Source organism: Macrotis lagotis, chromosome X (genome assembly GCF_037893015.1).
Source record: "Macrotis lagotis isolate mMagLag1 chromosome X, bilby.v1.9.chrom.fasta, whole genome shotgun sequence".
In the NCBI taxonomy this organism is placed as follows: domain Eukaryota; kingdom Metazoa; phylum Chordata; class Mammalia; order Peramelemorphia; family Peramelidae; genus Macrotis; species Macrotis lagotis.
The window spans coordinates 639,818,858-639,890,946 of NC_133666.1; the positions used below are offsets into that span (position 1 = coordinate 639,818,858).

At 38.1% G+C, this 72,089-nt stretch overlaps 1 protein-coding gene and 1 long non-coding RNA gene across 5 annotated transcripts; one reads left to right on the forward strand and one right to left on the reverse strand.

Moving 5' to 3' along the window:
* The first annotated feature begins 5,766 nt into the window (after window positions 1–5,766).
* On the forward strand, window positions 5,767–56,133 carry LOC141500836 (cytochrome P450 4F2-like). Of its 4 annotated transcripts, none has more exons than XM_074204323.1 (14): window positions 5,767–6,021; window positions 27,532–27,740; window positions 28,084–28,300; window positions 38,680–38,824; window positions 46,203–46,256; window positions 46,577–46,704; window positions 47,617–47,738; window positions 52,446–52,716; window positions 53,849–53,915; window positions 54,223–54,304; window positions 54,777–54,910; window positions 55,141–55,205; window positions 55,469–55,551; window positions 55,791–56,133. In XM_074204323.1, exons 2-14 carry the CDS (start codon window positions 27,682–27,684, stop codon window positions 55,951–55,953), a joined length of 1,590 nt encoding a protein of 529 aa, XP_074060424.1. In that variant the 5' UTR covers window positions 5,767–6,021; window positions 27,532–27,681; the 3' UTR covers window positions 55,954–56,133. The 4 variants fall into 4 exon arrangements, with proteins under 4 accessions (XP_074060424.1, XP_074060423.1, XP_074060426.1 ...); XM_074204322.1 differs by having other exon boundaries at window positions 5,768–6,021; window positions 54,175–54,304; XM_074204325.1 differs by lacking the exon at window positions 27,532–27,740 and having other exon boundaries at window positions 5,769–5,965; window positions 54,175–54,304.
* LOC141500839 (uncharacterized) lies at window positions 31,108–43,952 on the reverse strand. Its single transcript, XR_012472051.1, has 3 exons — window positions 43,700–43,952; window positions 37,114–37,297; window positions 31,108–31,891 (listed from the first exon to the last, which is right to left on the reverse strand). It is a non-coding gene; the product is annotated as an uncharacterized LOC141500839 (long non-coding RNA).
* Window positions 56,134–72,089: the final 15,956 nt, after the last annotated feature.

Here is a 72,089-nt window from a genome sequence, read left to right on the forward strand (position 1 = left end):
TTCCCTCCAAGTTAGCAGCAAACTGTTCCCACTCAGAGAAGTAACTCTAAGCTCTTGACATTGATTCTTCTGGTAATCATTTTACCTTGGGGCTGCTGCTTCTATTGAATAAGAATATTTAGTTTTATAGAGAATAAGTCTATGATAAGTTCAGCCCTCCAGTACCCCTTTGGTACTCTCACACCCTGTCTATTTCTTCTTACAATCACACAATCTATTAAATGCCAATGTTTGCTGCAAGGATGCATCCATGAAGTTTTATTGCATTTAAGTAAATAGAAGACAGTATTGGTGATGAGGTCATCAGATGCACAAATCTTTAGTAATAAGTAACCATTGCTGTTACTGTATCTAACTCCATTCTTCCCAAGGTCACTTTGCCATATCTGGTAGTCTGAGCCTACTCTAGCATTAAAGTTAGAATTATAAGTTTGTCCTCTTTTGACAGGTCTTCATAAATTTTTTTTGACCTCATCAGGATTCCTTGTAGTGGGAGGATGGACACTGATGATGGTGGTATGGCATTTTCTTGCAAGTGGCAATCACATTGTCATAAGCTTGTCATCCTATCCTTTTGGTAGGCATACCAACTTGTTGATTAGATAGCTTTTGATTGAAAATTCACACTAGCTCCACAGTGCTCTACTTCACTGTGCCCACTTTAGAAAAACATGTATCCAGCTCCAACTTCAATAAGCTGGTCTTTATTTGCCAACCTTGTTTTACTCAGTTACTATTTAGTGTGATCCCTGCTGAGCTCCCTCACAACAAGAACTGTTTATCTTTCAAGTCTACTGAATTTTGTGTTGTTTATAAGTGTATGCACATTTGATATTTCAATGGTGAGTGGAATCATCATTGCAGAAATTTTTGTATATTTTTTGGTGTTTTGATTATAGGGAGGAATCATTGCCTGCCATGATAATCAGGCCAGTGTTTTATAAGCAGACAATTTTTAGGGCACTATTTCTAGACCCTCTCTCACACACTAGATTGTGAGATTGCTCAGGAGGCAGAGCCAAGACGGTGACAGGAGAAGAGCTTCCCTTAGGTGCTCTCTCTATAATATTTAAAAAATCCCAAAATCATGACTCTAAAATTGCAAGAGACAGAACCCACAGAAAGATCCAGTGAGGCAGTTCTCCAGACCAAGATAACCTGGAAAATAGTGGAAAGGCTCCACTACAGGGGCTGCGCACCAGAATGAAGGAACTTCAGCCTCCTGGAGGCAGCCCCAGGGCGCCTGGGAACCAAGGCTCACTGCAGTGGGGACAGTTTCCTGACCTACACCCTGGGGAGCACTGGGCACAACTTGAAAGATGGGGGGGGGGACCTCTGCCAGAGTGAGCAAGTGCAGCCCAGCCCTCAGGGCACTCAGCTAGCTGTGGTGGCCTCCCCAGCCCAGATCCAGGAAATGGAAGCACTGTGGAGCTGGTAAGCAGGAGTCCCTCAGGCAACTGAGCCTTGAGTGCTCAGCCTACCAAAGGTAGGGGAGTGGAGAGAGATTTCCGAGGTCTGTCCTCTGTGCCTGGAACAGACTCTGGGGCTCTGACCACATTAGATCCTAATGACAGTCTAGCCTCCTGCCTCATAGAACAGCAGGACCCCCCCCCCCCCCCACCTCAGCCCTGTGGCAAAGGGGTGTGCTTGTAGTCATTCACAGACCAGGAGGGAAGACAGAGTTTCACACACTGAGATCCTTGTGGGGGGTGTCCCAATAATACTCAAAATCTTAGGAAGCACCCCCAAACCAGACACAGGCTGAGGAAATGAGTAAACAGAGAAAAAAAGAGGAACACCATTGAGAAATACATTGTCTATGATCCCAAGAAGGATCAAAATACTCAATCTGAAGGTGAGGAAGTACAAGCTTCTGCATCTAAAGACTCCAAGAAAAATGGAAATTGGGCTCAGGCTATGACAGAGCTCAAAAAAGATTTCGAAAATCAGGTAAGGCAGATAGAAGAAAAATTGGGAAAAGAAATGAGAGAGATGCAGGAAAAACATGAAAAAGAAGTCAGCAGCTTAGTCAAGGAGATCCAAAAAAATGCTGAAGAAAATAACATATTAAAAACCAGCATAAGTCAAATGGATAAAACATTTCAAAAAGTTATTGCTTTCAATAGCAGAATTGGCCAGATGGAAAAAGGGATAAGAAAGCTCTCTGAGGAAAACAAATCCTTCAGATGTAGAATGCAGCTAAAGGAAGCTGTTGACTTTATGAGAAATGAAGACACAATACTTCAAAACCAAAAGAATGAAAAATTAGAAGAAAATTAGAAGAAAATGTGAAACATCTCATTGAAAAAATCTGATCTAGGGGTGGCTAGGTGGTGTAGTGGATAAAGCATCAGCCCTGGAGTCAGGAGTACCTGGGTTCAAATTCTTTCTCAGACACTTAATAATTACCTAGCTGTGTGGCCTTGGGCAAGCCACTTAACCCCTTTTGCCTTGAAAAACTTAAAAAACCCCCCAACTGATCTGGAAAACAGATTCAAGAAAGATAATTTAAAAATTATTGGATACCTGAAAGTCATGATCAGGAAAAGAGCCTTGACCTTATTTTTAAAGAATTCCTACAGGAAAATTGCCCAGATATCTTAGAAGCAGAGGGTAAAATAGAAATTGAGAGAATCCACTGATTTCCTCCAGAAAGAGATCCACAAAAAACAACCCCCAGGAATATTATAGCCAAGTTCCAGAACTCCCAAGTCAAAGAGAAAATATTACAAGCAACCAGAAAGACACAATTTAAATATCATGGAGCTGCAGTCAGGATCACACAGGACTTAGCAGCAACTACATTAAGGGCTCATAGGGCTTGGAACATATTATTCCAGAAGGCAAAAGAGCTTGGAATGCAACTGAGAATCAACTACCCAGCAAAACTGAACATCATCTTCCAGGGGAAATGATGAACTTTCAATGAACCAGGGTAATTTCAATTGTTCTTGTTGAAACAACCAGAGTTGAACAGAAAGTATGTTTATATTTCTCTAACCAGGACAGGGTAGTTAGGAAAGGGAAAGAAAGGGGAGGGGCAGGAATAGCGTTAGGGTAGGGAATGACCTTAGGAGCCTGGCTTCTTATCTCTTATTATCTTTTACCTTCTGTTACAATTTGTGTTCACATAGCAACTTTGGGGGTTAGTGCTATTATTTTTCCATCTTACAGGTGAAGCATAGAGAGCAGAGGAGAAGGGTAAAATATGAGGGACTTGATGACGATGAACTACATATATTCCTGTATAGAAAAATGATACTGATAATACTCATCTGAAACTTCTCATTTAATAGAGCAGGTAGAGGGAGCTTTTATAGATGAAGCACAAGAAAGAATTGAATTTGAAGATTTAATATATTGTAAAAATGGAGTCAATGGCTAAAATGGAAATATAATGGGAGTAAGAGAAAGGAGAGGTGGAATAGGCTAAGATATTTTATATAATAAGATTTTTTTTATTACAATGAGTTATTGCAATGATATGGAAGGCGAGAAGGTGAGGGGGAATGAAGGAACCTTCGCTCTCATCAGAGGTGGCTTGGAGAAGAAACAGCATATATACTCAATGGGGGTATAGACATCTAGACTAAGAAGGAGAGAAGGGGGACAGGGGAAAGGGGGGGATGTGAGTGATGGACGAGAGGGTGGACTATGGGGGAGAGTGGTCTGATATAATACATTATCTTTTTTACTTCTTTCAAGGGGCTGGGATTGGATGGCCTGTCTGGGCCCATAGGGCGGGGGGGGGGTTACCATCCCTAAGGCCTGGTATGTGGGCTCGGGGTCTCTTTGCACCAGGGCCGGTCATTAGTCTGCTGCACCATTCAGCTACCCTACAGCATATTTAAGAAGAGGGACAGAGTGAAAGGAGAGAGAAAATATAATATATGGTAGTGGGAAAGTATGAATGGAGGGAGTTGCGATCAGCAATGGCAACAGTGGAAAAATATGGAAGTAGCTTTTGTGATGGACTTATCATAAAGAATGTGATCCACCCATGACAGAGCTGGTAGTGATAGAACACAGACTGAAGCACATTTTTTCATTATTTTTTTATTTTTATTATTTTCTCTTTACTTTATTGCTCATGAGGTTCTTTATTTTTTGGAGGGGGGTATTATGTTTAGTCTTAAACAAGTATATTTTAGTAATGTATAATAAACATCATTTGTACAAAAATAAAAAAAATTAATTAAAAAAAGAAAAAAGAGGGAAAAAAAAGATTGCTCAGACACCCAGGGGGTTGCTTAAACTTATTATTTCCAATGAGAAGACAACCCTATGATCTGGGCTGCCTGAGTGAAGGATTGTTACTACAGCTTCTAGTGTATCCATACCTGCTGCTTCATCATTTGCCTATTGCCACAGGACTTTGAGATTGGTAAAAATGGTAAAATGGTACAGGTGATATCTTTTGATTCATAAGTAACTTGGATTTAAGTGAGGCAGAGTTGCATGAAGTTATTGGCCTCACTCTCTTCCAGAATCATCACAGTCCAGTGTCAATACAAAGTTCAAGGTGACTGGTGATGACGGAGATGTTGTGAATGACCTTGGTGTCCTTGATGTCTAACCAAACCCTAAGGGCTCCACAGCTTTGTCTCTGCTTCAGCTCTCTTCATGCCCTTTAAACAAATTGTTCTCATCCACCCATTACACCAAGGAATTCTTCACATTCTTGGGATAGATAACCACCTAACTCACTGAGGGGTTTGAAACCCTTCAGTTAGCTTCACTGGTTTAGCCCATCTTCCAAAATGATTTACTGGGGTGTAGCCACTATGCATGCTACAACTTCTTTGAGCCATAGGCGAGAGTTAGGTGTATCTGGTGGACACCAAAGATGTAAAGCAATCCTGAAAAGGTCTAAGCAGCCCTCAAACCAGAGATCTTCCCTGAATACATCCTACACCATATATTTCAGGACAGAAGTGTTAAAAATTTGAACTGAAAGAAGACTCAACTTTAAAGAAGGTTCTTACCATTAGTACTAAAAGTCATTGAAAGGGTGAAAGTTAGGGAATGAAAATAATGGGACAGGTATTAGATGGGAATCAACAGAATTTTGTAGTTCTGGATGTTGACAAAATACCATTTCCTTCCAGAAGGAGGCTATTGTATGCCTCAGACAGAAATTCTCCAACTGCAGGTTTTGCTATTTCCTGGGGGTCATTTTTTTTAATTTGAGAAAAATTGGAGAGGGATAGGAAGAAGATAGTAGTAGTAGTATTAGTATTAGCAGTAGTAGTAGTAGTAGTAATCAACATTTATATAGTGCTATAAAGTTTGCAAAGTTCTTTACAAATATTATCTCATATTATCCTTATAGCAACTTTGGGGGTTAGTGCTATTATTGTTCCATCTTACAGATAAGTAAAGTTATACATAGGTTAAAAGGCTTGCTCAAGATCAAATAGGTAGCAAATATCTAAATCTGGATTTCAATTCAGATTTTCTTGATTCCAGCTCTACTATCTATCCATTGTACCACCTAAAAGAAAGGAATGAAAAGAAGAGAGAAGAAAGAGGTGGTGGGAAGGGAAGGTGAAATAGGGAGCATCATATTAGGACAGTTGGCATGAAGGATTTTGATTTTGGGGGGAGAGGTTGTGGTTATATTTCTGTAACCAGGACAGGGTGGTTAGGAAAGGGAAATGAAGGGGAGGGGCAGAAATTGCTTTAGGGTAGGGAATGACCTTAGGAGCCTGGCTTCTTATCTCTTATAATCTTTTACCTTCGGTTACAATCTGTGTTCACAGAGCAAGGACAGGGCCTTTTCTGGCTTGTTTCTCTAGTTCCCCTCCCTACCCTAGTTTCTGTCCAAACTCCAGTCAAATTCAGTGGCTTTCCTGTCTTTTACCTGTGAAGGTGGAGTCTACAGGTGGTCTAGAGAATCTGTGGACCTTTATTTCTGGCTTTGGATAACAGTGAGGAGTAGGTGGCTTCCAGACAACAGAAAAAGGTGACCTTGGTTTTCCAGAGCTACTTTCTTCAGAGACAGACAGAGACAGAAAACAGGTACTGCCAAAAAAATAAAAGCCTGATATCGAAGCCTAGAACTAGAGAGAGAACTGCTCTAGGCTGTAGGAAATCGGATAAGATTGGGCATGGATATGGTTACAGCAAACTGTAGTGAGGAGAAGATGAAGATTAGACCCAGAAAGAGATTGTTGAAGAGACTGGGGAAATTAGTCCTACCAGGACTAGTATTTCTGGGTATCAATGAGTTCCTTCTATAACTTTGAGTCATCTGTCAGTCACATTGTTTGGAAAAATGACTTGAGTGGGAACTCTGTGCTACTTAGAGGGCTTTGGTGAATGTGAGGTAGGGAGATGAATGGCTAAGTTTAGGAAACTGATGTTGGAATTACTACAGAAAAGAGGAAGAAGATGGGAAACAGAGCAGTTTGGGGTCCTGGAGGATGTCCACTGGAAGTCAAGATGGCAGGTAGAGAGAATGATATTGGTCATTGTGGGAAGCGGGGTTAATAGCCCTGGGTTTTGGAATACTTTCTCTTTTCTATTCTATTATGTCTCTGTGTTCAACTTCTTGTTGCCTCCAAATTTGTTATTATATTTTTTCCTCTTTTCCATGTCCATGCCCTGTTCTTTTAAAAAAGTGTTCTAGAATCAATATTCAACAACATAAAGCTTTCCAAAAATCAACCAATCAATCAAAAATCATTTTAAAAGTGCCTACTATATATCAGACTCTGCAAACATGTAAGGAATACAAATACAAAAGTGAAGCAGTCCTTGTCTCCAAAGATCTTTTATGTTTATAGGAAAACAGCCTATACTTAGGAAAGATATATATAAAAGAGGCACAAGGTAATTTTAGGGGAAAAATTCTACTTAATGGGAAACCAGAAAAGGCCCCATGCAAAATATAGAAATTAAACTGGGTTTTGTAAGAAACCAGAGTTTATTAGATAAAAGGTAAGCAGGTAGAGTATTCCAATCTTGAATAACTTACATTGCAAAAGGATGGAGACAGGGATTGGACTAATGCTTCTTCAGAATCCAAGTCATCATTCTTTCCATTATACCATACTACTACTGCTATTGCTTTTTTTGATAAAGCATCATTGGACTGTGTAAGACACCTCTTCATGTTCTAGTATTCTCCAGATGAAGAAAGGAACTGTTGAGGAAGCAGAGGAAGATAAGGTCTAATATGATGCAAGAAACGATAACTAGGTCTTAAAGGTGTTCCCCCAGGACAATGAGAAATCCAGTAAAGTCTATAGCCCCACAGTCTAGAACTTTCATCTTTCAGGCAGCAAGGAAACCAGTTGACCTCTCCACTCCCTTAAGAACCAACCCATCCTACATAAAACAACTGTTAGATACTTTTCCTATCATATTCCATTTCTTAGTGTCAAGGTCCTATTATTGTCTCAGGGAACTTTCACCTCTAAAACAGTCTTAAAACAGTTCAGAACTTATGAACAATACTATAAGACAAACTAAAAACAAGCAATAAAAAGCTAAAAGCCATGTAAAAGTCATTTAAAAGTGCAATCAACACAAGGGATGTAGTGTCAGGGCAGTTCAGAGTAATATTTAACCACAATATGACCAGGAGAGACTGCAGGAATGTCAAGTCCATGTATGATACAAAACATGATAACTCAAGAACCATCAACAACCTCTATCACATCTATAATAAGGTACTTAAGTGATCATAAGACTCTTGCATGTATTTTGACCTGGAGTCTAAAATCTCTTCTCTTCTGGAATTCTTATAAGGAAGGATGATACTAAATTCTGGTTCCTTTAGAGACTTTTTCTGAGGATCTAGGGGTTGAATGAACCTTCCTCTCAATTTCAACCAAAGAATAAAGATTATGAATAAGTCAGCTAAAGAACCCCATTGCTTCCAAGTGAATTCCTAATACCATGATTTTTAAAACTGTTTGACCTCCCTTTGTTCATTAAAAAACAAAGCATCATCCTTTGGCTCCCCTATTCCTTTCTATTTCAAGTGTCTTGGAAGAGATAACCTGAGAATGAAGGGAAAATCTGAGCCATTAAGACCAGTGAGGAATTCCTAGATGTAGAAGGGAAGTTGACTCAGAACTATGATTAAGAAAGACCCCAAAGGACACATAAGACAAATTAGGTGCTGCTAAAGGAAATTTCAGAGGGGACAGAAGAGGAGACATTCCAATTGAAAATGTTCCAAAGGATCAGAAGACTACCAGACATAGGCAACTGAAACACTCTGACCCCAGGACACTGAAATCTGTCATATCTCTGAGTGGAGAATAAGGAACCATACCCAGAGAAGAGGAAGTTAGCAGCAAGAACCTAGAGAACAGAGATCAGAATCAAATAGGGTTGATCATCTCATTCAAGAACATAATGGGGGGGGCAGCTAAGTAGCACAGTGGATAGAGCACCAGACCTGGAATCAGGAGTACCTGAGTTCAAATCTGGCCTCAGAACCTCAATAATTACCTAGCTGTGTGGCCTTGGGCAAGCCAATTAACCCCATTGCCCAGCAAAAACCTAAAAAAACCCAAAACATAGTAGAGGGTTGAGTATGACTCTAGCACTAGATCCTAAATCAAAAATTGAAGTTAGAGATTTAAATAAGCAGCATATTCCACTAGGAAGAAATATTATGGATAGCAGGGCTTTGGGAAAGAAAGTGCCTTGATTGCATGGACTTCAAGAGTATGTGAAAGAAGTAAAGCAAGAGATCCATAACAGAATGCCAAAAATGGAAAGAAACTTGGTGTTTCTGGATGTAGTCTATAATGATCTAAAGACAAATAAGACAGCTTAGGAGCTACTTGGACCTTTTGGGTTCAGAAAAATAATATTCTCACTTGGGTATTTTGATGTCCTATTTACCACTAGTTCCTTTTTTTTTTTTTTAAATGGAGTTTGGAATAGGCGATAACCTTGAATGATCTAAGGTGGGCTACCTAGCAATGGCTCCTCTTGAGTTCACATGATTCTCTAGGGCCTAGGGTCTTGTACATCTCTGTCCATAAGGATCAAGCCAAGTGGAAGCTTTAATAGATTCCCAGGGTTTATATTAAATATATTAAACAATATACCACATTAAACCCTTGAACAAACTCCATAATGGAGGTGGGTGGGGTTTGTTCAAAGGTTTGAATGGTCTCTTTACTCCCTGAAGCTTCCTTACTCAGGGTGCCCTTATGTGTTACCCATATGTTTACCAGTCACTGACATCTCATGCAGGACTCAAATTTTTCTAGTGTCCACACTAGAAATATCTTTGTATATTCATGACTGGATGAAGGAACTTACTGATATTTCTCTTTACATTTCATAGTCATTGATTATTTGGTGCTTTTCTAAATTATTTCTGGAGTGAAAGTAGTAGAGTTGGTGACCTATATATCATAACTATCACATAGCCATCTCAATCTCCATTCAGTGGAGATTGGGCTGAACCAAGAATTTTCTTAAGGTTAGCCTTCTTGTCTTTTATATGAACCATCATCCCTAATACAGGGCTTCTACTATGGTGGCTTCATTAAGCTCAATCAATATTATATCAACAAAGTGATAAGCACTGCTGCCCTCAGAAATTAAGGTCTCTTTGAGGTTTTTCCCCCATCAAACTGGGGCAATATAGAAGAGCTTCAAGTTATCCTGAGAAAGGTTGGTAATGTTTACCAAATACCCTCCAGGTTAAAGCAAATTACTCCTAGCTATTCTCGGTCACAGGAAAAGAACAAAACAAAAAACAAAAAATAAAAACTCAATATTAGTGACATCAATAATCTCATGCCACTTGTTGGAAGTCTGGTTTACTTGGTTCCCCATAATTATAGGATCAGGAACAATCACGACAATTATAACAATTTTATTCATTTCCTAATAATCTACTTATAAGTCTCTAGGAATCACCTATCTTTTTTAATAACTGCACAGTTATTAATGGAGATTGCATTTAGTGAAGCATCATCTTCATTATAGGGAGAAAATTCTTTCACATCAATCCTTCTAGAACCTGATATTATTTAATATCAGCTACTTCACTTGGCTCTTGCAATTTCAAAGGCATCCATTTAGTTCTCCCCACAGTAACTAGAATAGAAGTTACCATAAGTACCTGGACAGGTACTGACTTCCACAAATTCATAATATACAAGTTGAAGTTATAGTCTTCGACCCATATCCATCTGAGGAAGAATCTTTCTTCTTTCAGTGATCTTCCTTTATGGAAACTGGGGTATCCCCATGAACCCAATGAGAGATCTCTGGTAAAATATTATCAAGACTGCTGTTACCCAAGCATCCCCTTACATATTTGGTCTTCTCTCCTACTTTCCAAGCCATGGTATGGCACGGGAAGAAAATTAACATTTATTATGCTCCTACTATGTGCCAGTAACTATTTAAGTGACTTTTGAATACTATATAATTTGCTTATCACAACAATTTTGGTAGGTATGTACTATTATTATTCTCATTTTACAATTGAGAAAACTGAGACAGACAGAGGTTAAATGACTTGCTCAGAATCACACAGCTAGCCCATATCTGAGATCACATTTGAACTCAGGTCAGTTCAGGGCTCTTTTCCAGGCCAGTGCTCTTTTCACTGTGCCACCTGTATGCAGGAGACTGATGATCCAACGAAAGAGTCTTAGAAAGGAGCAAACAAGAAGGAGAGCCAAGGAGGTCAGGGTTATGAAAATTCAGAGAAGAATATATTGAGGAAGAACCCAATGATGTTAAATGCCTTGGAAAGGTCAAGAAGAAGAATAGGGATTGTAGGAAAAAGTAATTAGATTTGGCAATTAGATTATTGCCCAACTCTCAGAATCTGTGACCTCATAAATTGGAGAAAGTGAAGAGAAAATACAAATATGTGTACAGGAGAGGTGGAGTATGGATTGGGATAATTCAAGTCAAATAAGAATTTTAGAGCAATGGGTGAAATTTATAGGAATATGGACATGAAAACCCTTTCTATTATTGATTTTCTTTATACCCACATTTCCCTGAGAGCATGAGCTATAACTTTAGCTAAATTCTTTCCAGAGTAAATTTAAGTAAAACAGATGATGCCTGATCTAAATGATTGGACCTCATTTAAGGGAACATACTAATCAACAGTTAAAAAATGCCCCCCCCCCAAATAGTGGCATAAATGACTGTCTCCTCTCTAGTCAATCCAGTCAAAGGTTAGAAAATATATTTCCTCCAGTGATCATACTACATTATAAGGCTTCTGGAGTGACAGAATAGAATTACATGTTGTAATTTGCTTCCCTAAAGAAAAAAAAACAGTTGACCAAATGATAAGCTTGGTAATTTACCCAATGTATGATGTTCTAAAGGTCAGACTTTCAAGTTTAATTGTAGAAACAGGTAGGTAAGGGCAGAGAATAGATTGTTGGACCCTAAAACACAGGTCTAATCATATCACTTTCTTTTCTGAATTTATCTCTCTAGAAAACAATTCTTTATTATAAAACATAAAATAAATATTCAGTAGACCCAATACATCTACCTATTCCAACAGCTGGGGGGGGGTAAGCTTTATGTAATTCTTACTATGAGATAATTATTGTACTAAGTACTTTTTACAAATAACTTACACCACTGGGAAATAGAGGCTACTATCCCTATTGTTCAGGGGAGGAAACTGAGGCAGTCAGAGGTGAAGTGACTTGCCTTGGATCACACTATCAGCAAGTGCCTGATTCTAGGACCCTGTCCTGTATCCTCTATACTACCAGCTCTCTCATGAGAGTCTCTACAATGCCTTCAAATGTCCTTTTCCCCTGAAAAAAATGCCTGCTTTTATTTGACCTAAGTTTGCATTAGATTTTTTTGGTTGCCACATAACTTTAAGGTGGATCATATTTTATAATGCAATATGATGACATATATTAGGCTTCTTTTTCACATTCCCTTTTTGCCCCCAGAACTTTCTCAGGTAAACTGCTGACTAACTATGCTTCCCTTCTCTTGCATTCATTATTATATTTATTATTGTTATTATATTTATATTATATTATTATTATATTTTGTACAAATGATTTTTTATACATTACTAAAATATTCTTGTTTAAGAGTAAACATAATACCTCCTCCCCCCAAAATATAGACCCTCATGAGCAATAAAGTAAAGGAAAAAGAAAAAATTCAAATTCAAATTAAAAAATAATAATAGGGGCAGCTAGGTGGCGCAGTGGACAGAGCACCAGCTCTGGAGTCAGGAGCATCCAAGCTCAAATCTGGTCCCAGACACCCAACAATCACCCGGCTGTGTGACCCTGGGCACGCCACCCCAACCCTATTGCCCTGCAAAAACCAAAAAATAATAATAATAATAATAAAAAATGTGCTTCAATCTGTTCCAACACCACCAGTTCTTTCATGGGTGGATCACATTCTTTATGATAAGTGCATCACAAAAGCTACTTCCATATTTTTCCACTGTTGCCATTGCTGATTGCAACTCTCTCCATTCTTACTTCCCCACTACCATATACTATATATTCTCTCTCCTTTCACTCTGTCCCTCTTCTTAAATGTACTGTAGGATAGCTGAATGGCACAGCAGACTGATGACCCACCATGGGGCCAAGAGGCCCTGAGCTCACATACCACCCCTAAAGCCCAGCAACCACCCAGCCCTATGGTCCCGGACAGGCCATCCAATCCCAGCCCCTTGAAGGAAGTAAAAAAGAAAATGTATTACATCTGATCACTCTCCTCTATGGTCCACCCTCTCTCCTCCATCACTCACATCCCCCCTTCCCCCTGTCTCCCCCCCCCTTCTTACTCCAGATGTCTATACCCTATTGAGTGTATATATGCTGTTTCCTCTCCTAGCCACCTCTGATGAGAGTGAAGTTTCCTTATTCCCCCTTGCCTTCTCCCCTTCCATATCATTGCTTTAGATCATTGTAATTAAAAATTCTTATTATTTTAAATATCTTAGCCTATTCCACCTCTCCTTTCTCTTACTCTCATTACATTTCCCTTTTAACCATTGACTCCATTTTTACAACATATTATGTCTTCAAATTCAGCTCTCTCCTGTACTTCATCTATAAAAGCTCCTTCTACCTGCTCTATTTAATGAGAAATTTCTTATGAGTATTATCAGTATCATTTTTCTTTGCAGGAATACATGCAGCTCATCATCATTAAGTCCCTCATATTTTACCCTTCTCCTCCACTCTCTATGTTTCACCTGAGTCCTGTATTTGAAGATCAAACTTTCTGTTCAGCTTTGGCCATTTTAATAGCAGCATTTGAAATTCCCCTGGTTCATTGAAAGTCCATCCTTTTCTCTGGGTGAGGATGTTCAGTTTTGCTGGGTAGTTGATTCTCAGTTGCATTCAGAGGTCTTTTGCCTTCCACAATATTATATTCCAAGTCCTACAAGCCCTAAATGTAGTTGCTGCTAAGCCCTGTGTGATCCTGACTGCAGCTCCATGATATTTGAATTGTGTCCTTCTTGCTTCTCTTTGACTTAGGAGTTCTGGGACTTGGCTATAATATTCCTGGGGGTTGTTTTTTTGGGATCTCTTTCTGGGAGAGATCAGTGGATTCTCTTAATTTCTATTTTGCCCTCTACTTCTAAGATATCTGGGCAATTTTCCTGTAGGAATTCTTTAAAAATGATGTCAAGGCTCTTTTTCTGATCATGACTTTCAAGTATCCCAATAATTTTTAAATTATCTTTCCTATATCTGTTTTTCAATGAGTTGTTTCACATTTTCTTCTAATTTTTCATTCTTTTGGTTTTGAAGTATTGTGTCTTGACTTCTTGGAAAGTCAGCAGCTTCCTTTGGCTCCATTCTAGATCTGAAGGATTTGTTTTCTTCAGAGAGTTTTCTTATCTCTTTTTCCATCTGGCCAATTCTGTTTTTTAAATCATTCTTCTCCTCAATAACTTTTTGAACTGTTTTATCCATTTGACTTATGCTGGTTTTTAACATGTTATTTTCTTCAGCATTTTTTTGGATCTCCTTGACTAAACTGCTGAGTTCTTTTTCATGTTTTTCTTATATCTCTCTCAATTCTTTTCCTAATTTTTCTTCTATCTCCCTTACCTGATTTTCAAAATCTTTTTTGAGCTCTGTCATAACTTGAGCTCAATTTCCATTTTTCTTGGAGTCTTTAGATGCAGGAGCTTGTACTTCTTCATCTTCAGATTGAGTATTTTGATCCTTCTTGGAATCATAGACAATGTATTTCTCAATGGTGTTCCTCTTTTTCTCTGTTTCCTTATTTACCCAGTCTGTGCCTGGTTTTGGGGTGCTTCCTGAGCTTTTGAGTATTGCTGGGACACCCCCCACAAGGATCTCAGTGTGTGAGGCTCTGTTTTCACTCCTGGTCTGTGAATGACCACAAGCTCACCCCTCTGTCACAGGACTGAGGTGGGGGGCCCTGCTGTTCTATTGGGGGCCTACAGTACGATCTGAATGTGGTCAGAGCCTCAGAGTCCTGTTCCAGGTACAGAGGACAGACCTCGAAAGTCTCTCTTCACTCAAGGTTCAGTTGCCTGGGGGCTCCTGCATACCAGCTTTGCCTGCTTCTGGTTCCTGGATCTGGGCTGGGGAGGCCACCACTGCTAGCTGAGTGCCCTGAGGGCTGGGCTGCACTTGCTCACTCTGGCAGAGGTCACCCCACTGACCTTCCAAGCTGTGCCCAGTGCTCCCCTGGGGTGTAGGTCAGGAAACTACCCCCACTGAGGTGAGCCACAGCTCTCAGGTGCCCTGGGGCTGCCTCTAGGAGGCTGAAGTTCCTCGACTCTGGTGTGCTGCCCCTCTAACCCCATGGAGTGGAGCCTTTCCACTATTTTCCTGGTTACATTGTTCTGGAGAACTGCCTCACTGGATCTTTCTGTGGGTTCTGTCTCTCAAAAATTTAGTTAGAGTCATTATTTTATGAGTTTTGAAAGATTATAGAGAACACCTAAGAGGGGCTCTTCTGTCATTGTCTTGGCTCAGCCCCCCCCCCCCTTCTCTTGCATTCATGAAGTTGATTTTTTAAACTCATGTGTGGGTTATGTGTTTTGTCCATGTGACATATGTATGTCCATATAGGTTGCCTGAATCTGACTCATGGAGGAAGCATTAATATCTCTGGAATCAAGTTTTTTTCTCTTCAAACAAGACTTTGATTCCTGCCAAAAGGGGAGCTGGAGAAGGAGCCATGAAGCTGACTGCTGGTTTCTCTTTTATCTTCTGACAGAAGGGGTACAGATGAGAATTAAAGTTATCTTCCTTCCCTCACCTTCAAATTGATAATTTAAGAGAACAATCTTTTAAATAACTAAACTTGCTGGCATCCCCTGGATGCTATCCCTTAAAAAGGGAGGAACTCCAACTTTATACCTAAGACTTGATTCTTTCTCACTAAATGCTAGGTACACAAAAGACCATCACAAATAGAAAATAGTGAATAAAACCTATTTAAGTAGATTTCAAGCAAAAAAAATCAGAAAAAATTCTATAGATTATAATAAACCAGAAAATACGTTAGAATAAATAAGCTCTAAAATAAATAAATAAACAAACAAACAAACAAATAAATTTAAAAGTTAAAAAAAGAATAAATAAGATCTACTTGCTCTCAAGGAAAGGGGAAGGTAAAAGAGGGAAGGAGAAAAAATGTGGAACTCAAAATCTAAGCAAAAAATGAATGTTGAAAACTATCTTTGCATGGAAAATTAAATAAATCAATTTATTAAAAAAACAAAGAATAGAAAAAATCTTTATATGGGAATGATCTTAGCATTCTACATCCTGGATCTTACCCAAGGAGAATTTCCAAGAAATCTTTAGGGAGATAAGTTGGAAATCAGGCCTGGCTTTCCTTTCTATGTCTACCTTACTGCATTTGATCTCTCTTTTAGAGTAGAAATGAAGAATGTTTCTCCTCTCCAAAGCAGTTCCACCCTTCACAAGGTCACTCAAGGTCCCTTGAGAGTTTTCTTCCCCAAACCAGCATACTATCCAGGCAGCAGCATGCAAAATACTAATACATTTTTTTTGGAGGGAAGGCAATGGGGTTAAGTGATTTGCCCAAGGTCACACAACTAAATAAATAGTAGGTGTCTGAGGCTGAATTTGTACTCAGGTCCTTCTGACTCCTAGGTCAGTGCTCTATCCATTGTGACACCTAGCTGTCCCAACTAATACGCTTTTGAAAACTGGGTATACAAGCATTAGACTTTATGTATATATTTATTCCTATTAAAGCTATCTTATTAGATTTAGTTTAGTCTGTTATACTTTTGAATCTTGACTTTGTCTACAGGGTGAAATGGCTTGCTCAGAGTCACACAGCTAATAAGCATTTGCAAATTAAAAGAGCAAACTCTCTTAGTCTTTATCTAAATCATTGATAAACTCATTGTCATTCATAATGTCATTCATAAATAGCACATGACAAGCACAGATACCTGGGGCACTCCAGGGGAGAACTCCTGCCAACTTAATGCCAAACCTGTAATGCCTACTCTTTAAGGACAGTCATGCAATCCATTTCCTATTGCCTAGACTACCTCTCACCATCTTCTTCTCCCATAGTAGTATAAGATATTTTATCAATGTTTTGCTAAAGTCTAGGTACACAAACTGTGTACCTTTTGATTTATCTAGTTCAAGATCAAACCTTATTTTCAAAGAAAGTAAAAAAATAGCATTTTTAGCAAATATTTAATTTAATTTAATATTTAATCTATTTAGCAAAGATATTTATAGTATCTCTTTTTATGATATCCAAAAAATTGGAAACTAAGGGGTGTCCTCTCATTGAGAAATGGTTAAACACACTGGTTTATGAATGTAAGGGGACATAATTGTGCCCCATGGAATATTGAAATGGACTACTTAAGAAAAAATTTGGAAGATTCTATGAACTAATACAGATTGGAGTATATGCAGAAAGAATCAAAACAATCTGTAAACTGATATTAATATCATAGAGAAGAGCAACTTTGAGAGACTTTAGAATGGAATGATAAACTAAGATTTCAAAAGAATCAAGATGAAACATGCCATCTGAATGATCTGGGTGGATGGGAGAGGTGCTGTAGGAACTGACTTTTGAAAGAGGGAGGAGGCAGACTGCAAACTCTAGGCCAGTGACTTGATTGTGATTCATCCTTTCCTTCACTAAATTAAATCTTTTCCTCTTTACTGGTTTTCCTGCTTCTTCCAAATGCAACCAAATGTCATCATCCTTAACATTTATTAGACCTTATTTATTATCTTCATAGGGGTTTATTTGTGAGACAACAAACTTAAAATGCGTAGAAAGATATACATCTTCAGATCTGGCAAATATGGAATTTATTTTTCCTGATTTTATTTTTTGTTTCCTACCTCCCACCTCAATTTTGGATGGAAGTAGTGAGAGGGATGGATTCATAAAAAGTAATTAAGAAATAAAAGTAATAAACTATTAAAAAAGCATTAAAGTCTAGTCAAGCTAGATCCAAAGTTGTTTCCTTTATTTACTAGTTTAATAGATGTGCCAGAAAAAGAAATAAAGGTGAAACTGGTATGACTTTGATATGATGAAGTCATGGTAGCTCTTTAATTGAAGTTTCATTTTCTGTTCTTTTTGTTGTTCAGTTATTTTTCAGGCATGTTCAATTTTTCATAACCTCATTTGGGATTTTCATATCAAAGATAAGTGTGGGCTTGCCATTTCTTTCTCCAGTTCATTTTCAGATGAGAAAACTGAAGCAAACAAGATAAGGTGACTTGCCCAGGGTCGCACAACTAAATATCTGAGGTCAGAGTTGAACCCAGGAAGGCAAGTCTTTCTGACTCCAGGCCAAGCACTCTATCCACTGCACCACTTATCTGGCTATATATAACATTACTTAAAAAAAAAATCTATTCTGTTACTTCTGAATGACACATAACATACTAGAGAAATATTCCCATCCCGAGTTTCATCCTATCTGGATTCAATCAAATGTGTATTTTTGCCAAGAACTTCTTTTCTCACCCTGTTTATTGCCCATATTTTCTGCAGTTCCAAATATTACAGAGAGATAAGGACCTTTCTCTTTCTCTCCCTTCCCCTTTCAGTTTAAAGTTCACTTAATTAGCTGTGTTATTAATCTGTTGCCTATAGTACGCGTTCAAACTGCCTGTGAAGAATGGGCTCAAACTTCTGTAGCTTTACTCTCTGTGATGATTTACTTTCTCAGGAAAATCCTGGCTATTGTGTGTTATTTTTCTCTGAATTAGAGGTCCTGTTTAATGTGAATCCCATATCACCCTTTCCTACTGTGTAAATCTGTATGATTTCTGAAAAAAAGTCCTATAGGGAGGATATTTGTGTAGTATGGGCATGAACAGGCACTCCTACACTCTAGGCTCTCTGTGCTGGCTTTGTTACTGCTACCAGCACTCATACTGGCAGGTTGGACGATTCCAAGAGAAGAATTGTCCATATTTCTAAAGATTAAAATATTTTATAGATAACCCTTGAAGTGTAGAAGCTATATTTTTGCTCCTCACAACTGTAGCTCCTGAGCCCCCACTGGTGAGCTTACTATTTAAAGAAATTAACCAAGATGATTCCATCATAAAACGTTTATTAAATAGTACAAACCAAGAATATATCATAATATAACATATTAATATATCAAAATAGGCCACCCATAATTTTGGGTCACATGCAAATGGTATACATCTGGAAAAATAGTACAAAATTACAGAAGGTTAGCTAGGAGGCACATAAGTAGGAAAGCACATGTGCCATGAGGTCAACTCATGTCTATACTGCAGACCTTGATGTCCTCGATTTCCTTACAGAGCAGTCTGTATTTTAAGTCACTTATTGAACACTGACACTTTATCCTGGCTGATTCATTTGACTGCTTCTTGATTGGACTCTAAAGTGACGTAATATACTTTTGGCAAAAATTCTTCCCCATAAGCTTGACATCTATAGAACTATTCAAGTTTGCTTTATTGACTAATTTCTAAAGAATTTCCCCATCTTAAGTCAGAGGTGGCAATAAAAGGAAAGATATCCACCTCTTTTTCTCTAGATAGCTCTTAAACAGAAGATTCTTTTTTTAATAATTTATTCGGCTATTAGTAACAGAAGCAAAACATTTTTTCCTTTAGTCATCTCCATGGGGGACAAAGCAGGCTCTAAGTTTTTCTTTTAGATCAGCTGATTTTTCTATGAGCCTTCCACTCAGTTAGACTTAGCTACTTTCAACAAAGAAGAGTCAGTATCAGTTCCATTTACTTGTCTCATTTGGACCCAGATGAGCTTAACTCTCTTCAAGCCTCAGGGAACAGTATCAATTCTTTTTTTTTTTTTTTTTTTTGGGTTTTTGCAAGGCAAATGGGGTTAAGTGGCTTGCCCAAGGCCACGCAGCTAGGTAATTATTAAGTGTCTGAGACCGGATTTGAACCCAGGTACTCCTGACTCCAGGGCTGGTGCTTTATCCACTGCACCACCTAGCCGCTCCACAATATCAATTCTTTATTTTAATCTTGCTCTGCTTCAGTGGTCCTGGACTGACTCCAGACTTAAAGCAGGAGCTTCTTGTGTGAAATGACTTAACTTTCTCTTTAGGGTGAGAAATCAAATTCCACATTTCTGCCAGATATGACAGAGTCTATATACAACTGTTTTACATTTACCTTAACATTCTAGTTATCAACTTTTTCTATATGTATTTTTCAGTCATGCATAAATTAGTTTCCAGGAAATAAGAGACTTAGGTCATCTTTGACTCTAATAAATATCTTTTCTCCGAGGGGTTGCCTTCTGAAATCTCTCTCAGTATTTTTTTCTCTGAGAAACTTCTTTCTCAGAGATTTTTTTTTTCAGAAATGTAAATATTTGGGGCCTTTTTCCCAAATAAAATTGTCCAAGGGGAGCAGCACCTACATCTACATTCACAAAGCTTCTTCTTGGTCTATGGTGCAGAGTAAACTCCTATCTAGACCATCTTCCCATTTCTAGAACCAATTATTACTGAATAAACAATCTTGGACAACCTGAACTTAGAGTGCACTGTGCTGATTCATCTTAGTTTATTTATTTAGGACTTAGTGTTCCAAACAAACCTGATAGGCAATGGAATTTTTACTCAACCAGAAGTAAAAATTCCACTACTTAGCAGGTCTTTCAGGACCTTCTTAAATTTCTTAATCTCAGAGAATTCAGTCTTTCAAGATTGTCAATCTTCAGCAGTTCAGGAGTTCTATGATTTGTTTGGTTCTCTGGTTATGATTTACATTTTATTTTGCTAGGAGCAGCTAGGTGGCACAGGGTTTGGGGCACTGAGCCAGAGTTAGAAACCCTTGTGAAAATACTATATTCTGAAAATGGAACTTGAGGAAAAAAATCAGACCCCAGAATAGCTGTGTAGATATGACAGATGAGAAGTCAAGTGCAAAGTTAGTTTATGAGTTATATCAGGAAATGAATTTCATTCATATACTCATAGATGTAGAATTGAAAGAGACCTTAGAGGTCATTCCATCAAAGAGGCTCACTTTTTATTTGAGAGGGAATCATATTAAAAATACATATAATTAGTACTTTGAGTTTTTATATCACAATTATTTCTGGAGGGAAATCTTCCCTCCCCCACCTTCAGATTGGATTCCTTTTCATAACAAATAAAAATAAGTAAAAGCCTCAGTCAGTAACTAATTATTATAATGAGCAAAATATTTACATTCTACCTTCTATGGGAATCCTTTTATGAGAATACCTCTCAAAGCTAGTGCTTTTCCCTCTGTTGATTATCTCCTTTTTATCTTGTAAATATTTTATATGTACATAGTTGCATGTAGTCTCTCCATTGAGCTACTAGGTGCTACAGTGGATAGAGTGATGGGCCCTGGAAAAAGGACAATCAGAGTTCAAATCTGGCTTGACACTAGTTGTGTAACTGTGGGTAAGTCACTTAACCTTTTTGTCTTAGTTTTCTCATCTGTAAAATGAGCTGGAGGGGTGGCTAGGTGGTGCAGTGGATAGGGCACCGGCCCTCAGGAGTACCTGAGTTCAAATGCGGTCTCAGACACTTAATAATTACCTAGCTGTATGGCCTTGGGCAAGTCACTTAACCCCATTGCCTTGCAAAAAAAAAAACAACAACCCTAAAATAAATGAATAAAATGAGCTGGAGAAGTACATGACAAACCCTGTCTTTGCCAAGAAAACACCAAAAGGAGTCATGAAGAATTGGACATGACTAAATGACTAAATAATCACAGAGTCCTCTCTATTGGGATGTGAGTGCCTTGAGAGTAGGGACTGTTTTTGCCTTGTTTTATATCCCAAATGGTTAGCACAACTCCTGAACAAAGTACGTTTTTAATAAAGGCTTGTTGACTTGAATTGTTGATTTGCCATGAATCATACTTTCTCATCACTGTCATTTCACTTACTTGCTTCTTTTGGTTTATATTGTTATAGTCAATATGCATATTGGTTTTTTTTTTTGGTTCTCATTATTTTGTTCTGTATCAATTCATTTAAATCTTTCCAAATTTCTCTGTATTCATCATTTTTAATATACAATAATATCCCATTTCATGAATAAGTTATTTTTTCCCTGACCATGATTAATTGATGTTCACCAACATTTATTCTAGTTCTTTTCTAAACCACAAAAGACTTACATAAACTGAATGTTTTAGTTTATATTAGACCTTGGATCTTTTGTTTTTGACCTGCTTTAGAAGATACCAAGTAGTGTGACCATGAGATCAAATATGATGGATATTTCAATTATTATTTTTATAAAATTCCAAATCATTCTCCAAAAGATTGTATCAATCCACAGCTCTACCATAGTGTATTAATATTCCTAGCTCCCCTTTGTCTTTCATAATGCTCAGCACATAAATACTTAATAAATAATTACTTAGCTAGATTATCTAATTGATCTAGAGGAATTGATTGATGCATCAAGTATGACCTTGGGCATTAAGAGGAAACATGGTATTTTGGAATGAATAATCAGGAAAGCTGTATTCTAATATTGGTTCTATTATTGGTTGGCTAACTTTGTAACTCTTCTCAGGTTTGTAATCTTGAGGTTATCTTAGACTCTTCCCCTTTCCTTTACCACAAATTTAATTAGTAACCAAATCTTGCTGTCTCTATTACTGCATATTTGCCATATTGAAACCCTCCTCTTCTCATACAGCCATCAGCTTAGTCACTCTTCACCTCGCACTATTGCAATGGTTTTCTTATTGGTCTCTCTACCTCAAATCTCTCCCCACTTCAATCTATCTGCTGTACAAAGTGATTTTCATTAAGCACAGATTTCATCATGTCATCTTCTTATTCACTAAATTCTAGTGACTTCCTTCATCTCTAGGATAAAAAGAGAAATTTTTGTTTGTCTTTTAAGCCCATAACTAACTCATCCTCATCTGTCTTTCAATGCTCATTCCTAACCCTCTCTCCCTCTCTATGGAGATAGTGCCTGGACATATTCTATTCTATTCTATTCTATTCTATTCTATTCTATTCTATTCTATTCTATTCTATTCTATTCTATTCTATTCTATTCTCTCTCTCTCTCTCTCTCTCTCTCTCTCTCTCTCTATATATATATATATATATATATATATATTCTGTAAATATGTCAGGCCCTGGCCTACAGAGCATCAGTAGCTTCTGAAGATCAGGAAAAGAAAGTTCTTGCCTCTGAAATCTGAAGGTCAAATGGTTCAGCTAATTAATTGTTAAGCAGTAGAAGCTGAAATAGAATTAAAGAAAAGTGTTTACTTTGTGACAGTACCTTGAGATTCATAGGGCATTTCCACTTGACTTGCCACTGAAACCTCTTGATTGCATTGTTTCCCTCATTAGAATAAGAATCCTTGAGAAAGGAATTTGTCTTTATTCTTATATTTTATCCCCACAGTGGTTTGTACTTTCCTTCCTTTCACTTTCTCTTTCTTTCTTTCTCCCTTCCTTCCTTCAGCTATTTCTTTTTTTTTTCTTTTTTCTTTTTTGGAGGAGCAAGACAATGGGGTTAAGTGACTTGCCCAAGATCCCAGAGCTAGGTAATTATTAAGTATCTGAGGTCACATTTGAACTCAAGTCCTCTTGACTCCAAGGCTAGCGCTCTGTCTACTGTGTCAGCTAGCCGCCCCCAGGTATCATTTCTTTTCTTTTTTTAGTTTTTTTTTTTTTTTTTGCAAGGCAAGGGGGTTAAGTGGCTTGCTCAAGGTCACACAGCCAGGTAATTATTAAGTGTCTGAGGCCGGATTTGAATTCAGGTACTCCTGACTCCAGGGCCGGACCTCTTATCCACTGTGCCACCTAGCCGCCCCCAGGTATCATCTTTTTTTAAAACTCTTTAATTTTCTCTTTTCCTTTATGAAGGGGTAGAAGAGGATCAGGGAAGGTCTCATGAAGGAGGCCGCACCTAAAGGCTGAGTTCTAAAGGAAAACAAGACTTCTGAAAAGTGGACATATTCCAGTGTGAGGGAAGGCTTATGTGACAGCAATAGACCTAGAGTCAAGTTCAAGGAACAGCTAGAAGTAGAATTTAACTGACATAGAGTTCATGAACATAATTATTCAAAAGATACATTGGAAGCAGACTGCAGAGGGCTATTAAGGCCATCTCAAATACTTTGTTTTTTATCCTTTTAGATAATTGGGAGTCATAGAAAGTTTTTGAGCAAGTGAGCTACCTTAGGAGAATTGCTCTGAAAGCTGTATGGGAAGGGTATTATGAAACTCAAATAGAAACAGAGTCTCTAATCCATACATAAAGATCCTGCTTCTTAAATATAATGCTGTCTATGTTGTACTTATTTTCATTTACTTTGATAACTATTTTCCAATTACATTTTAATCTTTTTCAGGCTGCTCTGTGGTATAGGCAGCATTTAGAGTTTTGACACAGGCAAAGGAACCAATCAGGTTGCTGCCTTCTCATTGTTACTTTCATCTTCTGGGGGTTTTGGGGTCCTCTTGGGGTCCTTTGCTGGCCTCATCTTGTATCACCCATCCCCTCATTTCTAATGTAAATTTTGAACTGTTTCTGGGGCTTCTATCCTGGACCACCCTGTACTACTAAAACAGTGTCAGATTTTCAAGAATGTACCCATCCCTCTCAATGCCCAGCCCCTTACCCATAAAACTTCCCATTTCTAAGCCCCCAAATCTTTAAGTCTTAAACTCCTTAACTTTTCTTATCTTTCTCCCAATCCTTCTGCTGAGCTCCTTTCCTTGGTAGCTCTGTCTAGGCAGGGAATCTAGGATCCAAAGTTGATGTGGTGAAGCTTCCTAATTCAAAGGGTCTTGGAGATATGGAGAGGAAAATTCAATTGCTTTGGGAAGAACCTTTGAAAAGCCAGAAATTCCTGTTATCTTACACTTGATAATTCCTCTCTCCTCCCCTATTTCCTATCTTCCAAACAGGAAATTTTGAGCTCTGGGGCCCTATCAACTGCTAGAAAAAAATAATCTTTTGTCTGTAAGCTTAATATAAAACAACAATATTACATGCCAATCGAAAAGGGGAATGAAGGTTTTTGACTGTATAAAAGGCAGGAGAGTATTCTGGATTAGGGAAGTGATGATACCTTTTCAGTCCATTCAAGGAATATTTGCAGCCAGTTCTGTTCTCCACATTTTCGAATGGACATTGATAAGCACCAAAGGAGGGCAACAGGGTGAAGGGCCTTAAGTTCATGCCACATGAGGATGTTTGAAGGAACAAAGGTTGTACAGCCTGGAGAAGAAATCACTCTGGGGCTTGTGACATTTTACTCCTAGGATCTGAAGGCTATCTATGGTAGAGGGATTAGCTTCATTTTGTTTGACTTTGGGGTCAGAACCCGGAGCAGTTAATGTATGGAAGTGGCAAAGAGACAGATTTATTTGATATGAGGAAAACCTTTTTTTTTTTAGATTTTTCAAGGCAATGGGGTTAAGTGGCTTGCCCAAGGCCACACGGCTAGGTAATTATTAAGTGTCTGAGGTCAAATTTGAACCCAGGTACTCCTGACTCCAAGGCTGGTGCTCTATCCACTGTGCCACCTAGCCGCCCTGAGGAAAAACTTTCTAAGCAGAATGAACTTTCTGGGAAGGTAGCAGGTTTCTTTTCACACTGGGCTCTTCAAAGCAAAGACTGGATATCTGCTTGTCTCATGTATTCCATTAATGGACCAATCAATAAATAAACATATATTTGACACATCTTTCTTTTTCTTTCTTCCTTTCCCTCTTTCCCTCTTTCCTTCCTTCCTTCCTTCCTTCCTTCCTTCCTTCCTTCCTTCCTTCCTTCCTTCCTTCCTTCCTTCCTTCCTTCTTTCCTTCCAGCATTTTCCTAAACATTTTCTAAGACAAAAGTAAAAATAGACCTTGCTCTCAAGAAACTTATGGTCCAGCATTGAAATATTGTTTGGCTGAACCCTTAGAGCCTGGACATTTATAGCTCCAGATCCTGCACCCAGTCATATCATTAGGATCATATTTAGTTCCAGGGAGCAGGTCCTTCACTACAGGAAACCTAGGGAATGAGTTTAATTATAGTAAATTAGATTATGGATCACAACTCTAGGGGATTCCCCCCAAAAAAGGTGAGTAAAAAATGAATTCAATATATTAATGAACTGGATATTGGGCAGGCAATTTATTCATACAGAAAAGAATTAGACAAGGGATTTCATTGGCAGACGACACTTCTGGGTGAGGAAAATGCTTCCACCAATGTAGGTTGGAACCTTCTCTGAAATTTCTAAATTTAGAATTGTCTAGAGCACTGGGAGGTTAAATGATTTGTCTAAGGTCACAAGACTTGAACACAAATCTTACTAGCCTTGAGATTGGTTCTCTGTCCATTAAACTATTTCTTATTCCTATATACCAAAAAAAACCAAAACCCCAACAGAAAAAAGTTTACCATCATGTATTAATAGAATAGTATTCAATAATTTATAATTATTGACCTGATTGGTGGGAAGGATGATACTTAATCTTTATTAGAATACATAAAAGTTTTTAGAATGGTTAATGAGTCAGTTTACCTTGGCTGGGCACTGTCCAAACAACTGGTAAAACAAGTCAAATTTGAGGCACTCTTCTTTCTGGGGGAAGCTAATATAGACTTTCTACCCTCAGAACACTGGGGTTTTTTTAAATCCATGAGATTAAATCCAATCTTGAATTCTTGTTCACTAAGGATGAGAAAAGGAAAAAAAACACAAAAGGGACAAAGACAGTCAAGGGACCTGCAAGTTTGTCTAGTTAGGACAAATTTTTTTTGGAATCACATGGAAGTTGGAGGGTAGATAAGAAAAAAATCATGCTTTTTCTGATCTAATTTTCTAATTAGTCAACAAGCTTTTAAGTATTTACTATATGATAAGTGATGTATTTGTCCTTCTTCTTTAAAGATGGACATGAATTGGATTTGATTGAGAATGGTTTCTCCTTTGGAGACATCTTGGTCCTGTGGTCAGATGTGACACAGGATAGTTGGAGATGGCCCTGGATGAAAGGCAGTCAGGGTTATGTGATTTGCTCAAGGTCACACAGGTAGTAAGTATCTGAAGTTGGATTTGAACTCAGGTCTTTCTGACTTTAGGGCCTGCACTTTATCTACTACACCACCTAGCTACCCCTCTCTTCCTTTCTAACAGTGGACTATAGCCAGTCCTAAAGTAAGACTGATCTGAATTCAAATCTGTCTCAGACCTTTGATACTAATTAGCTGTGTGACCCTTGGGCAAGTCATTTAAGTCTATTGACCCACCAAAACAAACAAGCAACTCAAAAAGGAAGTGAGAAGTAGAGGGAAGGTTCATCCTTTATGTAACTCCATTTAATTATCAGTTCATTCTATTCAGTAATTGGGGAATTTTGTCATTTACCATTGCCTTGTAAAAGTAAAAAAAAAAAAAGAATTAACTGTCCTGGGTCTTCCTTTTCTTTCTCTAGTAAGGAGGCTGGTCCTGAAAACAGTCAGGTAGGAGGGGAGAGATGAAAATTCTGTATCAGATCATGACTAATGTTGGCTTTACAAGGTTGAGGTCAGAAAGGAACTTTTGTGGGGACTGGTTTTCCAAGAGGTTTTTCTATGGGAAGAATTTTTCTTTTACAAACATTGGAAGCTGGGCTGGGGAGGTGGGGAGGGAGCAATTCCTCAAGTACCTGTTAAGTGGAAGCACTGTGTTAAGTGCTTTTTATGTTTATATCTCATTTAATTCTCACAATAACTCTTTGGAGTAGGTGCTGCTATTATTCCCATTTTAGAGCTGAGGAAACTGAAGTAAACAGAGCATGAGGGACTTGATGAAGTAACTCACCTAGGGTTGCCCAGCTAGTAAATTAGTCTGGATTTGAACTCAAGTCATCCTAATTCCAGACTCAGTGCTTTATCCACTGCACCACCTAGCCATTTAGCTAGTCAAGGGAATGATCCTCTTTTCCCTTTAGAAACTTGGGATTCTGGGATTAGGCATCAGGCCAGGAAGAGGCCCAACCTTGAGAGAGGGAGGTATAGGGAGGTAACGTGAGCCATCCCCATTGTTATAGCTCCTCATAGAGCACTCTGAATCCCAAGCCTAAGACTGGAGTTTGGAAGAGACTGATGGTAACCTGAAACTAGGGGCACATTGCTCTGGAAGTGCTGAGGACTCAAGAAAATCCTTTCCCACTCTTTACTTCACTTTCGCCTCCAAGAATATGGGAACAATATGCTTGCTTCAGTGTGGTTCCTTGAAGGATAGGGAGAACCAGAGAAGGTGAGAGACCATCATGGTGCACACAGATCCTCATTTCTCTCATTCTTTTATGACCTTTTTTTTTTTTTTTTGCTGCCACCCTTTCCCTGTCTCTTCCCTTCCCTTTTTGGCTTTTCCAACTTTGTCACTTTTCTCTCTAATCTCAAAAATCTGCTTCCTCTCTTTGCCTCCCCTCTTTCATGCCTCCCTTTTTATTTGCCCCTTTCCCGGGTCTCCCTCCTATATTTCTTTCTCGACATTTCCCCCTGTTTCTCTGCCCCATGGCTTCCACTGTGCCTATCACCTTGTGTCTAACCATTACACTTTTTTCCCTCTCTTTTCCACCCTATTTTTCCCACTATAGGATGCTGCCTGATTCTGAGTGGTTGTCTCATCAGCTGGGCCAGCTAGGCCTGGAGCCTAATGTTTCTTCAGTCTTTTTCCTGATCTTCCTGGCATTCATCACCTGGATCCTGAGCAAAGGCCTGGTCTGTGTCTACCAATTTTATATCAACTGCCGACAGCTTCGCTGCTTCCCTGAACCCCCTTTTCAGAACTGGCTTCAGGGTCATACAGGACTGGTAAGTGGGGATGTCTGGACTGAGAGCTAGGGTAGAGGACAGAGGCTGTGGACTTCAGTGGGTAGAGGGTCTAGGTTTATCAGTGGGAAGAAGGTCTGGGGGGGGCACTGGGGAACAACTGAGGACACTAAATGGTCCAAAACTGGAGGAGCAGAGCAGGCCTTTTCTGGGGAAGGGTGAGCTGGGGACTCAGTCTCTCTTATATCCTTGGTGGTACTACTATAGCAAGAATTCCTCTGAAGTTACTCCTTGGAGTTATTTCTCCTCAGTAACCTCCAAGAGGAGCATGGGAAAGAGTCTTCCTTCTTCAGTGGACTGGGATGCCTTGAGGAAGTCAAAGAGCCCACATAGAATCTGGGAGCCATCTCAGATTTAGTCTTTATTTTTTTTTAAAGATTTTATTTATTTAAGTTTTACAATTTTTCCCCTAATCTTGCTTCCCTCCCCCCACCCTCCACAGAAGGCAATTTGCCAGTCTTTACATTGTTTCTGTGGTATATACATTGATCCAAATTGAATGTGATGAGAGAGAAATCATATCCTTAAGGAAGAACCCTAAAGCATAAGAGATAGCAAGATCAGACTATAAGATATCAGCTTTTTTCCTAAATTAAAGGTAATAGTTCTCCGTCTTTGTTCAAACTCCACAGTTCTTTCTCTGGATACAGATGGTATTCTCCATTGCAGACAGCCCCAAATTGTCCCTGATTGTTGCACTGATGGAATGAGCAAGTCTATCAAAGTTTATCATCTCCCCCATGTTGCTGTTAGGGTGTACAATGTTTTTCTGGTTCTGTTCATCTCACTCAGCATCAGTTCATGCAAATCCCTCAAGGCTTCCCAGAATTCCCATCCCTCCTAATTTTCTAATAGAACAATAGTGTTCCATGACATAGATACCACAGTTTGCTAAGTCATTCCCCAATTAAAGGACATTTACTTAATTTCCAATTCTTTGCCACCACAAACAGGACTGCTATAAATATTTTTGTACAAGTGATCTTTTTAACCCTTTTTCATCATCTCTTCAAGGTATAGACCCAGTAGTGGTATTGCTGGATCAAAGGGTATGCACATTTTTGTTGCCTTTTGGGTGTCATTCCAAATTTCTCTCCAGAAAGGTTGGATGAGTTCACAGCTCCACCAACAATGTAATATTGTTCCAGATTTCCCACAACCCTTCCAACAATGATCATAGTCCTTTATGGTCATATTGGCCATCAGATTTAGTCTTTATCAGGGGTATAAGTCCCTCAAAGACTATCTGCAATGATCTCTCCTGTCTCCTCCACCATAGACTCTCTTATAGGTCCTGTCCAAGACATAGCCCCCATCTCCTTATCCATCTGATCCCCTATGCTGAAGTCAGCAGGTCTTTTACAATGTGACTGAACTTTCCATGGGCAGATAGGGTCCTCTTCTTCCCTTTATTACTTGAGTTCTTTTCTTTTCTTTTCTTTTCTTTTCTTTTCTTTTCTTTTCTTTTCTTTTCTTTTTTCTTTTCTCTTTTCTTTTCTTTTCTTTTCTTCTTTTCTCTTTTCTTTTCTTTTCTTTTTTCTTTTCTTTTCTTTTCTTTTCTTTTCTTTTCTTTTCTTTTCTTTTCTTTTCTTTTCTTTTCTTTTCTCTTCTTTTCTTCCCCTTCCTCATTCTTGGCCCCTTTGTGCTTCATATGATCCTTCTGTGCTGTTGGACTCTGACATCTCTCAGGTTGAAAATTTCCATCTGATCTAACCCCAAATCCATCAAAAATCAGAGTTGGAATGGACTTTAGAGGGTATCTAACCTAAGCAAGAATCTACTCTGAGCTATTCTCAACAAATGATCATCTAAGACTCCTAAAAGCAATGAACTTACTGCCTCAGAAAGCAGTTCTCTTTGTTCTGAGAGCTCTTATGATTAGGATGATATCACTTACCTAAAACCTTAATTAGTCTCTCTGCAGTTTCCTTTGATTTTTTTTCTAGTTTTGTTCACTTGGAGGCAGGCAGAGTAAATCTCCCTTTTCTTCCAGCTATTCAGATGGCTCCCATTTTTCTTTTCTTTTCTTTTTTTGTAGTTTTAAAAAAAAGTTTATTTAGTATTTTCCCCCAATTTCATGTAAAAATAAAATTTAACATTCATTTTGAAAACTTTGAGTTTCAAATTCTCTTCCTTTCTTCTTCCTCCACTCCCCTCCTAGAGAAAGCAAGCAACTCGATATAGGCTATGCATGTGTAGTCATGCAAAACATTTCCAGAATGGTAATGTTGTGAAAGAAAACATAGGGAAAAACCTTCAAGAAAAATGAAGTTAAAAGAATAAAGTATGCTTCAATCTGTATTCAGACACCACCAGCTCTTTCTGTGGGGATGGATAACATTTTTCATCATAAATCCTTCAGATTATCGTGGATCACTGTATTGCTGAGAATAGCTATGCCATTCACAATTGATCAGCTCACAATATTGCTGTTATTTTCTATATGGGGCATTTTACTTTTCATCAGTTCATGTGTCTCTCCAGAGTTTTGAGATGAATGTATATATATGTGTTTGTATATAAATACTGCATATGCATATATATATATATATATATATATATATCTAACCTATACCTATCTCTTTGACAGACACTGTAGATAGATTCAGAATTAAGTAGCTGAATGAGAGCAGAATATATTGCCTTTGGAAAACTGTCATATTTATTCAATGACTAAATTCCCAGAAAACAAAGATCCACCTTTTAATATGATTACTATATGAATGTTATATGGTTGTGAGTTGTGAAACATTGTAGCCTCTTAGAATTGAAAGTATCACTGAGGGAAATAGGCACGCAGTAGGCCTGAGTAGGCTGCAAAATATTAGAAAATAAACTATGAAGGAGATTTGGAGAAAATGGTGCTGTTAAAGAAATTTATGATAGAAAGAAAGATGAGGTGATTATTTGGAAAGAGTAAGACAAAATTTGCCTGTGAGTTCTTCTGATACCTTTAATGTCAAGAGAAATCAATGAAGACTCCCAGAATATTGGGTAGACCCTTGGTACAAGACATGAATAAGAGTAACAGAATGAACAGGTATGGATTAATTGTAATCTACAATAAGAAAGGATGTTCCAATCAATGAAATCACTAAATCATTTGATTATTTGAGAAATTTTTTATGTGTGAACTTTTTGTGTCTTGACTGCTAATTCGAGTGTGTAAGTGGGGATCTCTAAACTCAACATGGTCTAGAAATCCAATTATTATTGTGGCTAAACAGGAACCTAGAAAAACAGCAGCATGACATCAGCAAAAGCATTTAATTAGTATAGAAAGTGATTGTTTGGAATACAAATGTAATTATTAGAAATATTTTTGCTAAAATGGGTATGCTTCTACTTTCCTTTTGCCCATTATAGCCTAATAATAAATTCTTTCCATTTATTGCTTTCTCACATCTCCCTATTCCTACTTTCAAGATTCCTGCTTTCAGGTTAAGCCTTCTTGCCCCTGAGAGACTTGCTTCATCACTCTCCCAGTTGCTTGCAGCTCTTCCCTTTGTATAGCCATTGACATAAAATGTCTGTTTCCACCGGGCATGAACCTCAATGATCCAGTTTCTTCATCTGTAAAAGGGGAACAAGCAACAGTAGTGAAACAAGGATAATCTCCTTTAAATCAAAATAAAACCAGGAATTTGAGTAGATTAGCCAGAAGGGGGCACTGTGACCCAAACCATGACATCTAAATCTGAGCAGGGGAGGGGTAAGGAGTGGATGTTATCATATAGGGCTGAAGGCTAGGGGAAAATAATTCCTTGTGGGTTAAGTATCCTTTCAATTCCAATATTCTCTGGTCTAAACTCCTTCCAATTCTGATTTCATTTCTATTTATGATGGAAGATGCTGTATCACCAAGTACTTAGCGCATAATACATGTGCTTAAATTAAATATTTATTGACATTGACTTAAGAACTGGTCATTTTCTGATATTCTGATATTCTTTTCACCTCTCAATGTCTTTGTTGGCCAACCTAAGCTTCCTTCTAACTCCAGTTCTAATGTCCTGAATCTGAAAATCTATGATTTCATAGGATCAAATTAAATAGGTTAGGTAAACATAGGGCTGTGATAAGGTAAATTCTGGAGGTGATCTCCTGCTATTTCCCTTGTTTAATTGTTTTGGGACTCCAGTTAGTTTTTGAGCATTCTGTTCCTATTTTCTGTTTTTTTTTCTTCCTTCCTCTCTATACATCTTATCCATTAATCAATTAATAAAAAATTGTTAAAAGTTCCTGTTAAAGTCATCATGTTAGTCACTGAGGATGCAAAAAGAAAAATAAAATACTCCCTTGCCCTCAAGGAGCTTGCATGTTAATAAGCAATAACAATAGCAGTAATTAAATTTATATAGCTCCTATTTTAACCAGACACTGTGCTAAGTACTTTACAAATGTTATTTCCTTTGATCCTTATAATAACCTTGGGAAGTAGACTAATATCCTCATTATATAGTACTATTTCTATCCTCATTATAGAGTTGAGACAAAAAGTAATTAAGTGGCTGATTCAAGGTTACATAGCCAGCAGGTGTCTGAGGAAGGATTTGAACTTGGGTTCTCTAACTCCAGGCCGGAGGATTTTATCTTCTTTGCCACTACCTGCCTCAGATGGAAAAATATATACTTATATGAGACTTATGTAATCTCTCTATATGGTAAATTTTTGGAATAAAGGCAGTGGTAGCTGGGGAGTGGGGGAGAATCAGGAAAAGCTTTATGTAGAAGGTGATATGCTGAGTTTTGAAGGAAGGACCTTACTGTAGCTTACTCATGCCTACTGTGTGCCTATTTCCCTTCAGTGATACTTTCAATTCTAAGAGGCTACATTTCACAACTCATAATCATATAACATTCATGTAATAATCATATTAAAAGGTGAACCTTTGTTTTCTGGGAATTTAGTCATTGAATAATAAGAAGGAGAGATGATAAAAGGGTGTGTATCCAGGCATGAGGGACAGGCAGTGGAAAGACATGTAGCTGGGAAAAAATGAGGAATAATAAAGAAAGCTACTTTGATTAGTCTCTATAGTGTGTAGCAAGGAGTAATGTGTAGTTTGGCTGGAAATATAAGTTAGGACCTGGTTATGAAGAACTTTATTAGGCAAATAGAGGTAATAGGGAGCCACTGCAGTTTACTGAGTAGAAGAGTGACATAGTTAGATTCTTAGCCTCTTATTGCTCATTGTAGTGTTCCTCATTGCTCCCAGAATAAAAGGCAAATTCTCATTTAATATGCAAAAACCTTCATAATCTAAGAGATAGTGTGTTTTAATAAAGAGAAAGGACATAATTAGGAAGACCTGTGTTCAAGACTCATCTCTGATCCATACTGGCTTTGTAATGCTGACAAGTCCCTGCAGGACAAAACAGAAGGGCACTATTTCTGAAGAAACAATCTGTTCCACAGGAATGGGTAGCTTGGGGACACTGCCCCCCTCAAATGTCACTAGCTCTAATTCTATCTATATTCATACTTCTTCAGTTCTTTCACTGGAGATGATCCATGCCATTCTTTCCCTTTCCCCATTCCCTAATCCAGTAGGTGAAGGCAGTAGGGCTAGTCTGTGTCAGTGAAATCTGGGTATTTTCTTTGTCTAATGAGTAATGAGAAATGAGGACAAGGACTCAGAAAATTTGACTCTAATCATGCCTTGGCAAGTAAGTGACCAGGGATCTGGGGACTGTCAGTTGAATCTTGGCTTCCATGCAGCCTGGGGATTGGGGCCAGGTACCACTTAAACCAGTTTTTACCCACTCATTGTCTCTTTACTTGGCAGTACCCCGGTATTCCCAGACTGTAAACTTCTGATTTGCATGGGCACTAGGAGATTCCTCCCTGAGCTCTTCCGTCTTGGATTCAATTACAGGTTCACAGGACCAGTCTTAACACCCCCCAAGCAAAATCTGGCACTAGACTATTTCATTTCACTCTCTTTAGCTCATTCTATGTTCCAGTTGAACTTACTTAATTACTGTAGACCTTGGCGTCCCAATTCCTGTTAAACCTTTGAATTGTCCTTTTCCTGTCTATTTCTGGGTATCCTTAATATCCTTTCAGACTCTATTCATGGATCACTTTCTAGAGGAACTAATGAGTTCTTCCTCCTTGAATTATCTTGTAGCTCTTGATCTCTGTACAATGCTATAATCTGGATGCTCTTTGAGGGCAGGAACTGTTTCTGAATTGATTTTATATTAGCATGATGTTTATATGTTACAGGTGATTGTTGTTATTCAGCCATTTCAGTTGTGTCCCACTCTTTGTGAGTCATTTGAAGTTTTCTTGGTAGAGTTATAGTAGTGTTTGGCATTTCCTTCTCCAGCTCATTTTACAGATGAGGAAAGCCAAAAGGGTGAAGTGACTTGCCTGAAGTAACAAAACTAGTTGGTGTCTGAGGTTGGATTTGAACTCAGGAAGATAATTCTTCCTGACTCCAAGCCTGGCACTCTAACTACTGAGCCATCTAGTTACCCTATGTTGTAGATATTTCATAAAATTGTAAAATGACAGAATTTCAGAGTTGGAAGGGACTATGGAGACCATCAAGTTTCATCAAACTAAAAAAGAGTTCTTTAAAATTTTTAAAATATTTTTCTCCAATTGCATGTAAAAATAATTTTTACATTTTATAAAAATTTTGCATTTCAAATTATCTCCTCCCTTTTCACCATTCCTCCTCCCTGAGGTGATAAACAATTTTATATAGGTTATACATGTGCAGCCATGCAAAACATTTTCATATTAATCATGTTGTGAAGAAAAACACAGTTCAAAAGAAAAAAAAAACTTATGAATGAATAAAGAAAATGAAAAATAGTATCATTCTATCTACATTCAGACTCCTTCAGTTCTTTCACTGGAGATGGTCCATGAGGCCCTTGGAAATGTATTCTTGAGAAAAACTAAGTCATTCCCAGTTGATCATCCTACAAGTTTGCTATTACTATATATGATGTTCTCCTTATTCTGCTCACTTCACTTTACTTTAGAGTCTTTCCCCAGGTTTTTCTGAAATCATCCTGCTTATCATTTCTAATAGCACAAAAGTATTCCATTGTAATCATAAATCACAACTTAATCAATTATTCCCCAATTGATGGACATCCCCTGAATTTCAAATTTGCAGCCATACCAAAAAAGGTTATTATAATTTTTTTTGTACAAGGGTCCTTTTCTTTTTTTCCCCTCCTAATCTCTTTTGGCATACAGATTTATTAGTGATATTCCTTGATCAAAGGAATAAGGGCACTTTTTATAGCATTAAGGGCATTTTTATAGCCCTTTGGATGTAAGTATCAAGTGTCTGAGGCTGAATTTGAACTCAGGTCCAACTGCTTTTCAGAACCACCAAGCTGCCCCCCACCTCATAATTTCACCAACAATGAATGTGTATCAATTTTTCAACATCTCCTCCAACTTGTATCATTTTTCTGAGAAAGATCTCTGTACAGCAAATGCAACCTATAGTCATTCAGCTGTCATGTGAAAAATAATCCCACTGAGTCCTTATAGTAGCAATACCATAATGCAGAGTTTCCAGTAGTTAAAACATGGGTTTTTATTATACTTAAGCACAGATTTAGAACTCAGGAAAAATAGCTGAATGCTGATTCTAATGTTCTAAATTCTAAAGTTTTTAATAGTTTAAAATTACATTGGAGAGATAAAATTATTTTTTTCTATAAAGCAGTCTTGTCTATCTCTTAGGTCAAGCAGAATCATAATTTCATAATCCTGTAAGGAAATGGACCTAGTAAAATAGATTTAGTATACAATCTATAGATAAATTAAATCAAACCACAGATTAAATTAATTTAGAGGTTCACAATGCATTGATTCAGACATGAGATTTATATGGCACAGGTAACCACAGCTTTAGAGCTGGTTTGAATCCTTCCAAAAATAAAATTTCTTAAATTGGGGATCTTAAACTAATATTTATAGATGTTATATTTCTTCCTTTCTCTCTTTTGGCTTTATGTCTTAGAAATATTTGAGATCTTCAAAAATTTTTAATACCCCATGAGACAGATTTCAGCCAGTCAAATAAACTTCTAACCAGCAAAAATAGTCCTGAACCTTAAATAATAAAAAATAATAATAAAAATCAGCCATTGCTTGATGAACCCTAATAAAGTATGATCACCACTATCTCCTTGGGGCCTTATGTTTGGATACATCAATCCTAGGAAGTTTTCTTTTCGTTAAAAGTAAATTTGAGGGGCAACTAGTGGATAAAGCATCGGCCCTGGAGTCAGGAGTACCTGGGTTCAAATCTGGTCTCAGACGCTTAATAATTACCTAGCTGTGTGGCCTTGGGCAAGCCACTTAACCCTGTTTGCCTTGCAAAAAAAAATCCATAATGATCTTCTCCCCCCAAGAAACATTGTACTATCTGTTGGGGCACCCCTGTCTTTTTTTTAGGTTATTTTTTGCAAGGCAATGAGATTAAGTGACTTGCCCAAGGCCACACAGCTAGATAATTATTAAGTGTCTGAGGTTGGATTTGAACTCAGGTCCTCCTGACTCCAGGGCCAGTGCTCCATCCACTGCACCACCTAGCCACCCCAAGGCATCCCCTTTTCTTTCCTCTCTCTCCATCCCACCCCATGCCACCAATCAACTGTGAATAAGGGACTCAGAACTTCTGAACCTTTGGAATTCACGGAATAGTTTCTCAGGATAAAGTGGGACACAATTATTTAGGTACTGATACTTATTCACTGAAAACCACATGAGCACAAACACAAAAGAGGCAACTTTAAAGTCCAGATTCACTTACCCAGGGACTCCATCTTCTCCCGTAGGGTAATGTACAACGAGACCACCAACTCTGGGTATCCATGCAAGGACATGTACTTTAGCTGCCATATGCTGTGAGCACATGGTGGTGAAGGGGTAGAAAAGAGTGAAATGCAATTCGATCTGCCCTCTTCACAGGAAGGGTTAGAGTTTCATAATGCCAGCTAAAGGGATATAAGAAGACAGATCAAGAGAGACAGAGTCATTGTCCTTTTCAAGATCCATTATTCCTTTGACTGTTCTGGGTCAGGGGCTATTGCCAATCCTGAAGTATTCAGCGCACAAGTCACTCACATGTGGACAGTTAGAAGTAGAAAACAAATCTTTGCACATGTTCTGTGTAACCTCCATTATATTTCAAAATAGGATTACATATATGTAGGATCTTCCTTCCTTCCTTCCTTCCTTCCTTCCTTCCTTCCTTCCTTCCTTCCTTCCTTCCTTCCTTCCTTCCTTCCTTCCTTCTTTTCCTTTCTTTTAGGGTCTATAATTAGGATGTGCAAGTTTAGAGAACCCACCCCAGGTGTTCACATGTACCATCTGTGCCAACTTGTGGTAGATGCTGAGCTCATATTGTTCTGATAAGTAACAGTCAGATACACTCTGATTTGCCTCTAACATAGTGATGTCGTTTTGGTCAAGGACAAGAACAAATAACCAGGATAATTAGGTCAAAGAATATGGACTATTTAGTGATTTTTCTTGGATATTTATAAACTGTTTAGAATGATTGAATCAATTCACAGTTCTGCCAACAGTGTATTATTGTTCCTGTTTTCCCACAACATTGAATGCTCTTGTAATCATCTTTTCCATGTTGATAAATGAAACTACAGCATTTTATTCATTTATTATTACTAATTTGGAGAAATTTTCATATTTGTTGATCATCTTCATTTATTCTTAAAACTGTTGGTATCTTTTGATCACTTATTTATTGAGGGAATGGATCTTGGTCCTATATATTTATGTCAGTTTTCTGTATATCTTGGAAATCATATGTTTATCTGAGGAACTGGATGTAAAGCTTTTTTTCCATTTTGTAGATTGTCTTTATTGAAGGGCTATCATGGTGTGGAAACCATGGAAGAGAAATTAGAATTGTCTTGCTTGATCACAGGGGGCAGAACTAGGAATAGTATGGATGGAAAGCAAAGAGAATCTATTCTAGGCTTTAAATTAGGTAAAACTTCCTTTCAATAATGCCTATCTCAATCTGGAATGACTCTCTAGAAACAGTAGAAGGTCTTCAAGAAGAAATATAAGGACTATTTGTTGAGTATATTATCCGGGAGATTTTTGTTTAAATATGTGTTAGATAGTCTCTAGGGTCCCTACAATGCTGACATTCTGTCCAGATTTGGACTCTTTCTGTGATATAGGTTTCATTATCCTCTCCCACTGGTTGCATGAGGGAGATGATCCTCAGAAAACTCATGCTTCTGTACCCATTTGGGAATCCTCAGTCTTTTCCTGACCATAAGAGGTTAGACTTTTCCTGAAAAGCTATTTGAAAGTGCTGACTTTCCTGTTTCATTCTTTACAGATCAAACCCTCTGAGGAAGGCCTGCAGTATGTTGCTAAAATTGTGACCACTTTCAAGTACATCTTTCTATTGTGGGGTGGACCCTTATACCCAATTATTTTCATCTGCCACCCAGACTACATCAAACCTCTTATATCAGCTTCAGGTATGGAATTCCCCAAGATCATGGTTATATCATGATCTGCCCCCTCAGCTATTCACCAATTCTCCCACTGATGTACATGATCAAAGAACACCTTATAAGGTGAGAAAATAGATAATTGACTTCAAGAATTTAGTTTCTCCTTGAGACAGACTGCAGCAAGAATTACTAAATGTAAAAATGAAGGAATAGGAAAAGTTTGAGGAACAGAAATGTGATGGAAGGGGAAGAAAAGGGAGGGAATAGTGGAAAAATAAAATAGGGACATGGAAGTAAAAGAAGTTAGAAGTAATGAGAAGTTGAAAGAAGGAAGGAAAATAGTGATGAAGGATTTAATCATAGGAAGTTTCATCCAATACCCAAAGTGTTTAGTATGCAGAGGAAAGTCAGGAATCAGTTAGTAATAAACATTGATCAAGGACCTATATTTGCCAGACAGTGTGCTAAACACTAAGGATGCAAAGAAAGGTGAAATACTGTTCCTGTTATATATCTCTACCTATATCTTTATCTATATATTTGTCCCTATACTTTATCTATATCCATATCTACATGTATACTTATATCTGTATCTATCTGTATTTGTATCTGTATGTGTCTGTATTTATATCCATATTTATGTTTATATCTATAATCTATATCTACATCTATCTATATCCACATATACAGCAATATTTATATATATTACTATCCATATGTATATCTATGTCTGAATTTATATCATATCTATGCCTATATCTACATCTATATCTATAACTACATCTATATCTATATCCTTATCTGTGTCTGTATCTGTATTGCATTTGTATCTATGTGTCCTTATCTATATTTATGACCATATCTATACATGTACCTATATCTATATCCATATATACCCATATCTATATCCATATCTATATATCCATAACTATGTCTACAGTTATATCCATATCCACATCTATATCCATTTCTGTGCCTATATCTGTAGCTAAATTTATTTATAGAAATATCTATTTCTCTATATATGTATATTTAAAATAAGTTGAAATCAGTATTCCAGGGGAGGCTAGAATTAAGGTGACTTGGAAAGGCTTCCTGTGTAGTAGGTGAGATTTTAGCTGTGACTTGTAGGAAGCTAGAGAAGCCACAAGGTGGAGTCACAAGGAAGGAGAGTATTGTAGGAATGGGAGATGGTTGAAGTTGGGGAAAGTATCTTGTCTAAGGTTCAGCTCCCTGTGTCAGTGAAGTGCAGATCACCAGGAGAGGAGATAAAGGAAACCGCTAATGGGATGGAGGGCAGCTTGTGAAGGGCCTTGAATGCAAAGCAGAGAGTATTATAAATTCTGGTTCAAAGAAGGCAGGGGGAACCCCCAATTCTCCTCTTTTATCCACTCCCTGATCTTTGCTTCCTACCTCCTTTCTCAAGGGGAAGATGTCTCAGAGCTGGAAGAATTTTAGAACTGGACAGGACCATAGCCAACAAAAACAAAGTCACCACTGTCCATTTTAGCTTCACTGGGGTTTAAACTGTGGATGGATGATTAATATACTTAAAAATAAAATAGAAGCAAAAGGGGAACCTACATTTCTTTTTTTGGTAAATTGTCTATGGAGTTGAAAGACCCCTGGCTTTTCCCTAGAATTAAAACTAATGTTTTTAAGAAAATTATTTTAAACTTAAATACAAAATAAGGAAAAAAAAAAAAACCTTTTCCATGAACACAACAGAACACAAGAGGATTCAATATAAAGTAATACATTTCTATTTCAAGAAAACCTATATAATAAATATTATGCATTGTTTTCAAAACTATCCAGCTTTCCTTTGCTTCCTGATATGTTTTCTTGCCTCTGCTGTGCACTTTTTACTCTACCCCCACACTTCTCCAAGGAAGCAACAATCTAGTATATATATATACATATATATATATATATTAATATATATATGATATACATAGGTACCTATAAATATGCTCATATATACACATATATATTCATTCACATATATGTAAGACCATAGGGCAGCTAGGTGGTGCAGTGGATAGAGCATTGGCCTTGGAGTCAGGTGGACAGGAGTTTGAATCCTGCCTCAGACATTTGATTTTTACTAGATGTATGACCCTAGGCAAATCATTTAACTCTGATTGTGTCCCACCCAAGACTACCTCCAATCCTCCTGATTCATATCTGACCACTGGATTCTGAAGGTTCAAATCTTATTCACGTGCTTGTCATGACATCACCTCCCTCATCTTGTGGTCTTCGAAAATGAAGGACAAACATTATTGTAAGACCACAGAATGCCTTTTTTCCATTTGTCATCTCTTTCTTGGAAGGTGGATAGCATCTTCCTTCATAAGATTGTCTTGCCATATTTTACTAAATGAACAAGCTACGCACAAGCAATATTTGGATCAAATGTTGTATCTATCTGAGAGATTATCTATGAAAGTTTTTATCCAATTTTCTACATTGCTTCTATTCTTGGTTGCATGACAAGAAAATTTAGTTTCATAATTTCATCAAAATTATACATTTTATACTTTAACAATTCTCTCAACTTATAATATGGCTTAAGGTCTGATACTATTGAATCTGTTTCCTTGACATCTTTTTCTCCTTGGTTTCTTTGAAGTTCCTAAACTTTTGTTCTTCCAAATGAATTTTTTTCTAACATCATGAGATAATTTTTTTTCGTAATCTGTTCACCTTATTGTAATTTTATTTTTTATTCATAATTATTTTATTTTTGTACAAATGATGTTTTTATACATTATTAAAATATTCTTGTTTAGGAGTAAACATAATACCCCCTCCCCCCCAAAAAATATAGACCCTCATGAGCAATAAAGTAAGGGAAAGAGGAAAAATTTTAAATTAAAATTTTTTTAAAAGTAATTTAATTGGGAAGGCATTACATAAATCTGTTAGTCAGGTAAACTTGTCATTTTTTTACTAAATTGAGCAATAAATATTACTTCAATCATTTAAATCTAATTTAATTTGTATAAAAAGTATTTCATATTTATATTTGAATAGTTCCTGTGTCTGTTTTGGCAGGTATGCTCTCAGGTATTTTATGCTGTCTAATTATTATCAGTATAAGAACTTTGGAATTGATTGGGCAGGATGGGAGACACTGGCACAAGACTGCCCGATGTGGTGTGCTCTCATCAGAGAGGGTGCTGTGCTCCATGAGCAAAGTAGGATTGAAATAGCTCAAAGGAATGCACAAATTTAGAGAACCCAGCCCAGGTGTGTTCACATGGGCTATTTGTACTCAACCTGTGATAGAGCATTCTGAACTCATATTGATCTGATCAGACACAGTAAACTTGTCTCTATCATGGCGATATCATTTTAGCCTTCTTTGATAATGAAGGACAAGAACAAAGCTATTATTTTAAACAGTCTAAAACAATATTGAATGATATGGCTGACACACAATAAAGTTTTTTCTTTCGACTAAATCTATTTTTACTTTGTCTGAGATCATGATTATGATTCCTACTTTTTTTAACATAATAAATTCTACTCTTGACCATTTTTATATTTGTCTGTATGTCTAATTTTTATGGTATTTCCTGAAAGCAACATTGTTGAATTAAAATTTTAAATTTGCTGTCAGTTTCCATTTTGGGGTAAATTCATCCCATTCATATTCTAAGATATAACTACTTGTATATTTACAACATTTTCTCCTATTTTTCCTCACTCTCCTTTTCACTGTTCCTATTCCTTTTCATTCCTCTGTTTTACTTCTATCTACTTCCTTGTCCTTCTATTCCTTACACTACCCATCCCTCCAAGAATTTCTCCTTTACCCTCTCACCCTAATCTATCCCCTTGGCCCTCTTATTTCTGAATTTAGAAGATTTTTATACCCTTGTAGTTGCATATGGTTTTTGTTGTTATTGTAGTTATTACTCCCAATATTTTTGCCTTAACTTGAGTGGCTATAATTTTCCTATAAGTTTTCCTCCTGAGATCTATTTCAGGGATCAGTGGATTTTTCTATTTTTGCTTTGTCTTCTTGTTCTAAAACTTTAGAGCATTTTTTCCTTGAAAATTTCTTGTAATATTGTATTCCTTTTTTAATCATAATTTTCAGTTCAACTGAATTCAGTTTGGCTATTCTTATATTATTTCTCTTTGATCTGTTGTTTAGATTATCTATTTTTTAATGAGATGTTTCACATTTTCTTCTATTTTTTTATTCTTTTGATTTTGTTTTATTATTTCTTTGTGTCTCAGAATGTCATTAAGTTCCCATTGCCCAATTCTAGTTTTCAGGGAATTACTTTCTTCCTTATGTTTTTGATTCCCTGTTTTAAGTTGTTGACCTTTCATAATTTTTCTTGATTTTCTTGGATTGCTTTTATTTTTTCTTCTTCTAATTTTTCTTTGCTCTCTCTTACTTGATTTTTAAAATATTTTAAAAAGTTCTTCTAAGAAATCTTTTTGAATTTGGGACAAATTGATGTTTCTCATTGAAAAGGAGGGGGTGGCTTTTTTAGCTTTATTATCCATTGAATGTCAATTGAAATTTTCTTTAAACCCATAACAGCCATCTATGATTGAGGACTTTTCTTTTGTTTGCTCATTTTTAGATTAATTAATTTATTGTTTTATTTTCTTTTTTAGTAGCTATTAGTGTGATCTTGTCCTAGATTAGTTTCTGAGGTCTGTTCCAGGGCTCCACCTTGAACTCTCTTCTCCATTTCTAAACCACAACTAGAGTCACCAGTTTAGATGTCTGGCAAATGATCTTACTCTCTCTCATCACTCTGGTAACTGCAAAATATAGCTAGCCTCTTTGACCTGGAACTGAAACTAGGGACTCTGCCCTTCTGCAAGTGCCCACTTGCAAGGTACCCACCCCTCTGTGACTGCACTCACCAGGTATGTGCAAGTTCCTTCTCCTTCCCAATCTGGATGAATCTGTTAGTACACCTATGCTTGGTGTCCTTCAACAGTGTAAGTTTCCTCCTCATCAGATTCCCTTCTCCCTCCTCCACTATCTTCAGATGAAAGTTTTTAAGTCTGAGGTTGTCTCCCCAGCTCAGCTGCCTCCAGGCTTTATTGTTTGTTGATTCTGCAGAGTTGTCTTGGAGGTGTTTCCTGGCATCTTCTCTGTCTTAGGAAAACAATTTTCTTTACCCTGATTTTTTAAAAAAAATAATTTCTACACTCCCACTGTGTTGATGTTCTGTGTTTTTCTGTGGAGGAAATTTGGAGAGATGGAAGTTTTCTGACCTATTCTGCCATCTTCCCAGAATCCTCTTGTTTTTTTAACACTAATATTCTGCTGGTGGTACCATGTGACCATGAATCACAAAATATTGCATAAATACCACCATATTTTTATGTACATGATATATATGTATATATTTTCTATGTACTTATGACTCTTACAAACTCACACTTGCCTCCTTCCTCATCTAACAGGATATAAGTTTTTCAAGAGCAGGAATTATTTTTTATGTTATTTAATTTTATTTTTTCAATTACATGCAAAGATAATTTTAAACATTCAGTTTTGTAAGCTTTTAAGTTCCATATTTTTCTGCCTCCCTCCTTACCCTCTCTCTTCCCCATAACAGTGAGTAATCTGATAAAAACCCTAAAAACAAAAAAACCCAATAGCCTTGCCTTTAAGGAGTTGATATTTTAATGAAAGAAAAGGGGAGAGGAACATGAGGGAATGAAGATTCAGAAGTCAAGTTAGAAGTGGAATCAAAGATGGAAAGTCTGGGGTCCCCTTCAAAATGGAGGTCTAGATATCAGTCATGGGAGAAAGGGAACCACAGAGATGGAGAGATATTAGAGGGTGAGAAGGTTACAGAGAGTGAAGGAAGTACCAGTGTGGGAGAACACTTGAGGTATGAAGAAGTGACAAACAACTGGAAGAATAACTGGGAATTCTTAAGTCAGGAATGCAGAATTATGGGCAATATTGGAAAAGCAAACTTTATTTCTTGATGATCTGGCAGGCCAGGTCTGGGCCCATGTTTGAATGGTGTCTAAGAATAAGAGGACAATTTGGGTCATACCTTGGTCATTGCCAGGGTGGTTTGGGTCAAATTTGGGACCATCTTTGGGATTTGTCCGGGTAACACATCAGATTTTGTTCAATTATTCTCCCACATTAAGCCTTCTGCTCTTGCCCTCTACCCAACTTTATTCTATTTTTCACCCTGATCTCGATTGTTGTCCTTAGGAGATTTTTTTAAGAAAGATTTTATTTATTTTGAGTTTTACAATTTCCCCCCAATTTTGCTTCCCTCCCCCCCCCCCCACAGAAGACAGTCTGTTAGTCTTTACATTGTTTCCATGGTATACATTGATCCAAGTTGAATGTGATGAGAGTGAAATCATATCCTTAAGGAAGAAAAATAAAGTATAAGAGATAGCAAAATTACATAATAAGATAACAATTTTTTTCTAAGTTAAAGGTAATAGTCTTTGGTCTTTGTTTAAACTCCGCAATTCTTTCTCTGGATACACATGGTATTTTCCATCACAGATACCACAAAATTATCTTTGATTGTTGCACTGATGGGATGATTAAGTCCATCAAAGTTGCTCATCACCCCCATGTTGCTGTTAGGGTGTACAATGTTTTTCTGGTTCTGCTCATCTCACTCAGCATCAGTTCATGCAAATCCTTCCAGGCTTCTCTGAATTCCCATCCCTCCTGGTTTCTAATAGAACAATAGTGTTTCATGACATACATATGCCACAGTTTGTTAAGCTATTCCCCAACTGAAGGACATTTACTTAATTTCCAATTCTTTGCCACCACAAACAGGGCTGCTATGAATATTTTTGTACAAGTGATCTTTTTTTACCCTTTTTCATAATCTCTTCAGGATATAGACCCAGTAGTGGTATTGCTGGATCAAAGGGTATGCACATTTTTGTTGCCCCTTTGGGTACAATTCCAAACTGCTCTCCAGAAAGGTTGGATGAGTTCATAGCTCCACCAACAATGTATTAGTTTCCAGATTTCCCACATCCCTTCCAACACTGATCATTGTCCTTTCTAGTCATATTGGCCAGTCTGAGAGGCATGAGGTGATACCTCAGAGATGCTTTAATTTGCATTTCTCTAATAAGTAATGATTTAGAGAAATTTTTCATATGACTATGGATCACTTTGATTTCCTCATCTGTAAATTGTCTTTGCATATCCGTCGACCATTTGTCAATTGGGGAATGGTGAGATGCTTGTTTTTGTGTTGGGGATGGGAAATTTCAAAGAAAAGGAAGCTTCAATCCCCTATTTTCCCAGTTTGAGATTGAGTTTTTTTACTTCTCTTGGCTATTTTTGTGACACATTCCTCCCCCTGTTTTCAATCTATTGTTTTTAGTCATTGAAATAACACATATGTCTCAACAGCTAATATTGCACCCAAGGATGAACTTTTCTATGGATTCTTCAAGCCTTGGCTGGGTAAGTGATAGTCAGGGGCAGAAGCACTAGGACTTGAGAAGATACCTGAGGAGAAAATGCCCAAGATGCTTTTGACCATGACGCTCATTGAACTAAAAGGATGATTATTAATGGACCAAGGGGGAATAGAATCTTGGGAGGGTGAGTATTTGGGTAATGAAGGGCTGAGAGCTAGTGGTTGTGGGTGAGGGATTTAAGAATAGGAATAAGTAAACAATTGGTATGTGGGCATGCTGTGGGATTAGTGTATAGGTTCACAGTTCTGAAGTAGTTTATTATTGTGGGCTGGACATGGGCTTCTCCAACCATCTCTTTCCCAGGGGATGGGTTGCTTCTGAGCAAAGGAGACAAATGGAACCGGCATCGTCGCTTGCTGACCCCAGCTTTTCACTTTGACATCCTCAAACCCTACATAAAGATCTTCAACCAGTCCACAGACATCATGCACGTAAGACTGGAAAAATTGTGTGTAGGTGGGAGTAGGAGACTCTAAGAGGCCAAGAGCCTACATGGAGTGAATTCTTACTTAGACCACTTTGTATTACAATAAGTGTGATGATGGCCATGACTACAGCAAGATAATCAAGGCTTTTTCCCTGGGAAAAAAAGGAAATTAGAGGTTGCTGCAATACTCCAGTAGGAATAAATAGACTTTAGGACCTAGTTAGCAAGAATAATGACTTAAAAGAGGAAGCCAACAAAGGTAGACTTGAATAAAGTCTGGCTGGCTGTATTCTGTTCCATGTCCTCAGTCTCAAGTTGTACCATAGTCTCACTTGGGTATCTCCCCTGATCCTCAAATGATGGTGCTTTTAGTCTATGTTACCTCAGGCATCATTTGTGGTTGGTATTTTGGGTGGAAAAAATGCCTAGATATGTCTGTTAGGCATCCCACCACCCTCTTTCTCTGAATTTAGCCTAAGGGGGTTGAAGTGGTGGAGAAGAGCCCATGATTACCATCATAGATGAGTCTTTTCCAGTACTTACCCTTTCAGCTCAGTTTTCTATCCATGACCTCATTTTCTTGCAGCATCCTATGAGACTGAGAGGTCAGTGTTAACCATCCCCATTTTTACAGCTGAAGAAGGGAGTTGAGACTCAGAGAAATAAAGTAGGTCACACAGAAGCATAACTTGGATTGAACCCCAGTTCTCCTAGTTCCTAATCAATGATTCTCTCTAACCCTAAGCAGAGTTCTGAATGTGATATGTAGCTCAACCCCCCCCCCCCAACTTGATTCCCAGTGACAAAGAGGGATCCTTCCCTTGCTTTCTCTGGCATTTTGTCAGAGAGGCTCAGGGCAAAACTTCAGCTCCTAGGGGGACCCTGGACTCACACTTAGGATTTCTCTCTTGGGCAGATGAAATGGCGGAATCTATGTGTTGGGGGCGGTACCCGCCTGAACATGTTTGAGCACATCAGCCTCATGACCCTGGACAGCTTGCAGAAATGTGTCTTCAGCCATGACAGCCACTGCCAGGAGTGAGTCCAACATTTGACTTGGAGTGCTTAGGAACTAGAAGCAACAATATAACCACAGGAAAGGGAGAAAACTCTATTGAAGGGGAGTGTTCATTGTTAGGGATGAGATCTAGAATAGTGGAGGAAGAAGGGGTGAATCAAAACTAATTTGGAAATTGGAGGTCCTATGGTCTTTAATATTCTAAACTCCACCATCACCATCAGGATTAAGGGAAGGAGGACAGATCCTGAAAGGGATGAGAGGAGACAAGATAGCACCACAGTCTCAGAGGCAGGTCAATAGAGAAACAATAAAGGTGTCCTGGAAAGGGTGGCTGGTGTCAAGTAACCTGAATTCAAATGTCAAATTAAGACAATTAGTTCAGTTGTGTCCCACTCTTCAATGACCCCATTTGGGCTTTTCCTGGTTAAAATACTGGAATGGTTTGCTATTTCCTTCTCCAATTCATTTTTTAGATGGAGGAAACTGAGGTAAACAGGGTTAAGAGACTTGTCCTGAGTCATAGAGCTAGAAAGTGTCAGAGGTCTGATTTGAACTCACAAAGATGAGTCATCATGATTCCAGATCTGATGATTTATCTCCACTACATCACCTGGAGCTAGTAATGAATACCTTATATGAATTACAGACTCATTGTGAGCTTTGTAAAGATTATAGTGCTTTTGTTGTTTTGTTGTAAATATTTTGTAACAGCTAGGAAGTCAATTTAGAGACTCAGATAATTGGAAAAGATAGGAACTCAGTAATCAGAACTGGGTCCAAGGGCATTCAGGGTCAAACAGAGAATAGAGAGAGGCAGAACAGGAAGCTAAATTTAGAGTCCTCCTACATCTTCCATGGAATGGGAATGACTTAGAAGGAGCCTCGGGAGAATGTGGTCTTTGCTGATTAAGTTGAAAGCTCTCTGAGCCCATGAACTAAGGTAGCTTGCAGAATAGTATAGCCCACCCTATCCCCTTCACCCCAGGGGAATAAATAAGCAATGGGGACACATAGCAATGGATGCAAAGAAAGAGATACTTAGGGACACATGACCCCAATAGCTAGCTATTCTATGATGTCATACACATCTCCTGTTCTCTCTAGGCACTTGTCAACTCTATCTAGGTACTATGATGTGCTCAGCTTTCAAACATCAATAGTGAATAACCTGTGTCTTTCAGCTACCTCACTGCCACTTAGCCTGGTTTTCAAAAAGTATGCCATGAATTTTTGTTAGGCATGCCTTGAATTATATTGGCTTCATATTTGCACTTGTTTATATACACATGCAAGCCTTTTGATTCTTCAGTTATGTGCCAAAATTATTTCTGGCCAAAATAATACCATGCTGTGATTTAATACTATTTTAATTTTTTCTCTCAATTACATATTGTGAAAATTTTTGCATTCATTTTCCCAAGATTTTGAGTTCTAAATTTTTCTCCCTTCTTCCAGTTTATATATGTAATACTGTGACTTAAAAGAAAATTGAGAATCACTGGTCCAAATATTAGCTCAATTATGAAAACTGGCCCAGTGTTGTGTTGGGCAGGAAGGCAGAATCTGTTGCCATTCTCTCATCCCAGCTGAAGTTTTCTGTCACTTCCTAGACGTGCCTAGAAGTCTGGGTCTGCTTTGCTTAAAATAATTGGAATATTACAGTACTAACTATATTGACAGGAAATAAAGAAATCCTAGTAAGACCTCTGTGTGAAAGAGTAGGAAAGCCCTATCTTGTAATTTTCATTGTGCATCCATTTTTCTGCATCTTTGTGTTGTGTGTCTTTGGAAGACTCAATCAATGAGTTGTATTCAAGCTCCTGGAGATATTTTAAGGACAACATAAACCAAAGAGAGGGGCACAGATGGTCAGGCATAGCCTTTTCTTTAGAAGTACCTTCAGTCTTTCCCTGTTCTCCAGGGGGCAAGTCTGGGTCAGAAGTGATGGGACTATGATAATCAAAGTTTAACATTTACATTACAATAGTTTAGGGTAAAAACTACGGAGCTGGAAAGGGAGATATAAAAGACCACATCTGCAAGTATTGTGTTGAGTTCTGGATGCCATATTTTGAACATTGTAAAGCTGTAGTGTCCAGGATAATAGGATTGTAAAGAGACTGGAGATCAGTTGAAGGAATTGGATTTTTTTTTTTTTTTTTTGAGAAGAGACATGGTTGGGAGAGGGAGATGATTTATTGTTCAGTCATGCCTGCCTCTTTGTGACCCCGTTTGGGATTTTCTTGGCAAAGATACTGCAGTGGATTGCCATTTTCTTCTCCAGCTTATTTTCAGATAAGGAACTAAAGCATACAAGGTTAAATGACTTGCCCAGGGTATCACAGCTTATCTGAGACTGGATTTAATTTCCCAAAGAAGAATCTTCCTGACTCCAGACAGGTACTAAATGCAGTGAACCACCCAGCTGCCTTGAGGGAGGTCATAGCTGTGTTTAAGTGTAATATGCTATCTTTTTCTTTTGTGAATGTTTTCTTTTCTGAAAAAGGAAACAAAAGACCATTTATATGAAAAAATACATAGTAAAACAGAACTGAGAAACTGACAGAAGACAGTCTTTCAAATAAAAGTACTGGGTAAAGCAACTCAGATGCAGAAGAACTGAGTCATATTAGAAGTCACTGCAATGGATTGCTTTCCAGCAGCTAATCTGAATATTAACATTTTCAGGACTTTATTGAAGAACAACTCTGCATTGCAGAATTCTTTTGGCAGCTATGAGATTTTAGTCTAATAATTATTTATGTGACTTTATGGAAATGTGTACATTAGATTTTTCAGTCTAAACATCCCTCTTGCCAAGATCCTTATTTGAGGTATTGGAAGTCAGAGAAAGGAAACTAAGAGTAGAAGATAGCTGAGAAGGGAAGGTCAGAGAAGTTACAGACAGAGAAGAAAGAAGCATAAAAGTCAGAAAAAACTGTAGGAAAAGGAGAGTAGATGAATGAAAACCTGAGTAATGAGTTTAGAGCCCGCACTACCTCGATGTTCAACTTGTATGTGTGTGGTGGGGAAGTGGAGAGAGTGTAGAGAAATGCTTTACTTCTGGTTGCTAATTAGAGAAAAGGAGCAATTAAAGAGTTGTCCCAGCTGTTTTACCTTGCAACAAAACAGTTTAAAAGAAAATTGAAAAAAAAGAAAAAAAGGGTAGGCTTTGCAGTTTTTCGGGGAGCTGTCTTGTTTGTAAGAGAGCACAATCCTCTGTGGTTTAAAGATCTTGTTGAGCCTGTTATGTTCGTTCTGAGACAGAGAAAACCCTTTAGGGGTATGGCTGCATTGCCCTCTACTGACTTTTTTTATTTGGGGAGGTAGTAACTCTTCTAAAACCCAGAGAAGAGATTGTTGAATCTACATATTCCAGAATTATAAGAACTGTTTGTCATAGAAAAAGCATAGCAAAAGTGTTTAATGAAACAACGTAAAGCTGCTTTTATGGTTCAGGAGTAGCAGAGAGCTGACTTCATTCAACAGAAGAGTCTAGAAGATGGCAGTAGAAGTGGTTCTAGTTACAAGGAGGCAGCAGAGCAGACTGTTCGGTAAAAAAAGGACATTACCCCTAGGACATTGGTTTTCCTGATCTTTCCTCACTGAGAGGCTTCTATAGATTTGTGCCCATTCTCCCCACCCTAGTAAATTGGTAAGAGTGTGACCCAGGGTTTATGGATGGACTATTATGCTCTGATTATTCTTGATATTGTCTTCTATCAAATAATGCTATGTTTGTTTTTGCTTTTGCCTTTGCAGCTAGTAGATTTTTCATGTTTTAGAGTTACTGGTGTCATTGTGACTATTTAAATGGAACATGGTCAAAAGATGGTTGGCCATGATCAGGTGCACTTCTGGGAATGAGCTGCCATCCCCACTTAACCTTGACTTGCCTCCTGTCTTCCTCCTCCCACCTGCTGTTTACAGTGAGGGAGCCAGCCTAGATAAAGAGAGAAAGGAAATGTAGTTGCCACATCATGCTAGTGCCACACCCCACAGAATTTACATGTATTTGAAGGACTATCTTAGGGAAATGTGATTATATTCATCATTATTTACTTTAGAGGTCAGAATTAGTTAACTTTGTAAAGAAGTAGTTTTAGGTTTGATATAAGGAAAACAAAAGCCACTTCCCATTAATTTAGAACTGTCAAAAAGCTGAATTTGTTTCTTTGAAAAGAGTCAGGGGCAGTTAGGTGATACAGTTGATAGAGCACTGGCCCTGGAGTCAGGAGTATCTGAGTTCAAATCCAGCCTCAGACACTTAATAATTACCTGGCTGTGTGGCCTTGGGCAAGCCACTTAACCCCATTTGCCTTGTAAAAACCTAAAAAAAGAAAAAAAGAAAAAAAAAGAAAAGAGTCATGTCTTCCACCACTAGAGAGGTCTTTAAATAGATGTTGGGACCCATTAAGATTACTGTAAAGGAAATTCTTGTTCAGAGACAAGTTCATGAACTCTGAAGTCTTTTCTAATTGAGATTCTGTGATTATTTATTATGAAAGAAGATCAGATGGGATTTGTTCTCGGGAGAGGTTTTAAGTCGGGGGGGGGTGTAGATTGGGTAGCGGTCATGTCAATGACTGAGCAAGTTGGGAAGAGGCTCTTTTGGAGGGACATATAAAAGCTTACTCTGAGCTATGTGGAATCTGAAGGGCCAAGGTTCTCTCAGGGTTCTCACCTGGCATGATCCCTGACCCTGGCCCCCATGCTTTGCACAGGAAGCCAAGTCCCTACATCTCTGCCATCCTGGAGTTAAGTGCCCTTGTGGCAAAACGCAACAACCAGCCACTGCTATATTGGGATGTTCTCTACTACCTCACCAGCGAGGGGAGGCACTTCTCCAGGGCTTGCCACATCGTGCACAACTTCACAGATGCTGTCATCCAGACCCGACGCCAGGTCCTTGCTGAACAAGGTTCTGAGGCTTTCCTCAGGAATAAGGGCAAAGGAAAGACCATGGACTTCATAGATGTCTTGCTCTTGACCAAGGTGAACATCAGAGCTACAGGACAAGTGGGAAGAGAGGGAGCCTTCTGGAAGCCCCGAGGGACCATGGGGAGGTGGGGAGGACAGTCAAGGGAAAATGAGGGGCTTGGTTCTGTAACATATGTTCCCGAGTCCAGTCTGGTAGCATGGAGCAGACTTCAGCAGAGGCTGATCTGACTTTTTTTATCTTTCTCAAAAGACCATTTGCTCTGAGAGACACAAGGTTTACTGAGTCACATATTTTATTGGGAAAGTATCCCCTTACTTCCCTCCCATGGGTGGAGTGAAATAGCTACCCCTAGCTCCTTCTAGGTTAATTAAGGGAGTAATCTGAGTTTTGAGTATAGCTTGGTATATCTCTGAAGTTATTTATAACTATACGAGGGTAGTTTATAGGATTCTACATATATGCACAAATATTTCTGTAGTTCTAGGTATATCTAGTTATATAATCTACGTATAACTAGGTAATTTCCTACAATACAGATCTGTCTGTAAGTACCATTAAGGCTGCTTCTAGATATATCAAAGGAGAGTCTAGATATGCTAAAAATATCTAGAATTTCCATGGTATATTAATGTGTGTATGTGTGCATGTGTGTGTGTGTGTGTGTGTGTGTGTGTGTGTGTGTGTGTGTGTGAGAGAGAGAGAGAGAGAGAGAGAGAGAGAGAGAGAATGTTAAGGAGGAAGAGACAGGACTAATGGGGGGGGGGAAGTATCTATGAAAGAATCCTGATACCCCCAAAGTAAACCATAGCTAGGTATAGTTCTTTGGCTTTACAAAAGATTCATGTTTTAGGTAAGGGTCCTTTCTAAATCCAAGTTCTATTGATCTAAGTGTAACTTCCAGTAGTATTTGATTCTGGGTGGTTCTCAGAGTAGTCTCTGAGGGTTTTGAACATATGAAGTGACTTAAGTGCAGTAGGAATCCAGATGACAGTTTCAAGTACTGTCAAAGGCTAAGGGGATATGAGTTATGATAAGCTTTGGGGCTAGGTCTCAAGGATTCACAGTATGGTACATGATACTATCAGTAGTGACTGGGGATAGTGGGATACTTGACTAGAGGATCCTGGTTAGAGCTGCTCATGGAAAGGAAGGAAGTCAAGAAGATACAGCTATGTATTATTCTAGGATGAAGATGGGAAGACTCTGTCAGACAAGGACATTCGGGCAGAGGCTGACACCTTCATGTTTGAGGGTAAGGGGTCAGATGGATTGGGAGAGTCTGGGATTGAGGATTTTGGAGATTTAGATGGGATTCCCTTAAGAAATTCATTTATATTTTTGTTTCTGATGTCAACCTCAATAATTTCAGCTTTGACAAATGCTAGCCCAGAAGGTACTGTCTGTCCCCTCAAGAGCCTGTGCTAATGTTCCATGTCACTCTACAGTACATCTTGGTTAAAAACCGCCTTGCCCAAATCCTACTTCTCTGGAGTCTTCTTCCTTTCTCCCAGGGCATGACACCACTGCTAGTGGTATCTCTTGGGCCCTCTACAATCTAGCCCAGCACCAAGAATACCAGGATCGCTGCCGCCAGGAGATTCAGGAGCTCCTGAGGGGTCGTCAGTCAGAGGAGATTGAATGGTCAGTGTGGAATGAGACTGGGAGGACTCCTATAGGAGAGTTGATTAGGAGTTCATTCCCCAGACCGCCTTGGCTACAGTTGAGGACCCTCTCCCAAATAAACATACCCAAGTCCCAAGTCTGCAATGACATGACTAAAGCTATGCCTCTGTAGATAACAGTCCTTGACTATCAATATAACTTGACAGACAGAAAGGTGTCCTGACCAGTTACTAGTTTTCTGAATAACTCTCCAAAGATGTAATCCAGGTCTAATAGGTAGGGAGATTTCTATGCCAAAGGCTCCATCCCATGTCCTGGCCTTTCTTATCCTTTCTTCTTTGATCATATCTTTATCAGGATTCCCAACTCTCCCTCCCCCAACTCTGAAGATTCCAGACCAAAATGTCATGATCTTGTCATATCACTTCCCTATATGGGATTGGGTATCTGAGGCCTTCTTCCCCAGGATTTTTGGTCTTCTCGGTTCCAGGGATGACTTGTCTCAGATGCCTTTCCTGACCATGTGTATCAAGGAGAGCTTAAGGTTGCACCCAGCAGTTGTTGCTATTGCTCGCCGATGCACCAAGGATGTCCAACTACCTGATGGACGCATCATCCCCAAAGGTATCCTTTATCTAATTGTGCATGGCACAGTAAGGGAAAGGCAAGGCATAATAAGAACTGCATCTGGGAATGCAACATGGGAGAAGGTAGAGAGTAGGTTTCATATAATTCTTCAGAAACAATATTTAGAAAATTTGTGGGGGAGGAGTGAGGTTGAGGGGGAGCATTGAGAAAGGAATGTATGGAATTTGCAGGTCATATTGGGTTCTCTATCTCTTCCTTCTTAACAGGGAACACTTGTCTGATCAACATTTATGGAACTCACCACAATCCAGTTGTGTGGCCCAACCCTGAGGTACCTACTCCCCTCATGTTGTCTGATGAAGCCTAAGGGTCAAGTACATGGCAAAGGGTTGGGCCCTTGGCTAGGATGGATATAGGAGAAGCATAAATGTGCTTCTAGGGAGCAGAGCCAGGAAGGCAAGAGACCTTAATATTTATCTCCTCACAGGGGGTAGCCTGCTGCTTTAAAAGTAAGTCTCCTTGTCTCCCTCGCAGAAGCTATATGGTACAGCCTTGGGTTATCCCCTCCATCCTAGTTCTGTCCCTCTCCCTCAGGTCTATGATCCATACCGTTTTGACTTCAACAACTTCCAGAAGATATCACCAATGGCATTTATGCCCTTCTCAGCTGGTCCCAGGTAAGGCCATGGCACCTACATTCCCATTTCTCTCCTTGAAGTTTTGAGGAGAGGTCCCTTCTGGGTAATTGTGGTCATTTCCTCGCTCTATACCCAGGAAATATAGAGGGTCCCCATCTTGTGTGTGTTTGTGTGTGTGTGTGTGTGTGTGTGTGCACATGTCCATATGAATAGTTCTGGGAGGACAGAGTAAGGCTGGGTCAAGGCCTGGGGATTAACAGACCCTCCCCCTTGAGCAGGAACTGCATTGGTCAGAATTTTGCCATGTCTGAGATGAAGGTTGTGCTGGCCCTCACCCTACTGAGGTTCCGAATTCTACCTGATGAACACCCAGTTAGAAGGAAGCCTGAAGTGATCCTCAGGGCAGAGGGTGGGCTGTGGCTGAGGGTGGAGCCTCTGTAGCATACTTCCATCTCTGAGATACACCTCCCTGAAACAACCCCGCTCCTCCCCAAGACTGATGAATGAAATTTTCTCAGACCTGGGATAGGGAGGTCTGAAGACTGCCTGGCCCTTTAGTTACCCTTGTCTTGGTTGTGAGTCTTCTGAATAAAAGCACTTTAACATATAATTTGGTTTTATTTTGTGCCTTTATACCACAAGACAGAGGTTGGTGAGAGAAGAGAGAAATCCTTATTTTTCACTTCTGAGAAGAAACATTAAGAGCATAGGAATGGGGGGTAAGGGGGAATGGGAACCACAATTATTTTGAAGCCTCTTGCTAGACTAATCACCCATCTACTTGCTAGACTAATAGTAGAAAGTCACCAACTACAGCTGAAGAAGAAAAAACTATGACAAACTATGCAAGAGCATGGTAAAGTAGATAATCTCATGCACTGATGTCCCTGGATAAGAGATGGATAATCATGGCATTGATCATGCTTCTTACAGCTTTTTATTTTTTTAAATTTTATTATTATTTTTACAGTGTTGTGAAAATCACTGACCTTGGTACTGGAAATATCATGTTGAAAAGATACAAAATCAGACCTCAATGAGCTTAGAGTTTAGCTGAGTGGAGTTGAGCATGACACATGTACACAAGGCATTATAATACTAATCAGAATATGATATGAGAAAATAAATGAAAATCAGAGAGATGAGGATGCAGGGATGACTTCAAACTATAGGACCAGTAAGCTTCATGTTGGGAATGATATTTAGCTGTGCCTTGCAGGAAGGGTTTTAACAAGTGGAGATGGCAGGCATGGAAAGTCAGAGATGAGATCATTCTAGGCCAGAATATGCGGGAAAAGATCTAGTAATCTAGTTTGTCTTTAACATAGATTATGTGAAGGGAGAGAAATGTAAAATCAGATTGAAAAGACAAATAGAAGTTTAGTTAATTTGAATTTCAGGCTAAGTATTTTCTATTTGTTCTCTAAGCAACAAAGAGCCACTTAAAAGTTTGGAGTGATAGGGTATTATGGTTACATCTGTTTATCTGAAAAAAATATTTTCTTAGCAAGAGATGTAGGGATTAGAGACAAAGCCTTGAAGGATTAAGACCAGTTAATACGCTATCACAGTAGTCAGTAATCCAGGAGGTATATGACTAGGCTGTTCAACTAGAATGTTGACACTTGAGCAGAGAGAAGGGGACAGTTATGAGACTCAGATCACATTTTTAGAAATTGGCAATTAATTTAATGTGGGAATGGATAAGTGAAAAAGAGAAGTCAAAGATGTCTGAGATTTCAAGCTCAGATATCTTACAAATGAATACATTTGTAAGGACAGATTCTGAAGCAGAATTTTGAATATTTAGAAGCAGAGTTCAGCTTTGGAGTTGGGCAAGAAAAAGAGCTACTTCCTTTTGTTGTTATTTTGTCCTTCATTCTTGAAAAAGACCATGACATGAGTGAGGTGATACCATGACAAGCACATAAATTGGATTTGACTGAGGGGGTGGTGAGTTAAGTCACCAGCCTCACTTTCTCTCCAGTCATCTGGATACTGATAGGATTCAGGATGACTGGAGATGACCCTGGATGAGAGACAATCAGGGTTAAGTGACTTTCCAGTAAGTAAGTAGCAAGTGTCTGAGACTGAATTTGAACTCCTGTTCTCCTGTCTCCAAGGTCAGTGCTCTATCTGCTGTGCCACCTAACTGCCCCTATTAAATGAGACTGAAGGGCTATGGTGAACAATATGCTATGTAAACTGAATGAAAGAAATTTAAGATATTTTTAATAATGATACTCTGGTAAATGAAAACTTGCTGTTGTTTCCAACTTGGGACTATAGCAAAGAATAATTTCTGAGGATTAATAATCATCAGGATCTTTATAGTATGAACTGGAGGCAGACAATAAATTAAGAGATGATTGGCAGTAATGAAGTGTTCTGAGGATGAACTTAAATCAGATCCTCCTGATGCTCTACCCATTGTGCCTTATAACCACCCCTTAGACATTTTCTAGCTATGTGACCTTGAGCAAGTCCCTTAAATCTAGTTGCCTCATATTCAGGACTATTGTCAATCATCCTGATTCATATTTGGCCATGGCCCCAGATGGACCCAGAGGAGAAAGTGAGACTGGTGACTTAACTTAACACCTCCTCACTCAAATCCAGTTCACATGCTTGTCATGGCATCGCCTCCTTTATGATATGGTCTTCTTTGAAAATGAAGGAAAAACATCAGAATTATCAGTGAGGTAATAAGTGACTTGGATGAACAGTTCCCAAAGGTCTGCCACAAGTTTTCTCTAGATTTGCTGTAGATTGCATGAAGTTTAACTGTTGTAATTTTGTGTATTTGCACAAAACTCTCATATCTCTTGTAGTGTGTGCCATGATTCTTAATGACAAAGAATGATACTGTAATTTGAGAAAATTAAGTTTGGACTAGATTTCTGGAAGTCTGGGCTTCTGTATTTTTTATATTCAATGAAATATTACAAAGCTGAACATGTTTAAAGTTAAAGTCCAGTGAAATCTCTATGTGTGAAAGAAGAGCAGCAATAGAAAAGGTAAGGTTACCTGAGTATCCTTGTGTATCTGTATTCCTTGTGTATCTGGATTTGTATTTTCTTATCTTATTTCTGACACTGGGGAAATACTTAATGAATATGTTCCTCAGGTTCATGGAGAAGTGATGACATGGCATATACGAATGGATAAGGAGAAATGATAGTGTTACATAGTGAAAGGCAATTGTTCCAATAAAAATGCTTTCTGAATCATTTTCTGTTTTCTTGGACACATCTATACCAGAGGTAACAGAACAGGGGTACTCAGAGATCACGGATCTCTTACACTGTATTAGAACAATAATTTCGGGGCAGCACATATATACCCAGGATAGATAGTTTTTGGAATATGTTCAAGTCTGGAAGACAGTTTTTTAGGAAAAAAGTATTGGCAAGCTGGAGTGTGTACTATGATAGTGGTAAGGATATCATATCATATATTGAACTATTGAAGGAACAGGAGATGTTTTCTACCTGGTGGAGGAGGAGGTGGATTATATGTGAATTTAGGTATTTGAAGGACTAGTAAAAGGAAAAAAAATCATGATTTACTCTTAGAGGACAGAGTTTGAGCTAATGAGTAGAAATTTCAAAGTAGATTTATTTTTTATTAATATTTTATTTGTTTTCCAATTATATGCAATAGTAGGTTTTTGCAAGGTTTTGAATTTTACAATTTCCCCCACCCTCCCTTCTCTCTCCCATTGCCCCCCACAAAAGGCAGTCTGATAATCTTTACATTGTTTCCATGTTATACATTGATTGAAATTGAATGTGTTGAGAGAGAAATCATATCTTTGAGGAGAAAATAAAATATTAGAGACAGTAAAATTAAGTGGTACATAAGACACTTTAAAAAGAATTGAAAGTTATAGACTTTGGTCACTGGAAACAGATGGCATTCTCCATTGCAGGTATTCTAAAATTGTCCCTGATTATTGCCTTGATGGAATGAACAAGTCCATTAAGGTTAATCATCACCCCCATGTTGCTATTATGGTGTACAATGTTCTTCTGGTTCTGCTTATCTCACTCAGCAGCAGTTCATGTAAGTCTTTCCAGGCTTCTCTGAAATCCCATCCCTCTTGGTCTCTAATGGAACAATTGTGTTCTATACACACACACACACACACACACACACACACACACACACACACACAAAGATAAAATACAATTTGTTCAGCCATTCCCCAATTGATGGACATTCACTTGATTTCCAATTCTTTGCTACCACAAACAGAACTGTGATGAATATTTTTGTACAAGTGATGCAAAGAAGTAGATTTAAACTCAACACAAAAAATAAAATACTCCAACATCTTCCTAACAATTATGGTTGTAAAAATTGGAATTTGCTGCTTTTGAAAACAGTGTGATTACCTTGAATTGAGGTTTTTTAAGCAGAAGATGGAACATGTTATGATTACTATAGAGAATTTGTGGGATGCCTGGCTTTTTAGGTACTTTCTAACTGAGATTCTCATGGTATTATGAAGAAGAAGAAGAGGCAGGATGTTGGACCAAGACAGGCTGAACCTGGGTAATGTACTGAGGGGATGGCATGTCAATGATTAGGACAGGTAAGCTACGTGGGAACTGGTTTGGAGAAAAACAAGCTATGGAGTCTGAAAGATCTGGGTTCTCTCCCTCCATGGTTTGGATATTGAACCCAAGAAGGATCTTTGGACAAGAAACTAAGTCCCCATATCTCTGCCATCCTATAGTTGAGTTCTTTTATGGCAAGGCACACCAATTAGACTCTGTTATACTGGGATAGCCTATACATCTTCACCAGTCAAGGGAGCTGCTTCTCCTTGGCCTACTTTCTGTTACACACCTTCATGGATGGTTTTCATCCAGAACCAGTGCTATGTGCTTGCCTAACAGGGGACTGAAGTCTTCCTCAGCATGATAATGGTATTTTCCCTTCATTCTTGAAGAAGATCATGACATCAGGAAGGTGTTGCCATCACAAGCAAGTGAAGTGTGTTTGAGTGAGGGAGGGCTGTGCTAAGTCACCAGCTTCACTTTCTCCTCTGGAGTCATCTGGGTCAGTGGTCATATATGAATCAGGACAAATGGAGATAACCCTGGATGTGAGACAATCAGGATTAAGTGCCTTGTCTAAGGTCACACAGCTAGTAAGTGTTAATTGTTCAAGTTCAGATTTGAATTCATCCTCCTGACTCCAGGGCTGTTGCTCTAACCACTGCACCATCTAAGGGCCTCCCTCACTTCCATAGGAACAAGGGCAAAGGTAAGATCAAGATCATGGATTTTATAGAGGTTCTGTTGCCAAGGAAGGTGAACAGCAGTGCTACAAGACGTGAAGAAGAGGAGGGATCATTCTGAGAGGCTTGAAAGAACAGAGAAAACGAGGGAAGTTCAGTTAGAGAAACTCAAGTGACTTGATTGTTTTTTTTAACTTTAATGGTATTTTTTTCATTTGCGTGTAAAGATAGTTTTTAATATTCATTTTTTAAAAAAATTTATTTATTTTTGAATTTCACAATTTTACAATTCCCCCCACCCCTGACAGAAGACAGTTTGTTAGTCTTTACTTTTTCCATTCTATACATTGACCTAAATTGAATGTGTTGAGAGAGAAATCATTTCCTTAAGGAAAAAAATAAAATATAAGAGACAGCAAAATTACATAATAAGGTAATGGGTTTTTTTTGAAATTAAAGGTAACAGTCTTTGGTCTTTGTTCAAACTTCACAATTCTTTCTCTGGATACAGATGGTATTCTCCATTGCAGACAGTCCTAAATTGTCCCTGATTGTTGTACTGATGGAATGAGCAAGTCCATTAAGATTGATCATCAACCCCATATGTACAGTGTTCTGGTTCTGCTTATCTCACTCAGCATCAGTTCATGCAAATCCCTCCAGGCTTCTCTGAATTCCCATCCCTCCTGGTTTCTAATAGAACAATAGTGTTCCATAATGTACATATACCACAATTTGTTCAGCTATTCCCCAACTGGAAGACATTCACTTGATTTCCAATTCTTTGATACTACAAACAGGGGCTGCTATGAATATTTTTGAACAAGTTATATTTTTACCCTACCCAGTAGTGGTATTGCGGGATCAAAGGGTATGCACATTTTTATTGCCCTTTGGGTGTAATTCCAAATTGCTTTCCAGAAAGACTGGATGAGTTCACAGCTCCATGGACAATGCATTAATGTGCCAGATTTCCCACATGCCTTCCAACATTGATCATTGTCCTTTCTGGTCAAATTGGCCAGTCTGAGAGGTGTGAATTGGTACCTCAGAGATGCTTTAATTTGTATTTCTCTAATAAGTAATGATTTAGAGCAATTTTTTATATGACTATGGATTGCTTTGATTTCCTCATCTGTAAATTGCCTCCAGTATCAATTGGGGAATGACTTTTTTTTAAAAATAAATTTGACTCAGTTCTCTGTATATTTTAGAAATGAGTCCTTTATCAGAAATACTCATAGAAAATTGTTTCCCAATTTACTACATTTCTTTTAATCTTGGTTACAGTGATTTTGTCTGTGCAAAAGCTTTTTAATGTATTCAAATTTAATGAAATCAAAATTACCTAGTTTGTTTTTAATGATATTCTCCATCTCTTCCTTGGTCATAAACGGCTTCCCTTTCCATAGATCTGACAGGTAAAGTATTCATTGATCTCTGAGTTTGCTTATAATATTGTCTTTTATGTCTAAATCCTGTACCCATTTTGATCTTATCTTGGTATATAGGGTATGAAGTGTTGGTCTAATTCAAGCTGCTGCTATACTAACTTCTAATTTTCCCAACAGTTTTTTTTAGGGTTTTTTTTCAGGGAAAATGGGATTAAGTGGCTTGCCCAAGGCCACACAGCTAGGTAATTATTAAGTGTCAGACTGGATTTGAACCCAGGTACTCCTGACTTCAGGTTCCATCCACTGCATCACCTAGCCACCCTTTCCCAACAGTTTTTATCGAAGAGAGAGTTTTTATCCCAGAAGCTGGACTGTTGGGAGCCAGGGACATGGTTCTTAACATTGTCCCAGGGAATAGCCAAAGCATTCCACAGCAGAGGGGTAACACAGATAGATTTCAGGGAAAAATGACACCTAGCGGATTGGCGAACTTTCAAATCTTGTAACTGATCCCCTAAATATAGAACTATCTCCTCTAAAGCATTGACCTTAGCTTCTAGCTTCCTATCAATAATTTCTTGTGACATTAGGACTAGGGAAACATTCTTTGTGATCTGATCCACCCTGTGTGCTGTATGTACTTCTTGAATAAGAGCAGTGGAGGCTAAGACAACAGAAGTTATAATAGCAATTAAGGCAGAAATTCCCAGTATCAGGGAGACTATAAATCTCTTTTGCCGGGAGAAAGCATTACTGATAACATCTAAAGCAAATAACCCAGAATCATCAGACCAAATCTCATTGAGGGTAGTAGGGAGTAGGATAAAAGAGGGTTGATGGATTATAATAACAGCATTTACATTAGAATTAGAATCAATGCAATTAGAAATTATACAGGCAGTACAGTTAACAACAAATAAATCTGGAGACATTTCTTTTATAATAAAATCAGCATCAGAGAGCAAAAGGCACTGAAACACATGATCTAATAGAGGGAGAGTCTTTTTCTGGAGTCAGGTGGAGGAATAAATGCATCTTCAAGAGAGAGCTTCTGAACTGGGTTCACCAAGGAAGAAATAGGGACAACTTGTGAGGCATCATTCATCTGGGGGTTTTGTGGATTTGGTCTTTTCCTCATAATGACGGATGAATCGATCAGGGATCCAGATAGGTGAGTCCATGTCCTGTGGGAATATGCAAGCAAACTCTCCTCTGGGCGTTAAAAGAACATCTAGACCTTTCCAGGAGCTGGAAAGCAGCCAGTCTGTGGGGATAACACCCAAAGGTGGTATCTCCATTTTTTAGAGCTTCTTTAATAGCCCCATAAAATCCCACATCTGATAAGGGAGGTGGGCTCACTATTTTTTTTTTTTGTTGTATTTCTTACCCTCTTCTTTTTTTCTTTTCTACAGTAAATGCACCCCAATCATTATTATGTCTAGCTGCTTCATCTTCCAAATCCTCCTCTTCCTCAGGAGTTAATTCATCAGGAGGGGGATCTTCCTCAGGCTCATCTCTGAGAGATGCCCTTGAATTATTTCTAAATTTTATTAATAAAGGAGTTTCTTCAGTTGCAGCACAAACTGCAGATGATAGCATAGTACTTATTTTTGTAATTTCATGGTCAGGATCGAGAGTGTCCTTGACCAGGCTCCATAAACTTAACACATCTGTAGGAACTTTCTCTGGTCCTTGTTCTATATAATATTTTCTGATATCTTCTATTTTTTGCCAAATATGAAGATCTATAGACCCACTTTCAGGAAACCAAGGACAGCAATTATGCACAAATGAGATGAATTGAGTGACTCGGACCTTAGAAACCTTGATTCCTCTTTTATGTAATAAATGAGTCAGAATTTCAATGAAAAGAACTCTCTGCCTACTTTTATTATTACCCATGATGTTCTTAAGATTACTACCCTTTCTTGCCTGATATAACTCTCAAAAGGGGGCCTGTAGATTCCCCGAGCAGAAACCCCCTCTAAGAAAAGGGGGGGTATATTACCTGTCAAGTCCCTGTTCGTGGTACCAGTCTGTGGGGGTCCAGCCTCTGCGGGGTCCTTGGAACCTGATAGGAGGGATAGTGTTGGCGAAATGAGTTGAGTCAACAAGGGGGTATAGGCAGGAGCAGGTTGACTGACTGTCAGCTGCTTGGATTTATTTTTATAGTCTCAGAATCATGTATGTTTCAAGCAAGCAAACTAAGATCATTTCCTTGGTTACAAAAGTGTACAATTTTCATCATCAATCATATAGTTCATATGGTTATAAGTTTTAATCATGTGATTACAAGTTTAATTAATAATCATATAGTTAATTGATTTCTTATCCCTACTCAGACCATGATGACCTCAACCTGTTACCTTATTTATTACTACATTGTATAATTGTAAATTCATTTAAAGTTATTAATTAAGCAATTCTTTTAATGGAAAGTTTTTTATATTTTTTGTGTAAGTAATGTTTTTTGATACACTTACTGAACAATCTATAGTGAGGGTCTTTATACTTGTCCACCCATCTGTTAACTCTTATAATAACCAATTTTTCTTTCAGCCCTTGTTGGTAGAAACCACAGTTTCTGTGACTTTTTTTATTCTTTCCCATGAAACTAAGGCTGCTGGAGTTCACATATCAGTCACCTGTACTAACTATTTTCTCACCATCTTTTTCATATATTCCTCTGTATGGTAAGGGGGGCAAAACTATTAATTTCCCTGGAATTCTATCTGACCCATCTTGTATCTGTTTTCCCTGTATATATTCTGACATCTCCTTGGAATTCCTAGTGTTGGGTTTTCCAGAGATTTCATAATGTTGAAGCCTTTTGTATGCCTCAGGGAGAGGCAGTCCTGTTAAATTTGGACAGAGTTTACAATCTGTTTTATTTAAGGAATTTTTCTGAAATCCTTTGTTTTTTAGTCATTCCACTATTAGGGTGAGTAAATATTGCAATCAATAATAAACCTATAAATATTGGTATGTATGAAATCCCTATATATATTGAAGAAGGAAATGTTGTTCCATCAGGCAGTGTGACTGCCTTGAGTCTTCTTGCTGCGACTGTGTCAAACAGCTTAGAGACCCTGGCTCCCAAGACTAGACTCTTTGGGTTTATCAAAAAACAGAGTACTATAATCATTTCCTGCTATTGTGCCTAGTCTATTCCACTGGTCCACCACTCTATTTCTTAGCCAATACCAGACAGTTTTGATGATTGATGTTTTATAATATAATTTTAGATCTGGTTGGGTTAAGTCACCTTCTTTTGCACTTTTTATTATTAAATCCCTGAAAATTCTTGACTTTTTTTTTCTCCATATGAATTTACTTACATTTTTTTTCTAACTTTAAAGTAATTGTTTGGAATTTTGATGGGTTGGGCACTAAATAAGTAGTTTAGTTTAGTTAGAAATGTCATTTTTATTATATTATCTCAGCCTATCCATGTGCAGCTGATATTTGTCCAGTTTTGTAAATCTGATTTTATTTGTGAGAGAAGTGTTTTATGATTGTCTTCATAGAGTTTCTGAGTCTGCCTTGGCAGGTAGACTCCCAAGTATTTTATATTGTCTGAAGTTATTTTGAATGGGATTTCTATTTTTAGCTCTTGCTGTTGTATCTTGCTAATCATATATAGAAATGCTGAGGGTTTATAAAAGTTTATTTTATATCCTGCAACTTTATTAAAGTTGCTAATTGTTTCTAGTAGTTTTTAGATGGTAGGATTCTCTAGGTAAACCATCATGTCATCTTCCTTTCCAATTCTAATTTTAATTTCTTCAATTTCTTTTTCTTCTCTTATTGTTGAAACTAACATTTCTAATACAATATTGAATAGTAGTGGTGATAGTGGGCATTCTTGTTTCACCCCTGATTATATTGGGAATGCCTCTAGCTTATCCCCATTGCATATAATGCTTGCTGATGGTTTTAGATACTATTAATCATTCTAAGGAACAATCCATTTATTCCTATGCTCTCTAGTGTTTTTAGTAGGAATGAATGTTGTATTTTGTCAAAGGCTTTTTCAGCATCTATTGATATAATCATATAATTTTTGACAGGTTTGTTATTGATATAGTTAATTAAACCAACAGTTTTCTTAATATTGAACCAACCTTGCATTCCTTGCATAAATCCTGCTTAGAAATAGTGTATTATACCAGTGATAACTTGCTATAATTGCTTTGCTAAGATTTTATTTAAGATTTTTGCATCTATATTCATTAGGGAGATAGTTCTATAATTTTCTTTCCCTGTTTTGACTCTTCCTGGCTTAGGTATCAGCGCCATATTGGTATCATAGAAAGAGTTAGGTAGAGTTTTGTCCTCACCTATTTTGCCAAGGAGTTTATTTAGAATTGTTCCTTAAATGTTTGATAGAATTCTCTTGTGGATCCATCTGACCCTGGAGATTTTTTTCTTAGGGAGTTCAATAATGGCTTGTTGCATTTCGTTTTTTGAGATAAGGTTATTTAAGTATTTAAGTTCCTCTTCATTTAACCTGGGCAACTTTTATTTTTGAAACTATTCATCTATTTCACTTAGATTATCAAATTTATTAGCATACATTTGGCCAAAATAATTCTACATTGTTACTTTTATTTCCTCCTCATTGGTGGTGAGTTTACCCTTTCTATTTATGAAACTGGTAATTTGATTTTTACTTTCTTTTTGTAAAATTAAATTAACTAGAAATTTATCAATTTTATTGGTTTTTTCATAAAATCAACTTTTGATTTTATTTATTAATTCAATAGTTTTCTTGCTTTTGATTTTGTTAATTTTTCCTTTAATTTTTAGAATTTCTAATTTGGTATTTAATTGGGGGTTTTTAATTTGTTCTTTCTCTAATTTTTTTAGTTGCATATTTAGTTCATTGATTTCCTCTTTCTCCAATTTATTCATGTAAGTACTTAAAGATATAATATATCCCCTGATAACTGCCTTGGCTGTATCCCATAAGTTTTGGTGTGTTGTCTTATGATTGTCATTATCTAGGATGAAGTTATTTAGTTTCCAATTGGTTTTAGATCTATCTCTCCAAGGCCCATTATTACAAGTGATTTTTATTACATTGTGACCTGAGAAGGATGTATTCACTGTTTCTGCCCTTCTGCATTTGATTATTAGGTATTTATGCCTTAGTACATGGTCAATTTTTGTGTAAGTGCCATGTACTACAGAAAAAAGTATACTACTTTCTACCCCCCATTCAGCTTTCTCCAAAGGTCTATCATGTCTAGGTTTTCTAACATTCAATTTACCTCCTTAACTTCCTTCTTATTTATTTTATGATTAGATTTATCTAAATCTGAGAGCTGGAGGCTGAGGTTTCCCACCAGTAGAATTTTACTGTTTATGTCTTCCTGTAACTCATTCAACTTCTCCTCTAAAAATCTGGATGCTATACCACTTGGTGCATATATATTTAGTACTGAAATTGCTTCATTGTCTATTGGTGCCTTTTAGAATAATATTTTCCTTCCTTATCTCTTTTAACAGTGTCTATTTTTGCAGCTGCTTTGTCTGAGATAAGGATTGCTACCCTTGCTTTTTTCACTTCAGCTGAAGCTTTATTCTATATGTATCTCTCTGCTTCAAATGAGTTTCTTGCAAGCAGCATATTGTAGGATTCTGGTTTTTAATCCAGTAGGTTATTTGCTTATGTTTTTATGGAACAGTTCATTGCATTCACATTCAAAGTTATAATTTCTAACTCTTTATTGCCCTCCATGCTATCTTCTCTCTGTATTTCCCCCTTTTCACTTTATCCATATTATCCAGTATTTTGTTTCTGAATATCACCACCTTCAGTGCATTTGTCCCTTTGTATTCAACTCCCTCCCCTTTCTTTCCTCTTTCCATTTGCTCCTTCTTCCTTCTGCTAGTTTCTCTTTTCCTCCCCCTCCCCCTTTTCCCCTTTAATACTTGAAAGGTAAGATGAGTTTCTCATCTTAACTGTGTGTGTGTGTGTGTGTGTGTGTTAACTTTAGGCCTAATATGATGAGAGCAAGATCAAGTGGTTCTCACCTTTCTTCCTCTCTATTGCAATAGATCCTTTGGAACTCTTTATGTAATGTGATTCATACCATTCGATCTCCTTCATCCTCCCATCTCTTTACTGTCTCCCTTTTTAAGAGATATTGTTTTTAAATCATTCTATTAGAGTCATGGATAAGTCATGAGTGTCCATCACTTCTGGTCAAGTATGTTCTTTCAAATAGAGTTACAAGCAATTCTTGAGAGTTATGAGAATCTTTCTCCCAGGTGGGAATATAGCCAGTTTTATCTTTTATTGGATAGCAGTTTTATTTTACCTTTTTTTTAGCCTTTTCATATGTCTCTTGTGTCTCCTGTATGATGTCCAAATTTTCTATTTAGCTTTGATCTTTTCATCAGGAAGAGTTGGAAATTTACTTTTTTGTTAAATGCCCATGTTTTCCCCTGGAAGAGAAGGCTCAATTTTTCCAGATAGTGGATTCTTGGCTGTATTACAAGCTCCCTTGCTCTTTGGAATATCTCATTCCAGGACCTTTGATCCCTTGATGTTGATGTATCCAGGCTCTGTATTATCCTTATTGTGGCTCCTTGGTATCTAAATTGTTTCTTTCTGGTTGTTTGTAGTATTTTTTCTTTTTTTATCTGATAGTTCTGGAATTTGGCCACAATATTTCTTGATGTTTTCATTTTGTCATCCCTTTCTAGAGGGGATTATGTATTCTTTCAATAACTATTTTGCCTTCTGGTTCCATGATATCAGGGAAGTTTTCCATCACTAAATCCTGTAATATTAAGTCCAGGCTTTTTTCCCTCTTCAATATTTTCAGGAAGCCTGATGATTCTTAGGTTGCTCTCTGGATTCTATTCTTGAGATCAGTGTTTTTTCCAATGAGATATTTTACATTTTCTTCCATTTTTTTGAATTTTTGGTCTTGTTTAACTGATTTTTGTTGTCTCATGAAGTCATTAGTTTCCACAGATTCCATTCTTTTTTTAGAGAAGAAATTTTTTCATTTATTTTTACAACTCCTTTTCCAATTGGCCAGTTCTATTTTTTAGGTTTTTGCAAGGCAAATGGGGTTAAATGACTTATCCAAGGCCACACAGCTAGGTAATTATTAAGTGTCTGAGGATGGATTTGTACTCAGGTACTCCTGATTCCAGGGCAGGTGCTCTATCCACTGCACCACCTTGCCACCCCTCAATTCTATTTTTGAAGTTTTACATTTGTCTCATTGAGGTTTTGAGAGAATTATTTTTCTTTTTGTATTTCTCCATTTTATTTTCCAAGGATTTGTTTTCTTGTTGTGAAATGTTAATTTTCTCTTGAATTTCTTTTCCCAATTTTTCCAATTTATTTTTGATCTCCTTCCTGATTTCTTCTAGGAAGTCTTCCTGGGATGGAGACCAATTCATATTTTCCTCTAGATCATTCTGGGTTAGAATCTGTTACTTCAAAGAAGTTTTTAATGGGCCCCTCTTCCACTGGCCTTTCTTCATTTTCCTAGAATCTTGTGTTGGGGGAGGGACTGACTCATAGAGATTTGATTTTGAAAACTCTAGAGGCTTTGCTCATTGGGCTTAGTAACTTCAAGTGGGCCAGCCACTAGAATGTGCTGGTTATTTTCTCTGGAGTGTCTGTGGCCTTGATTTGAGGCCCTCTCCCTAGGCCTGGAGGTGCTGGGGGGAGTAGTGGAGTCTGAATTATCCTTGAACAATGTGGGCTTTGCCCAGGAGAGAGAATGTTAATCTCCCTATTCAACTGAGGGAGCACTGCTGCCCATGCTTGAGACTGGGGGTGGGGAAACTCTTACTGTGTTTGTTCTGGGAAGAGGGCTTTGCTGAAAATATGGATCTCATGGTTCCCAGCAGCACTCTGCAAGTCTCTGTGCTGGAACTCACTTTCCAGTCCTACTGTGGTTCACCAGACATCTACTTCCACAGCCAAAGATTCTGCAGCTTTGAACCCCAGCTCCCACAGTCAAAGCCTCCAGGGCTAAGGCCAGTCCTCTGACTTCACTCCGCCCCCCATGGCTCTCTGCTCTCTGCTCCAGTTCATCCACAGTCCCCTGAGATAGACCTTGTTGGTCTTCACTTAGTTTCTCTTTCTGTGTTTTGTTGATCAAATTTCTGTTAAGATGTTTCTTTCACATTGTTTCTGAGGGGAAACCCAGAGACCTTAGCACAGTGCCTATTTTCTCTCTGCCATCTTGGCCAGAAGTCCATGGTTTGATTGTTGATAGGGATTCATTAAAAATATGAAGGCTCTGTTAGACAAGGACATTCAGGAAGAAGTTGATACCTTCATGTTTGCAGGTCAGAGCCAATGAAGTGGGAAGGTCTAGGACTGATGGAGGTATGTGAGAGGGTAGATAGCTTGATTGTACCTGGATCTAACTGAGAAGGGCATAAATGCCAGTGGAGATATCTTTTGGAAATGTTGGAGTCAAAATGGCATGGTTCCTAGATGTGGCCAGAAAAGCAAGGATGAACTGGTGGTAGGGATAGGAGATAGTCCATAGTCATTCTAATACCATGCAGAAAGACTTTCTCTAGGTAGGTGAACCATACTTAGCACAAAGAAATCACTTTCCGGGCAGCAGCCAATGCCCTGGGAGGATATATGAGTTGCATTCCCCTGACCTCCCAGTTCTCTTACCTAGAAGCATATTTGTCCTAGCCTAGGGCTCAGCCTTTTCCCATGAATAATCTTGGGCTCTAGGTCTGGACAGACAATGGGAGAAGGAATGAAGTAGGCACCTCAGGGTTGAACCACACAATTGAGTGCCAAATTCTAAAAATGCTGGTAAAATAGGTGTTCCCCTGTTGGGAAGGAAAGGATAGAGATTTTGAAGTGACTTGCAAATCCCATATTTCTACTCATCAATGTTCCCCCTACCCTAACTCTCTCAATATGAATCTCTTGGTCACTTTCTGAAGAATGCTTTAACAACTTCTCTCTACATCCCCAGCCTTATCCCCTTGCCATGTCTTGCCCTCCTTTTGTTATATTATTTCTTAGAGAAATCACCTTTGGGGAGGTACCATTCAGGTAGTTGTCTATACTTGGTGCCATAAGAAGAACTGGGGGCTCTTCTTAATATATGTGGTCAAAAGGGTAACTGGCTATAGTTTTCCCTGGAAAGAACATACCTATCATTCCCAGGATGGGACACATAGATACCTACCCAAGCTCAAGGGTTAGAGAAGGGAGGACAGGATGAGTAAAACTGAGACATTCTGGTCCAAAGCTGATCATGGTCCAAAGTTGGGAGAACTTGACAGAATTATAGGTGAAGAGGAGAGAATGAGAGAGGCCCTGAGTGGTAGCTAGAGAAAGCTGATCAGAGAACCATAAGAGTCTTAAGATCCTCCTATCTTGGGGTGTATTCAGATTGGTCTGAGAGAGGAGCTTTGCCAGGCAAAGATGGTTGCCTTCAGAGGAAGTTCAGCCAAGGTAGTTGTAGTTTGGGAGTTGTTCTTTTGAGAATGTCCTCAGTCATGTAAATAGTCAACAAGCAGACACTATGTTAAGCACTAGAAATACAAGGAAAGGCAAAAATGAGGAACTCAGTCTAGTGAGGGAGATGACTTGAAAATGGCTATGTAAAAGCAAGAGGAATATAGGACAAATTAGAAATCATCTCAGAGAAAGCAGTAAATATCAGTTTAGACTTGAAGGAAGTCAGGAGCTTAGTTAAAGAGGTAAGACAGACTCATGAGTCCCACTGCTCACCCTATGAAATCTCCTTGCCCCAGGATTCTTAACTTGATATCTATGAACTTGGTTCTATTAAAAAAAATTGTAGATTCGTGAGGATCTGAGTTTAAAGCTGTAAATGTCTGGGGTAAGTCTCTCAACCCCAATCTACTCCAAAAAAGTTTTGAAAATTCTCTTCTGATAAAATTTGTTTCCTTTGTAATCA

Excerpts from the sequence above, each read along its gene's own strand:
- LOC141500836 (XM_074204322.1), top strand. The coding sequence starts at position 27,682 with ATGGGAACAATATGCTTGCTTCAGTGTGGTTCCTTGAAGGATAGGGAG. Across the intron at positions 46,257-46,576 it reads ATTCTTCAAGCCTTGGCTGG|GGGATGGGTTGCTTCTGAGC; the intron begins GTAAGTGATAGT and ends TCTCTTTCCCAG. Across the intron at positions 46,705-47,616 it reads AGTCCACAGACATCATGCAC|ATGAAATGGCGGAATCTATG; the intron begins GTAAGACTGGAA and ends TCTCTTGGGCAG.